This window comes from Euleptes europaea, chromosome 9, assembly GCF_029931775.1.
Source record: "Euleptes europaea isolate rEulEur1 chromosome 9, rEulEur1.hap1, whole genome shotgun sequence".
NCBI classification, from domain to species: domain Eukaryota; kingdom Metazoa; phylum Chordata; class Lepidosauria; order Squamata; family Sphaerodactylidae; genus Euleptes; species Euleptes europaea.
The window spans coordinates 92143396-92194447 of record NC_079320.1 but is presented as its reverse complement, the minus strand read 5'-3'; the positions used below and the strand labels follow the sequence as shown (position 1 = coordinate 92194447).

The 51052-nt window shown below is 47.0% G+C and overlaps 1 protein-coding gene across 3 annotated transcripts; it reads left to right on the top strand.

Annotated features, from left to right (window-relative positions):
- The first annotated feature begins 17137 nt into the window (after positions 1-17137).
- PARP11 (poly(ADP-ribose) polymerase family member 11) lies at positions 17138-35361 on the top strand. Of its 3 annotated transcripts, none has more exons than XM_056855401.1 (7): positions 17138-17260; positions 18670-18790; positions 22137-22212; positions 22507-22579; positions 22665-22795; positions 32703-32854; positions 35015-35361. In XM_056855401.1, the coding sequence occupies exons 1-7, from the start codon at positions 17138-17140 to the stop codon at positions 35326-35328; spliced, it is 990 nt and encodes a 329-aa protein (XP_056711379.1). In that variant the 3' UTR covers positions 35329-35361. The 3 variants fall into 3 exon arrangements, with proteins under 3 accessions (XP_056711379.1, XP_056711381.1, XP_056711380.1); XM_056855402.1 differs by having other exon boundaries at positions 17190-17260; positions 18695-18790; XM_056855403.1 differs by lacking the exon at positions 18670-18790 and having other exon boundaries at positions 17180-17260.
- Positions 35362-51052: the final 15691 nt, after the last annotated feature.

Genomic DNA, 51052 nt, shown 5'->3' with positions numbered 1-51052 from the left:
TGTTATATATATAAGGAATATTCCTTAAAATATATATTTTTAGATTTCATTTATGAAGAAAAGCAAAGATTGGTGGGGTCCTCTCTTGGCCTCGCTCTTCACTTACATAGACAGGAGTGGGCATATACCAAAGGACTGGGGCAGGGCAATTGTGATACCCTTCTTTAAGAAGGGCAAGAGGGACAACCCGGCCAATTACAGGCCCATCAGTCTACTTAGTATTATAAGCAAAATGTATGCCAAGCACCTCCACGAATAAGTTGTCTATCTGGCTAGATCAAGAGGCCGTTACTGTGGAAGAACAAGCTGGCTTTAGAGAGAGTAGATCCACTTTAGATCACTGTATAACATTACAGCACCTAATCAAAAATATTCCTCCCAGGGTCCAACGTCGTTATATGCAACCTACATAGATCTCAAAGCTGCATTTGACTCTATATCAAGAACCAGACTTTGGAAGAAGTTGGAATGCTCCTCCATAGACCGTAGGCTCCTGTTCTGGATTCGTACTTTGCACGAAAATACAACCCTTCAGGTGAGATGCAGCAAACAAGGGCACCTTTCAGGAGTAGTTAACACCTACAAAGGAGTAAAGCAGGGTTGCATCTTGGCACCCAAGCTGTTTAACTATTATATCAATAATATAGTCAACAACCTAAGAGACCCTGCCTTTCATCCCCCAATGCTAGTGCATCGTGTTATCTTTATTTCATTATATGCAGATGACGCGGTTAAATTATCTAGAACCCCGGTGAGACTGCTCCAAAGAAAAACTAGATATTAACTACTCTAAGACAAAAGTCATGGCCTTTGGCAATCGGCCAAAAATGCATTCATGGAGCATTAATAATTACAAATAGAGCAGGTAACCAAATTTAAATATCTGGGTGTGTTAATACAAGCTTATGGATCTAGAACAGCCCATAGTGAATACGAGGAGATAGGGCAAAAATCTGCTTTAAATATAGTAAAAATTTTAAGAATTAGGGGAGGTCATTTCTTCACAGCCGCACTTAAATTATATCAAGTTAAAACCTTGGTCCAACTGATGTACGGGACCACACTTGGGCCACCTTCATCCACCTTTGTTCCATTGGAAAGGGTCCAATCGAAATTTCTGAGAGTGGCTTTACACCTACCTCGCTGTGTCTCAAATGTCACAGCTAGACTGGAGGCAGGGTTGGTGAGGGTAGAGGCTAGGGTCTGCTTGGCTTCTGTTACTTTATGGCTTAAATAAAATCTCAATCCCCAGGGCTTGCTACCCATGTTAGTGCAGGATAAATTCCAATCATCATGGCTAAAGGAGGTCTTCAATAATATGGCCCGGCTGGGCCTCTCTCCACCTTCCTTATTAGCCATGGGTATATAGACCAAGCAGTAAGCTTCCTGAAGAAAAGTATAGAAGATATTGAATGTCAAGTAGACCTCGGAAAATCTCCTTTTTTTATCACCAGAAAAATCCAGACACCTAGTTACACCTGCGACTTATCTCTCCCACTTGGAACTTATTAACTATAGAAAGGCCTACATTTTAGCCCGATGCCAAGCCCTGCCATCAGCTGTTTTAGATGGAAAATATAAGAAGATCCCAAGATCTGAAAGGACTTGTAGGACAGGTGACATAGAAACTATCGAACATGTATTGTTCAGCTGTCCATTTTATCATGGGGCTCGTATTAGACTTATTGATCCCCTGATCATTGGACTCCCAGGTAAGTCGGCTGAGTTCCTGTCTAAGAATCTTCTGAGGGGGAGATTCCTCATATTTCGCTCCCCACTGCTAAATTCTGTGCCATTGAAATTAAAATAAGCAAAAATAGGGTGGAAAAAAACTGTTAAACTCTTTTATACTTCTATATTTTTAGTAACAAGCCACTTTTGTGTCATGCACTAATTTAGTATATCTTATTAATACCAGATTTTTATCAATTTTTGTAATTTGTAATAGTTTTTACAGTTTTATCAAATTGGACAATATGATATACTAGCTTCTGGCTGGTCAAATAGACCGTATTAATAAACTTGACTTGATTTAATTTATGCTTAGATATATGCTTTTAACTTATACGTATTCAGCCCATACATTTATAGTATCTTAACCTTTTTAGTTCTTAGATCACAAGTGGGAGCCGTGTTTGTCTGTAGGAGTAGAAAAAAAGCAAGAGCCCAGTAGTACCTTAAAGACTAACAAAATTTCTGGCAGGATATGAGCTTTCTTGAGTTCTGAAGAAGTGAGCTGTGACTCATGAAAGTTCATACCCTACCAGAAATTTTGTTAGTCTTTGCTCTTTTTCTGGTTCTTAATTCAGTTCATTTTGGGTGAAGTTATTTCTCGTTTCTTCTTTTGTCAAAGTCACTTCAATCACCATGCCAATATAGACATCTGTTTTTTTCTTGTATTTGATCATAAAAATAATTTATTTAGCCAAGTGAGCTATATATTTTTATTAACCATAGGACTAAAGAAATTATGAAAATATAATTTTGTTATTCTTTCCCGATTATTGTTTATTTATTCTTGCAATAGATAAAAGGGGAGATGTAATTACAGTTTGAGGGGGAAAAGAACACACCAAAATGACGCAGGATTTGTGTGAGGACACAGAAGTCAAGCCAAATATCTTTTTACTACATGTGCGTGTGTGTGTTGTGTACACCCTGTGCGTAAGGAAAGTGCCACCACAACGTACGTACTGGGAAGACAGATGAAAGGCAGGGCTGCTCGAGAGAGAGAGAGAGAGAGAGAGAGAGAGAGAGAGAGAGAGAGAGAGAGAGAGAGAGAGAGAGACAGAGAGAGAGAGAGAGAGAGAGAGAGAGAGAGAGAGAGAGAGAGAGAGAGAGAGAGAGAGAGAGAAGTGCCTACAGAGCAAGGAGTTGCTCTACTGCCCCCCCCCCACGTTTTCAAATCAAGTATGTTTAACAAAAGAACGGGAGGGAGCCAACCGCTCACGCTCACCAGAGGGAAACTACAGGGACTCTACTAAAACCCATATCTTGAGGAAACAGAGAGAGGCACAAGTTCCAGCTAGCAATTTCTCATTGCTCCCGGGAAGGGTGACATACTATAAATACATGAGAATCTAATGGCTCCATCTGGCATGTCTAAAAAAGGAGGAGAAGCTGTGGACATGTTTGCTGACCAAGGTCTCATATTCTGCATTTCTCAGCCATAAAGATACCAACAATTGCCTACAGTGTTTACTTTGGAAAAGAAATAGAGCCATGTTGATGGTAACAAAGCCTGTATCTTCAGGTGACCCCTCTCCAAACAGTTTCAAGTAAACAGCAGCATTGAATGAATGGAAACTTGTGGCATGCGGCAATCCAAAGACAGTAAACAGAGAGGCGGCACCTCCTCTGAGCCAGCCTCCAGGAAATAGTAACACCACTGCAAGATGTGGCCACCTAACAGCAACTTGGATAGGCAATTCATACAGATATCGTGGCCAGACACATAACGCCACTGAGAGACCTAGGAGAATCAACAGTGGCATATATCTCCCCAGTCCAACTCTTGGCAGAGATTATTCATCAGGAATGACCACTGCAGTTTCTGTTCCAAAACTGATCTGGAAGCCAGGCAAGACTTGAGCAACATCCAGGAACCTCTGGGCCTACATTACCAACATCTGCCTGACAACCTTGCCTAAGTGTGCAGCAGCAGCAGCCTCCTCAAACCAGCTGGGGAATCCCGCCTTCTGTTCCCAAACAAATGTCCAGTCCTTCTTGGCTGCTCTGGTCAGCCACAACAAACACTGAAGATGGAGTCCCTGGCAGTTATCAGCATCAGCGATATAACATCCGGATTGCAACAAAATACCAGACAAATTGGTCATGGTGAAAATATTGTCGAAGGCTTTCACGGTCAGAGTTCATCGGTTCTTGTAGGTTATCCGGGTTGTGTGACCGTGCTGAGAAATCAACAGTGGCTGAACATGGACTGACCCCAAACAGGACACAGGGTCTTATTCCAAGACACTGAAATACTGGACAAATCTACCAACTATTTTGTCAGATTGCACAGAGAAGCCATTGAAATTCATAAACATCAGCACAACTTTAACAGAAAAGAAGAGAGTTTAAGAATGAATAAGGCTTGGGTTCCTGTCCTGAAAACCTCCAGACTAACAAAGACTACAGTCCACAATAGCCGTACGGATTAGCTTTGGATTCCACGTTAACAGATCACTTCAGGATGCAATGGTTCCACATTAACATACCACACCCTCATTAGCACATTATCTTGATACTTACAGGACAATGACTCAGCTCAAACCCAACCCCCTTCTGACTATATATTGCTCTTCCTACACACTTGACACTGAGAGACACTGTCCTTCAGTGTTACTCCTCTGAAGTTACCTGCCACAGCTGTGGGCGAAATGTCAGGAAAGAAAATACCAAGACCACGGTTACACAACCCGGATAACCTACAAGTACCAATGGTCATGGTGAGTTAAATTTGGCCTGCTTCAGATACCAGGAATCAACCACAGAACTCTTAAAAAACTGTAATCCCATTTTATGTGTTAAGTGTACACATATGCATGATGCAATCAGAGAAATAATAGCACAAAGTATCAGTTAAATCTAACTGTAGATCATAACTGGTCTCTTCTTTTATACCACCACCTGTATAAATAATTCTCCAGTGAAGATCTATAAACCAACCCACCCTCAGTCCTGAACTTTCCAAATTATCCTGTTGTCTTGGCTCTAGGAAGACGGGGATACATTGATTTTACAAAAGGGCAATGGAGAGAACACGGAAGGAGACTTTCTTTTAAATGTGAAAAAATAATTAAACCAAATCGGGGTGGGGGGGAAATCCCTAGGGACCGTTACACATCAGAGTCAAAATGGTTTCAAGCAATAAACAAAGCCAAGAACAACAAGATTGGGGTCCGGGGGACATCCTGACAACAACCTGCCACTTTCAGTCGGCTGTGACATTGTTAAGCCATCGTGACTACATACGAAATGGAAACCCCACCTCTTCCTTTCTGAGGCGGCTTCCCCACGGTCACTTCGTGCCACCTTTGCTTCCACACTGAACCGCTTTTTGTTGACCAGTCCCAAGACACGGCCCTCCCGTCAACCCCTCTCCAGGTTTTCCTCATCTTTTCCAAAGCTGTGCTCTTCTTGGGAGGGGGTGGGTGGGAGCACCCCCCAAGCTTGCCCCGCCCCCAGCTTGTTACACATTTTCTTCAGTCTTGCTCACATCCTTGAGTTTCCTTCTACCAGCTTTCATTTGGGGGGAAAAAAGCTCTCACCTACTTTTCCTTGTGAATATATAAAAACAAAGATACGGGCAGTTTTTGCCCCAATTGCTCAACAAGGACAGAGCGAGGGAGAGACGCAAGGCAGTCCCCCTGCCGGCCCCGGAGGAGGAACACACTGCTGAAGCGATCTGGCGGGGGACACTGTGAATGAAAGCAGCACAGAACCCCCCCCCCCCATCTGGAAGCAGCCAGTGTGGCGCAGTGGTCAGAGTGTCAGGCTGGGGTCTGGCGACTGAGGTCTGAGCCCCCCGCTTTCCGTGGAAGCTTGCTGGGTGCGGGGGTCCAGGGCCAGCCAGACAGCCAGCGTAGCTTTACATTGGATGGTCACTGAAGGATTGGCGTCATTGTTTGGTGATTTTTAATCTATCATGTTTGTTGAACTCTGAAGGAAGCTTTTGTTGGAAAACATAAATGAAAAAGAGTTTCAGTAAGAAAAGCATAAAACCCAAAACAAAGCCAGTATGTGTGAATCCCACCTAACCATGGAGAAGTAGATTGAACTTGCTGAGCAGTCTGTCTGTGGCTTTTCTGTTTGGAACGTGGACTGGGCAGATCCACCAAACTATTCCTGTCCGTGCCAGGAAGGGTCACACAGATAACTGGACCTCTCTGCCTTTTGCCTGTGTAATGGGGGACTTAAGACACCCCCCCCCCAAAAAAATAAAAACCCCTATATGCTTCTCCCTGGTTTTCAGCGATGGGCATAGAAGTGGTGCTGGAAGTCACTGTTGGGGCTGAAATTTTGTGGTAAGGAAAGCCCACAAGGCTAAACTCCAAAGGAAACCTGCCAGAGCTGAGGCCCCCAGGACAGACCACCGACCCTGGAAGTCCAACACACACACACACACACACACACACACACACCCCACAGCCTAATGTCAGCTGGAAACCAGCTGGTGCCCAGGCCCTGCGCGCACCGCCCTTCCTTCGGGGAGAGGGAGAGTCACGCCCCCCCTCTTGCCCTCCATCACCCCCCCACCCACCCCGCCATACTGGAAGTTCCTCCTCCTCCTCCCCCCCCCCGCTTCTGCCACTGATGGTGGGACGGAAGAGGGAGGGCGGGATCTTGCCAGGGCCGCTCAGCACCGCCCCCCCCCCCGCCTGGCCAGCTGTCCGCCCGTCCGACCCTCCTTCCCGGTATCCAGGCAGGGCGCGGCGGTCGGAATGGGCTGATGCCGGGGGGGGGGGACCGAAGGCCGGAGAGCCCCCACCCCCACCCCGGAGTCCAGAGAACCCGGCGGCGGCGGCGGCAGGAGGGGAAAGCGCCCGCCTTGGGGGGGGGGAGAGAGAGAGGCCCCTCCCCCGGTCCGAGAACAGCCAGACCGCCCCCCCGCCCCCAACTGGCCCCTACCTGCGGCGTTGCCCAGCGAGGAGGGGGAGTCGGGCTGCTCCGAGCGGGGCGGCGGCGGGCAGAGCTACCTGCTCGGGGGGGGGGGCTCCTCTCTCTCTCTCTCTCTCTCTCTCTCTCTCTCTCTCTCTCTCTCTCTCAGCGGCGGCCCTCCCGCCCGGCCCGGCCCGGCCCGGCCAGCCACGCGCGGAATGCGCGGCATGGAATGCGGGGAACGCGGCCCCGCCCGGCGGCACGGCGGCGGCGGCGGCGGCGGGGGGGCGGGGCGCCGAGGGCGAGGGGCTGCTCCCTCCCTCCCCACGCACCCCCCGGCCCCTGGGCGCAGCGGCTCGCCGGCCTCTAGCGCGCCCGGTGGGGACGAGGCTCGGGGGGGGGGGCGGGGGAGGCTGGACTCCGCGCCTCCCTCCCCTCAAGGCCCGCCGGCCGAGGAGGCCTCCGGGCCCCTCGGGGAAAGGTGGCCGGGCCGGAAGGGGCCGCCCCGGGCAGCCTTTCCCTCGCCGGCGGCGGGGGGACACCGTTCGGAACGCCCCCCCCTCTCTCTCTCTGGGGAAGGGGCCGAGGAAGCTTCTGATCACAGGAGCGGCCCACCCCTCTCCCCCCCCTCTCCCCCCCCTCTCCCCCCCCCCCCAGGCAGCGGCCGGCCTCGGCCTGGCGGGGCAGTAGTGGAGGGGGGGGGGAGCTGCGTGTGGCGGTGGCGCCTCCTCGTGAGCAGCGGCGGCCCCCCTCCCTCACCCCCTCCCTCCCGCCACCCCCGTACAGGACCGGCGGGGAGGGGGCTGTTTCTCAGTGCGGAGCCCGGCCGGCACCCCGGCCTCGAGGGGCGGGGGAGATGGAGCTGCAAACGGCGTGGGGGGGGGGAGAGAGAGGCTCCCCGCCCCCCAACTGCTCTCTGCAGGGGGAGAAGGCGCCCCCCCCCCGAGTCACACCTGCCCTAGGGCGCCCTGGTAGGGGTCTTCAAGGCAGGAGGCGCTGAGAGGTGGTCTGCGGCGGGCGGCCTCCCATCCAGGGACTGGCCAGGGCGGAGATCCCGCTGGCCCGAGATGTCCCGGTCATTTTACCCCACAATAAAACACTGTTGAGATTAAATGCGGGAAGATCATGATCTTGCGGACTATGGATCACAAACACACAGACTCTGAACAGGTTGCTTTTTTTAACAAAACTAATGTTGACTATATTAAAGGGAGGGTAAACTTGGGATAGAAAATAACTTCTAACGACAATTCATTTCTCTTGGACTCTTGCTGTCACAGGGCTCATCACTTGAGGAAGGAAGGAAGGAAGGAAGGGTTGTGAAGCAGGGCTCCTCATGGATCGCCAGGATTTTTGTGTGGGGTCCTTCCCCCCTCCCCTCCCCGGCCCTCAACATCAAATCACGTATCACAGCAAGTGCACAGACTACCACAAAACACACCATTTTGTGGCACTACCATGGTCAGATCAGCAGGTTGGGGAACAGGCATACCAAGGATGGGCAAAGGACAACCACAGCACCATTAGACCATGTTATCATGTGGGTGTTTCCCCACAACCACCTGCAGTTGGGTAGCTAAAATGGACATAAACATCCGCTGTGGCACCAGAGAGGCGTGTCAGCCAGCCACCCCAAACATGTGCCTGTGAAGATGTTGGTGTGCTAGCAATCAAAAGGTGCGTGGGAGGAGACAAAAGTTGTTCTTGGCTATATACCCAAGGAGCAAGCAGAACCCCAGTGGTGCTGCGTAGGTTTGGGAGGCCACACCTGTTGCCTTATTTATTCACTTCATTTATATCCCCCCTTACTCCATAATGGGGACCCCAGCCGACTTACACCCTCTTCTCCTGGCCTCCACTTTGTGCTCAGAGCACATGCCACCAGCTCTCGCAGAGCAGCCAGTACCTCAGGGGCTCCCCTTAGTTGCTCAAGAGAAGGACGGGCTCTGCATTCCAAACAAAATGGTGTTGTGCATGTGGTTTGTTACATGGGCAGAAAATTGCCTACTCCAGGTTGGGGGCATGATCAAGCCATACTTAAGCACTTTCATGACCCATTCATTTAAACTGCAAGGGAAAACACTTAAATATGGAACTGCTATCAAAAGAATATTGGCCTCTGGAGTGGCGGTCACCTCAGGTCGAATGGTTTCCAGATGTGTCATAGTCAGCAGGTGATCTGCTTTGCAGGAGTCAAACTCAGCAGCCTGCACTGGATGAGATGCTGGAGCTACAGTGATCTTGATCTTCCCCTTCAGTATAGGGAATTTTCTTTCTGATCTAGGATTCTGTCTTTTATTTCATTTCAGTTGTGTGAGCTGCAACCTGCAAGGCTTACCAGGTACTAGCAGCATGCCGACAGATTTTTTTGGCAGCTATAATATGGTATCAAACCACCTCCAAATGTCTCTTGCCTTGGAAACCCCACGGCAGGGGTGGGGAACCTTTTTTCCGCCAAGGGCCATTCGGATATTTATAACATCATTCGCAGGCCATACAAAATTATCAACTTAAAAATTAGCCAACCAAGTCCCAAGCAGGCAGCTGCCCCAGATGACCCCCCTCCCCCGCACGGGCAAGCAGGCAGGCATCCAACAGGTGGTGCACTCGCCCACCTGGGGGCACAGGATGGTCTGTTGCACCAGCCAGCCGTAGCCGTTGCTCCTGCTATGCATGGTCGGGGATGGATTCTACAGCCAGCTCCTACCTCCGCCTGCAGGGATGAAATGAGGACACACTGGCTAAGAACTCACCCCCCACGCATTCTGGCCCTGCCCCCTTTAAGCCCTCCATTGTCGCCACTTCCACCCCCAGCCCTCTTGTAGTACAGAGGGAATACGTTTCTCCATGGCCCGGGCAGGAAAGGGTTAACACAGTTTCTTGGGTGGTCCTAGCAGCTCCATAGCAAAGGACTCTGATTTCGGGGGCCGTTTAAGGCCTGATGTTCCCCACCCCTGCCCCATGATTTGACAGCAAAAAAAAAAAAAAAAACCCACAAGATGTGGACAAATAGCTGTTAAATTGTTCAGTACAGTAACATCTACAAGTGCCTCTTGACAAACAGTTGGTATCTTCTCATAGCTTTTCTCCCCTTTATACAAGATCCATGATTTGTGATGGATCACAAGCTATATGAGGAAAGACTATAAATGAAGGTTTCCAGTGTTGCATAACCCATGTAAAGTTTCTCACCAATAAAATTTTTGCATTGCACATAAGGATACCATTGCTTCCATTGTAATTGTTTCCCATTGTGAAAGTCTTTTCAGAGCTGCATGAAAACTCTTCAAGATATTTGTGGTGATGCCAGTTTTTTATTGTGTATGTCCAGTTTCTTCAGAATCCAGGCACCAGCATGAGCTATTATTGCTTGGTGCAGTTCTTCATTAAAGTACTCCAAGAACACTTTGCTCCACTTTCTACTGGTTGTCTTTAATTTGAATGTGTGGTCCTGCTTAGAATTGAACTTTAGAAGGCAGAAAATGTCTGCAAGTTACATGTTAGTATCTTCTGAACTGGCACCATGTTTTCTCAGCCAGAACATGATGTCTCTGAGGATGTGATTCCAGCACACCACATTGTGGCTCTTGAGCAAAACATGATCCAAAGCCTTCTCAATTCCTTTTTCTTTGTCAGTCACTATGCCAACCTTTTCTGAATCAAGCAAAGGATGCTGCTTTGAAAGGTTTTCGAAAAATCCCCTATGATTGTCTCTCATCTGCTATCACGTATCATAAACGTTACAGGAATCGGTGGATTCAGCGAAAAGCACACTTTGAAATCATAAAGTAGATGTGTAGAATTTTCTAAGTTGTGTCTTATGAGAAAAGCATAGACACAGTCTTCAGTAATCTTACTTTCCCTACTGAAATATCACGTAGGCCAATAATAACAATCCTGAATAATCACGGATGAAGCCTTCAAGGACTTCTGTACATTCCAATACACTAAACAAATCATGGCTGATTCGTGGATGTTGTGTTTCAAGTTTAAATTTATTTCTTATCTGCTCCAGGTTTTTCAGCTGAGTTAACGGGTATATGAGCTGAGTCAGTGACTGGGTTGTAACTAAGGTGTTAATAGATTTTTTGCAGGCTGAGCATTTGTATCTGAAATCTTTCCGATTATTGAAGGCATTGCTCATCCATGTATGTGTTCTTACCATTTCCCCCCCTTTCTATTACCATGAGGAAGTGGCTGGAATTCCATCTGATCTCTTTTTTTAAAAATAATTTTTATTATTTTTCCATGATATATAAACAAACAGTTCAACAATTGATAAAAGTCATCAAGAGAGAATAAAAAGCAATGAATTATTGTTGAAAATACAGATATATTAAAATAAAATATAAAGACTTCCCCTTCACCTCCCTCTATCTTGTTATAAATTTATGTACTCTTTTGTATAGAATTCTGATATTGTTTTATATATTTAAATATAATTTCTTTATCCAAAATCAATTAACATATAAATTCATATTTCAAATCATGAATGATTATTTCATTACTTCAAGTCAACCATAATGTATTAAGTATATATTTTGATTATAAAACATCGTTATTAATAGTAAAAAATGGATTAGATCAATGAGTAACCCTTAAGTTCCGCCATTTGAAGTTCATTTTCACAGTAGATTCTCCATGCCTCTCATTCACCCATAAATTGCGCATTGTCTTTTTGATGTACCAATGCCGTAAGTTTTGCCATTTCCACCAGTTCCAGCATTTTTTGTATCCACTCTCTCTTGTCTGGAATATCCGATGACTTCCATTTAGATGCATTTATCAGTCTTGCAGAGGTGGTGGCATAAATCAAAAATGATCTCTGAGTTAAAATAGAGTCTGGTATCATACTAAGTAACATCATCTCAGGTGTTTTAGGTATATTGTTCTGTATAATTAACCTTATTTCATTATAAATCATGTCCCAAAATTTTTTTACTTTATCACAAGTCCACAACATATGATGAAATGAGCCTATTTCTGTATTCCAGCACTTCGGGGACAACGATTTGTAGGTCATTGCCAACTTTTTAGGAGTTAAATACCACCTATACATCATTTTGTAAATATTTTCTTTTAATGATTGAGCAAGAATAAGTTTCATGTCTCGTGTCCAAAGTCTTTCCCATTTATTCAATAATATATCGTGGCCCGACATCTGTGCCCAAGTAATCTTGGTAGGTTTTATCCGTTCTTGCTCACAATAAATTTCTAATAATAGTTTGTACATCTCAGATATTAAGTGATCATTTGTATCCAGCAAAAGTTTTTGAAAAGCAACCCAAACAACCCAAATTCCATCTGATCTCAAAGGTAATACAGCAATCTCACTAGACGGGTCAAACAGTGTATAACTTATGAAGTTGCCTGTACTTGAACCAATTTTGAACTTTTGAAGTTGCCTGTATTTGAACCAATTTTGATTTTAAGATAAAATTTTCTCCACTTTTGATCCTTTTTTGGCCAAAGTTGGACCCCACAAGTGATCCAAGAATACTGATCACAGAGCCAATCATTTTTTCACTGAGACCATTTGCAAGAATACAGGAAGATGTCAACACCATGAGGGTTGCATGGTGGATCAGTTACAATCTTCTGATAATCAGGATGAGTTCGAATATGAAGGGCTTCATCCACTGTAAAAGGGATTGGTTCTCCTAAAATATAAGACCATCCAGGAAATTTCTCTCTACAGAATTTTGGAAGCCTGTAGCATAAATTGACAGTGCTCTTTGTGAATCTGCCTTCTTGCACACAGTTGGGAAATATACAGAAAATCTTTCTCTCTCCAGTTCTGCATCTTCAGCTTGAGCACCGTAAACCAGAGGCCACACCAAACTGAGCTCCACCAAAAGCTCATCTCCCTTATAGAAAGAGTTACCTGAAGCTATAATAGTTTCATCTTCCATAGTCATAAGACAAGATCCATTCACATTTACACAAGTAGAGCCCAGTACCTTATCTACAGCAAGTAAGGTAAAGGTAGTCAGTCCCCTGTGCAAGCACTGGGTCATTCCTGACCCATGGGGTGATGTCACATCCCGACGTTTACTAGGCAGACTTTGTTTGTGGGGTGGTTTGCCAGTCATCTTCCCCAGTCATCTTCCCTTTACCCCCAGCAAGCTGGGTACTCATTTTACCGACCTCGGAAGGATGGAAAGCTGAGTCAACCTTGAGCTGGCTACCTGAAACCAACTTCTGTTGGGATCGAACTCAGGTCGTGAGCAGAGCTTGGACTGCAGTACTGCAGCTTACCACTGCACCACGGGGCCATGTATCTACAGCAAGACCCTTCACAAATCAACAATTATCCTTGCACTTCACTGTTGTTTTATTATAATCAAAATACTTCTATGTCACCTTTCAACTTTAAAAAATCCCCAAGGTGGCTAACAATCAATCAAAATAAATAAAAACAATTAAAATCCAACAAAATCAAGTTACCTGGTCAGACGGAAGGTAGAGGGTCCACACAGAACTCCAAGTTCAAAATTCAAGCAGTAGGTATTCTGGCCACACAAGGCCCAATCTACTGTCCCAAAGGGCAGGCTGAAAGGAAGGGCCAAAGGGTTGAAGGGAGGATCGAAGGAAGGAGTTCTTTCTTTTTCTTTGTTGTGCTCCATTAATGTTGATGTCAACTGTGACTAATGGTCTATATCGTAATGTTCCATGAAGAAAGCCGGAAAGGCCAAGAGAATCTGCACCTTGGATCCTTGCAGTATTTCGATTCCACAGAAATATAAATCCATGCGTTTTGTGGCGCACTCCCTGGCCATCAACATGTGTGAATTGACGTGTGTTAATCTTTCTAGAGCCCAGGTAAAAAATCATAGGCGTCAATGACAAAGCATGTTTTCTAATGCAGCTTTTGTGCCCTGGGGATGCCCCGGGTTCCCTAGTTTTTCTAGCCTCCTTCCATGGACAATAGTGCAGTGTGTGACTTCAGAGTGGATTTTGATGGGATTCCGTGTACAACAACAACAAGTTTATTTACGGTCAAAGACCAGCAACAAATTGATAGGATTCTAGACGTATATAAATAGTTAAAAGGTACAGTTATAACACTTGAATAACTAATTAAAATTTAGGTTACCTTCCTCTGTCTTATTAAACATGCTTGTGCACAGAAGTTTGCCACCTTAAGGGTGGTCTCGTTGGAGCAGTCAGCAAGCAGAAAGTCAGTAAAAAAGGAGCTTGCTCCACCTGGGTATTTGGACAATACTGGTCTAATGAGCCTGGACCTAATGTCCTGAAAGTAACAGCAATCCAATAAGAGGTGTTCCGTGGTTTCCATCCCGCCTGGCTGGCAAGGACAAGTTCGTCGATCCTCCGGGATACGGGCATCTCTTCCTTCCATAAGGGCGGATGGAAGTACGTCGAACCGGGCTAAGGTCCAGGCTCTTCTCCGCTTCGGGCTTTCCGGCGAGTCAAGGTCATTTAGCGGCACCACGTTTTCATTTCACTCTTTCTGTGCTGGTCAGAGGGGGGGGGGCCGGGCTCTGTCAGTCCCATCGCCTCTGCTGAAGTTGTCGTTGAGCTACGGGGTCACCCAGTAGGAGTACAGCTTCGCGGCTCCACCCCAGACGGCGCCCGCGGCCCCCGCTCAGGCCCCGGGACGGCGACGACGAGGCCGCCGATGGCCCCTCCCTTCAGCCCGGCCGGGGGGGGGGCGGAGGAGCGCGGGGGGCGCGGCGCGTCACGGGGCCGCTCGCCTCTCGGATAGGCCGGCGGCGCCGGTGGGCGGGGCTGGGCAGCAACGGCGGCGGCGACGGCGGCGGGGCGGAGCGCGGCTGCGCGCGGCCCTTCGGCGGCCGGCGACGCGGTGAGGGGGAGAGGGGGAGGGGACCCGTCTCCGTCTCCCTGGGCCGGGGGTGGAGAGGGGGCGGCGCGGCGCGGCCGGAGCCGCCTGGGGACGCCGCCGCAGGGCGAGTGTGCGCATGCTCGGACGCCCCCCCCCCGCTGCTGCTGCGCCTGCGCCTGGCCTCGGAGCGGGGATTCGAACCCGGGTCTCCGGCCGGCCCTGCGCTCCGGCGTGCGCCCCCCGGTCCCTCCCGCGTTTAGATGGGGGGGAGGGGGGAGCGTGCGGGGGGGCACCGCACCGCTTTGAAGGGTTTGTTAGGGGGGGAAAACCCCCGTCACAAGGCGGCCGGGGCAGGGGGGGCCGCGTGTGTGTGAGCAGCGGGTCGTTTGTGCTGCGCGGACCCCCCCCTCCGCTGGGAGACCCCTTCGGGGGAGGGGGGGAGGGGGCCAAGAAAAGGTGGGGGCGGGGTTTTCCCAGCAGACCTGTGGGAGGGGGGCGAGGGTGTGGGGGGGGCGAGGGGGCCCCCTACCCCTTGCCTAGAAGATGGCCCCCAAAACGAAACGAAACCCCCAACCCTCCAAGGGTCCCCAGCCAATCTGGCCTGGGGGGGAAGATGGCTTCCTGGCCCCATCGAGCGCTGACCCCCCCCCCCGGCCCTTCCTGCCGGATGAGTTGCCCGCAGCAGGGGCCGCAGCTGGCGGGAGTCGGTTTTCTGGGAAGTTTGTGCTTTAACGAAGGGGGGGGGGAAATGGGGAGTTCTTGAAGCCCCGTCTGGGGGCCCCCCGGTCCCGCCGAACGTAGGTTGCCGGCCAGACTGTGGACAGCAGGGATTTGCGCCTTCTCCTTTATAAAGGAGAAACTCGTCTGCATTGGAAAAGGGTTGCTGCACTTGTTCAGGCGGTCCAAGGCGCAAGTATTCGAAGTAGAATTTGTCAGCTGCTTGCATGGACTCTTTATGAAGAATAGTTGGAGCAAAACTTGTAAGCAATTCATAAAACAGAATTTTTGAGTCGATGAGTGCAAATGTCCCCATATCTGGACAATCAGAAACCCTAAAAATTGGAAGGACCAGGAGGGGCTTGGAAAGGGAAGTGGTTGATTGATGGGTCCTTTCTTAAAAGTGCTTTTTTATGTTGCATTTTTGCCAGGGGGGATTCTTTAGGGCAGCTCTTACTTGTGCTTTCTGGGTAAGCTGAAAAACTTTGGATCGTGTAAGAGAAGCCCAAACTCTGTGGGTTCTTCTTGACATCACCGTGGAAACTGCATCTGTCCCTCACCACAAGCATTAAAAGGGAACAAGGAAGGCCACTGAATAATTCTCGTGACAAATGGTACCCTTGTCTGCAAGGTCTCTGCCAGGAATCCCAGTCCTGCGACTGGAATTCTTTTATGAGGAGATGCCAGCAGTTGAACCGGGCAGGGCCTTTCTGCGTGGGAAATGTGTACCTTTCTATTCAAAACAGTTCCCTCTAGCGCTGTGTCAATTGCTCTGATTACCTGTTGGCTTCTAGGCCCATTTCAAAGTTATTTTTAAAGCTCTCCACAGCCCACGGCTCCCCTACTCGTTCGTCTCCTGGAACTCTGCCCATGCGCCAGCCCTCTCCTGAAGGTGCCCACTCTTAGGATGGTCCAAATGGCAGTAATTGGGTCGCAAGCTGCTTCTGTGGTGGACCTGGTCCACTGGAATGCGTGGCTAGGATTGTGCAGAGGGCATCTTTGCTCACTGCATTCAGGAAGGCTTATAATGCAGTTTTATTCTAGAGAGGGTTCAGTGGAAAGTAAACTGTTCTAGCTGATTGGGCTATGTCTACCCTGTCTATTGTCTTATCCTGTTTGTAGACAATTATATTTTGATGTGTTTGCAAGTTGTTGCTTTGTTAGCTTCCTTGTTGGACGTAAGGTGGGATATAAATATTTAAAATAAAATTTTACAATGACTGCACTCTGCATCTTTGTGTGTTTTTATAACAGAGAGAATGTAGCGCTCTTGTGTGTGGGGGGGGTCACTGTCCACCCCCTCCTCAGTCAGTGGAAATTTCCCCTTTGGAGTTCCTAACCCTACAGTGGAATTTCATGCAAAGTTACTCCTTTGAAACCAATGAACTTAAACTGGCATCACTCCACATAGGATTGCAGAGTTCGTGATGTTAAGGGAGAGGTAAAAGGAGGACAGTAAGGGTGGGGTTGTGTGTTACAATGAAAATGACAGCCCTGTATCAAGCTCTTCCCTCGCTCATGGTAGCAGCGAGTTTACGGTAGCTTAACCCATGTTTGACACTGCAATGGTGATGCGTGTTTTCCTGACCCCCGCTACATATCATTGGCTTCTGTGGCCTGGGCATTGTAACAATGTCAGGAAATTTGAACACGAGGAAAAGGAATTTGACAGTGGATTGTGGTTTTGGAAGGTAGCCTGTCATTCTTTGGAATATGTAGCTTTTCCCCAAGAAGTAAGGCACATACTAAGGGAAGGGGAGCGGTTGTGTGTTTTTATACATGGAGGTAATAAACCTCTACTTTGTATTATCCATAATGTAGTCTTGCTTGCAATTAACACAGCCTTTAAAAAAGTTTATATCTGCCTTTCTGTGGCATAGGTCAAAAGGGCTGTGTATGAACTTTACATCTCTTTTTTAACACAGAAAATATTAAAATGTTTAAAGTTGCAGACAAGTAGAAGTTTTATTGGATTAGAATTATACTCATGAATTATTCTTACTATTTCAGGACATGTTTCAAGGAGGTGATGAATTCTCTCAAAATGTGGCCAGCCACCTTGAAGAGATGGACACGTCTGACACCCAGTGGGGATGGTTTTACTTGGCTGAATGTGGCAAATGGCATATGTTTGAGGTGCTCATTCAAATATGTAAATAGAACATCCCATTCAACATTTGTTATCTTTACAATTTATCATTCTTCCCACTTTGCAGATGGGAAAGTGAGGCAAAAAATCTTGCCTGAAGCACAAAAACGCAGTAGTCAGCCCAATTTGTCACCGAGTACAGGCTCAGCAGGGAACAACAGCTTGCCCAGGGTCTCTGATGCATAGGACTGGAATCCAGTTCTCCTGGGGCTGTTCAGCTTCTCTTCATGGCGTCTGAGCATGCATATAATTGTCTTAATGGTTATAGGGTTTTAAGTATGAAGTAGTCTGTGGTAGATATGAGGAATCAGGGCTTGTCATTGTAGCAACCACAGTTTTGCAAACAGGCCTTTCAGCAAAACAATGTTAATGTGGGTTTCCAAGTGTGTTCTCAGCAGGGGGCAGCAGGCAACTCCAGCACCCGGGTGAGTTTACCACTACATTTGCAGTTCCAGGCAGGAAACCTGGATGCTTTATTGAGTCACTGGTCAACCACAGTGCATGGCTGCTGGTGGCCTGCATTCAGCATGGGAGGTGACAGGTTGGTAGCATAAAACCATTTCAAGGAAACATTCAAATCGAAGTCACAGGAAACATTTGAGGTCACAGGTTGGTAGCATAAAACCATTTCGAGGAAACATTCAAATCCTTTAATTTCCTTTGCCGTCAAGTCACAGCTGACCTATGGCAACTGTCGGGTTTACAAGGAGACATGTTCAGAGGTTGTTTGTGATCGCCTGCCTCTGCGGAGCAACTCTGGCCTTCCTTGGTTGTCTCCCAACCCAATTTTAGCTTCTGAAATCCAGTGAGACTGGGCTAGCCTGAGCCATTCAGGTCAGGGTTTGAATACTTCAATCAAATTTAGCCTTTGAGCAAGACATCCAGTCGTCAGGGGCAGTTTTTTAGGGGCCTTTGCTGCACTCCCCCCGCTTCTTTTTCAGTAGTGTCCCCCCCGTCTTCCCCTTGTACTTTGTTTTGATGTACTTCCACTTCAGTTTCTACGCCCTTGCTCTTCATTTTCTCCAAGTCGCATCAGTTCTTAACACACAAATGTAGCGTTGAATAAATTATGCAAACTGTTTAATCAGATTTAAATTTGGATAATTTTAGAGTAGGGAGATGGGTTTTCCTTGTAGCAGAAGTTGGGGAAGAGGGCTGTGGCAGAGTATATGTAGCAGAACTGGACACGAACTCACCTCTGTTCTCAAGAAGTTGCCTTGAGTGAGTATCTCTATCTCCTCTGCAGAGGGCAGTACCAATGTTGTCCTACCCTACAGGGTTTTTGCAAGAAGTAATATGATCAAGTATGTGTAGTATGCTAAAGTGCTATTTACTGGCTAAATGTTAAATCCCCAGTACAAAATCTTTCCAAATGTGCTATCTGCTTATTTTGAAGACCGATTCCAGTACTCAGTGTTCAGTGAGCACAGAGGACATTGAGAGGAGCTTCAGAATGAATCCAAAGGACCCTGTGTGCTTCACAACTGCAAAATTTAACTACAGATTAGACTTTTCAGGTATACATCTGTCTGTTTATACCGTTACAGATTTCTTGTGGTATAATCTGCCATCCTAGTTGTGAGAGGTCGGCAGCAACCAGCGTTGAGAGGCTCAATCAAAATTGGCACGACCGGAAGTGTCTCGATGCTGCCGCTGCTTACTTGACGTTTATGATTGTTCACACAGCTAAGCCTTTTGCTGTAGCTTAACTAAAGTCTTTTATCTAGGTTTTCTTTACTTGAAAAATGAATGACTATCTCACACAGGAGGGATCACAAAAGTTTATTTACTCCCCCCCACCCCTGAAGTAGATCAATTGCTGTGAAAAGTGGCTAAATTTCTAAATCTTGTATTTCACTGGAAAATACGTTATCTTACATAACCAGCCACTCAAAGCAATGATACAACTTTGAATTAAAATTCTTTTTATTGTAAATGCTTCAGTATTACAAATGAAAAAGTAAAATAATGTAAAATGTAAAAAACACAAAAATATATGTAGAATATATGAGAGTTAGATTACATGAAAAAATTAACAAATTTGAGCAAATTAGTACAGATCTGGATACAGGGACACAGTAAAAATTCAAACTGTAAATACCATCAAAGAGTCATGTTGGGGAGTCTTAGACAGCATACGAGCGTGCCTGAGACAAGATCTCCAACTACTTTACAGTTCTGAATCTCTATATATGCTTTCTAGAAATTGTGTACCATAAAAATTGTAAAATAATGTTTTGAGAAGTTATAATATTCCCATACATTAAAAGACATATTCTCATACATCAAAAGAAATAAAATGCATTAATCAGACAAAACTTCCTTTGATGAGCATTATCCTTAACTTTGATCTCATGTCAGATGGACAGATGATGTAGGCAATACAGATATCAAAATTTATTCTCAAAATAAAATTTCCACTTCACACATCCTTCTTCAAAGGCTATGGACCACAAAAGAGAAAACAAGTCATTATTAAATTTGCATCTACTGCATTTCCATCAAACTTTAAAGCCAGGTAAAAACCACACAGGCAGAAGAGTTCCCTATTCCCATTGGGGGGGGGGGAATGTAAGGAGAGTTTAAAGAGTTGCTTTTAACTTTTTTTCTCCTTGCTTTGCACTATCAGCAAGCCTGTCTGGCTTTTGTTCCCAAACATCTGATTTTTGCTGACCTCTCTTTCACTCCAGGCATCCTTTCCCAGCCATTCACTTAAATATTATTTAATGTATCATTCAGGAAAATCAAAAGAATCCATTCAAATCTATGTTTGTCAATAATCCATACTTTTAACCCTAAAAATATTGAAAACCATTACACCCCTGGAAAAGATTTAAACGTCATTTATTAATTGTTTATAAATTGTCCTCCCCTCCTCTGTTTCATCTTCCCAGCCAACCAGGGCTCGCTCCGGGTTCCTGTAGCCTTCCCCCCCCCCCCGCAGCCAAGGATAACTGTGCTTCCTCTTCAGCCCCCCCCCCGGTCTTCTCTAATCACGCCCCCTTCCATTTGGCCCCTCCCCTCTGGCTCTGCTCTTTCTTCATTAACCACACCCTTTTCCATTTCAAATTGCTTACTCTGATAAAGAGAAATCATACAAAGCTTTGCTTTCTTGGATGCATTGAAAATCCCAGAAAATTGTCACTCTGAGTACATCCAAAGTGTAAGAGCTTGGCTTTCAGTGGAAAAGTCGTGCAATTAATGTAGAAAAGAGCTCATGTTTTTCAAGTGCAGTATGTTTACAGTTCCCCAGAAGCAATCCAAGTCATTTCTGTTCCCTTATCACTTCCATTATGATTCATAAGACATTTACACCTGAGAAATAATTCCCACTATTCTTTATGATCAAGTTGGCTGTCACTTTTCATTGTAAACACACCTGGCCATTCTGACTGTTAAGTGCTCATATTACTTTACCTCACACCCTGAGCAACACCCCAGCAGCAGAGCCTTTTGCATCCTTGTGGAGACTGCACGGTTCTCTGCCTTGCCTGCAAGGAAATTCCTGGATCCTTTCCCCTTCCCCTCCTTGTTATGGGGCACAGCTGGCCACATCATTAAGAGTTCCTGCAGCTTCAACCAACCAGAACAGCACGCTGAATTTTGTACAAGTGGGGCAGACAGGAATGGCAACGGGCCCTACAATGGGAAGGGGGAATTGGCTGAAAAATTCACAAATTATCTAAAAGTAGCAAAACTTCAAGCATAAATCCACTACACTCATTACTTCGAATAAGAATCTATTCATTTCTAGAATAGGATTAAAAGTACATGCTCTATCTGAATTCTGAGCCCCTAAATAAATTAAGGCCTAATGACACAAGAGATTGTGCAAGCTTTCGAGTTCAGCAGGACTCTTTATCTAGATGTTAGAAAATAAAAATAGGTGGGTGGAGAGATGTTTCCGGCCATGAATTTTAAGATCCGTTCTTGCCCTCGTTCCTGTGTTAATGCAGGCAGGCAAGCAGATATAAGTGGTGCCCCTGGTATCAGGTTGCTCCTAGTTCCCATGACCAAGGAAAAACAAACTATGTTTCTCCCTTGAAATTATACAGGGCAGCAATTTTCCAGGTATCTTAGACACTGAGCAAGATTAACATATCTCAGTAGGATGAAAGATGAGAGCGAAGGATTTACTTAGAATATTAACAATTTTTGAAGTAAATTTAAGGTGATGTATGAGGTCTACAGTGGAAGCCCAATTGGATAGTTCTGCCTCTGGTGACTGGCTCAAGATCACCCAGCAGGCATCCCTGGTAGATGGAGTGCCGGGGGGCGGGGTTCAGACCTGGGTTTCCCATATCCTAGTTGATGCTCTAACCGTGCTGTGCTGCATGACACTGATTAAGGTGAAAATGCGCAGTTAAGGGGGGGGAAAGTGGGTGGGAGAGGCAGGAATAAATGTCCAGTGACTGAGGGGGTGGTCTGCACGCAGTGCACTGCTCATGACAAAGCTGACAAACTGCTTGGGTAGAAGACTAGCTGGGCACCACCACCACCCCTGCATGCTGCCAGCTTCCCTGTGCTCTCTGGAGGAAAGGAAAGGCACGTCTTGGGCTAGAGAAGGGCAGAGTAGAGCAAAGCATCAGTGACAATAAGGTGGTAACAAACTGAAATGGAGCGTTTTCCAGAGTGTTCCTTAATCCTAGAATCATAGAGTAGGAAGGGACCTCCAGGGTCATTCCTCAGTCTTTTATGGCAGCAGTTAAATTCAGAGAGATCAGCACAGTTTAGCTTTAATGGACAGGTTTGTGAACTGCTATTTAGATTAATTTGGGGGTAATAGTTGCAGTATGGTAAAACTGGACTTGACAAAGTGTGGACCATTTTCCAGACCTTGACTAACTTTCATTTGATATACAGGAATGAAACAAACTAACCTGACAACAGGAAAACAGCGTCCCATAAAACGAGCTCCATTTTCTATCACTGCTTTCAGGTAGGAAGTAAAGGTGAATTTAGCTTTCCTTGTTCTGCAGATTTACCTGTCTGGAGTCCTTCCATGCTCTAACAGGTTTTTCTTTCTTTCTGGAAAATGTAAATGGTTTAAAAAATGTAGTTCTGAGGATGTTCCAACAGCTCTTACATATAGCCTTAACTTAAACAGCTGAATATTGGAGTAGAGCGTTAGCTTCAGTGGAGATTAAATTTGGTCTTTAAGGTCTCTGTAATACTGGAGAAGAACGCAAAATAGGAAGTGACAATGTGCTTATTTCTTCTTTTGTATTTAAAGTTATATCTGTGAAAACCAGTCCATCCCCATACCTTCACATTGGGAGAATGTAAACTCTGAAGAACCCTTCCAGGTGAGACTTCAGCAGAATCTATTGAGTATGTGGCAAAGAACAGTTAACAGACATCAGTGAAGATTTACTGATGTCTCTCTTTCAGCTTATTCCTTTGCAAAAGCAGACCAACGAGTATGAAAAAGTTTCTAGTCGCTTTGGGGAAACAATGGAAGGGAATCGAATTAAAAGAATACATAGAATTCAGAATCTAGACTTGTGGGAATTTTTTTGCAGGTAAGAAAGTTTCCAGTGTGATTTTTGGCCTAAACACCCCAAATGGAATCATTGTCCACTTTAAAAAACCTATTAGTATTTACATTTGTCTAATTTTGCAGGCATAAAATGCCTGTTCCATAAATTGGTAAATTGTCCCCTGTTGGCCAAATGACGCTCTCTCATGAATGCACGCCTGCTGTTTCCATGTCTCCTCCCCCACCTCCCTGGGGACATCATTGGAGGTGACGCATAATAGAATGTCCTTGTCCTCCACTTCCCCCCACCCCCCAAGTGGGATGGGGGAATGCTGGCCGTGGGGATGTCACGTGGCTTCTTTAATGAAGCATTGCCAAAGTAGTGCTGGACAGTGGCAGCCACACGTTCATGGTAGCACGTGGCTTGGGACTGGACCAGTAGCTCAGTGCAAGAAGACAAACCATTTGATGCCACAGGTTACAGCAGCTGCCTTCCCAGAGAGAGCACGACGACGCAAAGACCACTTCAAATGGGAGTCCTGCGAGAGCAGGTATCTGAGGAGGAGGAGGCTGGATTTTCTCTTGTTGAAGGAACTCTGCAAGACTAACAGATTCCCCTGAAGGCACCCGTTAGCAAACCATGTAGGGAATTTAACTAACAAGATATATTTTTGCTTTCACCACTGGTTTGGGGCTTATTTTTTATCTCTTAGTGACTGGTGCGACCCTTTTATTTTCTCCTTTCATGTCGTAATGCAGGACAGATTGGCACCACCACCACTCCTCTAGGATGTCCCTTTAGTGCAGTTAGCCAAGCAGTCCTGGGGTCCGGCTATGCTGGGGGCTGTTTTGGCGTAGCTGTAGGATGCTGTAAGGTGTTCTGCCCTCAGAGAAATAACAGAGAAATATCATGAAAAACCTGGGGCTGTAGGACCAGCACTGCCTGCCAATCTCAGAGCAGAATGCTGACAACACCCCATGTATATGGAAAGAGCCAGTCCACGCACACAGTGATGCTGGCACACCTCTGTGACATCACCATGCCCCAGCATATATGTGCTCATGCACACACCGCAGAACATAGGTGGTGTAATGCAACACAGCACACTCAGCTCTACAAAGAATTGTGAGGCAATCAGTAGAAGTCCCGTGAATACCGTCATCCCTGCAAATGGGGTCCAAGTTACCTCTTGGAGGAAAGAACTTCTGACAAGGCAAATGCAGCCCGCATGGTGGATAGACTAGGACCTAGGAGGCTCAGGCTGCAATCCCCACTGAGCCATGGTAGTCACTCTTTCAGCTTAGCCTACCTCTCAGGATTGCTCTGTGGATAAAACGGAGGAGGTGAGGATGGTGGTGTAAGTTGCTTTGTGTCCACATTAGGGAGAAAGCAGGGTATGGATTTCTAAATAAATTTAAACAAGCATAGGCAATCAAAGAGACATCAGGCCAAGCAAATTGGCCAGTCCCAGAAGGAAAGGCCTTGAGCTGTGAAGCAGCGCCGGCTCTGCATGTCGGAGGCCCTCAGTTCAAGCCCAGCCTGGGAAGAGTCTCACCCCCCAAAGGCACAGCTGGGATTTTACACCATCAGACCTGACCAGTGGGGCCTGGGTGCTCATGCTGATTGGCTTTCCTCAGACCACCTTTCATCTTGCTCAGCTCTGTCCAGCCAGACCGCCCCCAGATTGATGAGTTTAATTATTGTTGCTTGCTGCTGATAATCTCAGTAACCATTGAGCTCCATCGACACCACCCACCACGCTGCAGATCTCCCGTCTGTGAGGGTGCCGTCAACAGGGCAAGGGCTTAGCCGCATCACAGGTTCAGTTACCTGCATAAACTACTCAATCCTGCTGAAAGAAGAAACTCTGTTGTCTGAGTGTATACTCTGTCATAATTAATTGGGTTCCAGAAAACATGCATTTTAGATTTACAAGGGGAGGACTTGCAGGGACATCTCATTTTCTCCTCCCCCACTCTTTCCTCTTACCCTTCCCTGAAACCCCCAATCTCCCCCTTTCCTGCTTTCTTCTCTCCTTCCCTTTGCCAGCAAACCTGCTTTTATCTGCACCCTGGCAGCCTCTCCCAGGGAAAGTTCTGGCTGAGTTGTGCACTGCTGGGCGCCAGGCCAGGCCCAGTTGCATAGTTGGGGAACCAGCAAGGACTCGCAAAGGGCCTCTCATTTGCCCTTGTATCCTTTTCCCCACACTACTTCCTCTTTCCCTCCTCCTGGTAGCCCACATATTTTCAGATTCTCTGCTTCCCTGTCAACTTCCCACTCACCAACCAACCTGTCTCTCCTCCATTTTATCATAACAACCCTGTGAGATAGGTGACGTTGAGCGCTTATGACTGACCCCCCATGTCATCCAGCCAGCTTACATGGCAGAGTAGAGATTTGAACCTGGGTCTCCCAGATCCTAGTCTGAAACTCTAACCACTATACTACAGTGGCCTTTGTGGGGGGGGGGGGAGGCTGTTGTTGCACACGAGTGAGCAGCCAGGTCCTGCAAATCACATGGTATCTAGATGCCCAGTGGTTGCTGTCAGGCCTGGCACTGGCAAGGGCCCTGCCCCCCTCCCCCACTCGGGACTTCCTTGGTGGTCTCCCATCCAAGTACTCAGCAGGGCCAACCCTTCTTAGTTTCTGAGATCTCACAAGATCATGATCGCTTGGGCCATCCAGGTCATCAGATAATGGTAATTTCTATGTATATTGTAGACATATACAACATTATCAAGGTTTTTTTTGGTTTAAATGTAAATAATTTTGGCACCACTTAATATGCTATCTTGTGTTTAATGATATGTTATTTGAGAGTTGAGTGTTTTCACTGTTATTTAGCTTAACTTGAGATCCAAAGTGCGGGTGTCATCCTGCCTGATAAGAACAGAAGAGGAACCTGCTGGATCAGACCAGCGGTCCATTTAGTCCGGCACAGTGTTTCCTACAGCGACCAGCCAGTTGCCCTGGAGTTCCAAACAAACAAGGGCATGGAGGCTCAGGCCCTCCGCTGACATTGCCACCTGGCGCTGAATGTCTGCAGCTGGAAGCAGAGGTTCGTCTATGATCTTCTGTGCAGTCCCACATTGGGACTGCGCGTGCGCAGGCCAACCACGGAAATGATTCTTTTAGCTTCATTTAGATAGATAGGGGGCGTCTTCGCCACTGCGCATGCATCCGCTTTCCCACCTGATGACGTGGCGTACTCCGACGGCGCCCCCCTCCCTCAGTTCGTTCTTTGCCGCCAAAGTAAAAGGACGTTCTTAACAGCTTCGCTTTTATCATGACAAAGAGTTTTCTAGAAATGGCGCAATCAGTGCTCTTTAAAAAGTGTCTACAATGCGACACAAAAATGACCAGGACTGATGAGCACTCGCTATGTCTGCTTTGCCTTGGTGAGTCTCACAACGTGGCTACATGTAAATCCTGTTTGCAATTTACCCCGAAGACCCGTGCCGATAGGGCCTCTCGACTTAAAGCTTGGTTATATGAAAAGGTTCTATCTGGATCTCAAGTGCCGGCTTCGCAGTCATCAGCTGAGCAAGACCAGATGAGTCTGTTGGTTCCGTGCAGTCGGATCCGAACTCATCCTCCGCTTCCAAGTCCCGCCCAAGATCCTCGGGTCCGTCTGACAAAGGTAGAAGCACTTTGGAACCGCCGCCTAAGAAGGCTTGGTCTAAGACTAAACATTTGAATAAGAAACAGAAAGAGACAAAAGAGTCCGGTCCTGGTCCCAAGGGCTCTTCGGAACCGGTGCTCAGAGAGGGCGAGGATACTCCCCCCCTCCTCATACCCCTTCACCACATTTTGAACGGGAGTCTTCAGATTCAGAGGTTGATTTGTCTGATTTCCTATTGAAAGAAGTTCATGATGTGTTTCAACCACCATTTACCAGTGAGCAACCGATGCCGGCTTCGGACTCCACTGAAAATCAGAACAGACAACCTACCGTTCCAACAATGCCTCAATGGTGGCCACCTCAGTGATATTGACCTATTCAATCAGCACCTTGGCAGGGATACCCCTACCCACCGTGGGGTCCTCTTCAGTCCCGACAACAACAGCAGGTGCCTCCTTGGGCTGGTTCTAATTCTCAGCACGATGTCTTACCCATACAGGATCATCGCTTATCCCTGGGTACCTCGGACTCAGAGCAGGACTCTCATTCAGTCCATTCCGAGCTCTGTTTGAAAGAACCTTCGGAACCTACCCCAGACTTAGCATTTGGTGACCATCTCCCAGGTCCCTCAGGAGAGGAGATTTCCAACTTTTCTGACCAAATGTCTAGAGCAGCTAAAGCCCAAAGCCTAAGGAAAAGTTTTTGCCTCCCTTGTTTTCTTAAGCTTTGACTTCTACTGCTTTTCTGGTCCTTGAGGACTATGGATATGGCAAGAAGAGTTTGGGAAAGCCCAGCCTCCACTCCTTCGACTTCCAGGAAGGTAGACAACATGTATAAGGTCCTTCCTACTGGTTGTGAGTTTTTATTTTCTCATCCAGCACCATCCTCGGTAATTGTTGCTGAGTCTCAAAACAAACGTCTGGGCAGCCATTCTACCCTATCTGATAAGGACAGTAAACGTATTGATGTCCTTAGTAGAAAGGCCTATTCATCTGACGCCCTTGGATTTCGGATTGGGAACTATCAAGCTATAATGTCAGCTTATCACCTGTTTCTGTGGGGAAAGATTTCTGCTTACCTGGATAATCTCCCAGAGGAGCAGAAGTCGTTGGCCAGAGTAGTGATATCGGAGGGAACACAACTAGCCAGGCACCAAATGAATGCTGGCAGGCACTCTTCAGAGTCAGCTGCCAGAGGCATGGCTGCTTCATTCTCTTTACATAGATTTGCTTGGCTGCGCTCTACAGCTTTGTCCCATGATGTGAGGAGCACTATCGAGGACTTACCTTTTGATGGCAAAGGTTTATTCTCTTCGACCACTAATGACACTCTCAGTCAATTAAAGAAGGAGAAGTAAGATGCCAGGTATATGGGAGTGACCACTCAGGCAACTTTCAGAGGCCTCTTTATGGCTATGGGGTAATATTTACCAGCCAAGGTTCCAGAGACCTCCATCGCCCAGCTCGGATGGGCAGCAGCGGTCCTTCCAGTCGTTCCAGCATCAGAACAGGTGGAGATACCCCAGGTCTCGCTCCTCTGCCCCAAGATCTCAGTCACCTAGGGGACAAGGCCCAAAGCCATCCTTTTGACTGCAGGAAAAGGGGGGAAATGCTGATTGTGTGTTTGGCGACCGTTTAGCCTTTTTTGTTTCAGTTTGGTCTTGTACAACCTCTGATTCTTGGGTTTTGCACCTCATACAGCATAGTTATTCGTTAGAATTTCAGCATATGCTTAGGTTGGGCCTTCCCCCACTAAGCATGGGTCCACGATTGTCTTCAGCCTTACAAGAGGCCCTGAACAACCTAATTAAAAAAGGGGCAGTTCAACCTGTTACAGTTCCCCATCAGTTGCGGGGTTTTTATTCCCATCTGTTTGTAGTTAGCAAAAAAGATGGCAGGTTACACCCAATTCTTGATTTGAGATGTTTGAACAAGTGTTTACAGTACAAAAAGTTCAACATGCTTACTGTTCAAAATGTTTTGCAATTATTAAAAGTTGGTTGGTTATATATTATTATTGACCTCAAGGACTCTTATTTTCATGTTTCTATTCGGGAAGACCGCAGATATTTGGGGTTTGTTGCAGGAAACAAGATCTTTCAGTATGCAGTGCTGCCTATTGGTTTATCTACAGCCCCTCGAGTTTTTACTAAGTGTATGGCCGTGGTAGTGGCACACCTCCGTACTAAGGGTTGTGTAATTTTTCCTTACTTGGACGATTGGCTAGTGACAGCCCCATCGGCTGAGCAGCTAGCCTCTCAGAGGGAGGTTATACTAGATTGCTTGGAATCCTTGGGTCTCATGGTGAACCACAAAAAGTCTGCACTCGTCCCGGCTCAGACTGCTAGGTTCGTGGGTACCCTTTTAACCTCCACTTTGGGTAAGGCTGTTTTACCTACGGATAGGACCAGTAAACTTTCAAACATGGTTAGATCTTTCCAGAAGAAGAGGCATCAATCTGCGTTACGAATTCAAACACTGTTAGGTCTGATGGCCTCTACAACAGCTGTTATTAGATCTGCCCGCTTACATATGAGGCCCCTCCAGAACTGGTTTGTTAGGAAGTTCAAGCCCTTGAGTCAGTCCCAGGAAACTAAATTTTCAGTCCCTAGGCCGGTGTTACGTACCCTGTTATGGTGGTCTCAAATGGAGAATTTAACTTTGGGGTTTTCCTTTGGGGTGTTCACTCCCGATGTGGTACTCACATCGGATGCTTCATTGATCGGCTGGGGCGCCCATTGTCAAGGGTTCTCGGTTCAGGGGTTGTGGGCCCCTCACGAGGTTGCTCTGCACATTAATATTCTAGAACTACGAGCAATTCGTTATGCTGTTATGTCTTTCACAGAGCTCCTGTGCAACAACGCGGTGCTCATCCAGACAGACAACATCACCACAATGTTTTATCTAAACACAAGGGGGCACGGTTTCCCTCAGCCTATGCAGAGAAGCAGAGAACATATGGGAGTGGGCATTGCTGCACAACGTTTCACTACAAGCCATCCATATTCAAGGAATAAAGAATATCAGGACAGATTCATTGAGCAGAATATTTTCCCCTCACCATGAGTGGTCCCTCAAATGGGATTACGTTCTACCCATCTTCCTAGAGTGGGGGATCCCCGAAGTGGATCTGTTTGCCACTTCCCAGAATGCAAAAGCACCTCTTTTTTGCTCCAGGGCAGGCCACAATCTGTGGTCTCTAGGGGACGCATTCCTGAGGCCTTGGGTGGGGGCTCTTTTTTACGCCTTCCCCCCAATACCTTTGATCACCAGAACACTGGCGCAAATTCAGGCTTATATGACTCATTGCATTCTAATAGCCCCCTACTGGGCCAGGCAAGTGTGGTTCACAGAGCTGAAGAACCTAGCACAGGACAATTTCAGACACCTTCCGTCGGAGCCAGACCTTCTGTCAGTAGGACAGATGCAACATCAGGAACCAGGCATGCTCCATCTGACAGCATGGCTCCTAAACTCTCCACAGTGAAACTTTCTGACCAGAAGTGACCCATTTCGAAGTGGTTTTGAATTCTAGGAAGCCTTCCACTAGGGCGTCCTATGCTTTTAAATGGGAATGTTTTTCCAAATGGGTCAATTCTACAGATTATTTTCCGTCGTCATGTCCGCTGCCGTTAGTTTTAGATTATTTACTGTCCCTTAAGAGAGGAGGGTTGGGGTTATCCTCTATTAGAGCACATTTGGCAGCCTTGTCAGCATTCCATGTGGGGGTGAATGGATGTTCCCAGTTTTCCCATCCCACGTCTAAATTGTTTTTAAAACGTTTGGCAAACATGTTTCCCACGATACATATTCCAGTGTCCCAGTGGTCCTTGTCCTTAGTTTTGGCCCAGTTAATGCTACCTCCTTTCGAAGCTATGGATAGGATTTCTTTAGCATGCCTGTCTTACAAGGTGTGTTTTTTTGGTGGCCATTACGTCGGTGCATAGAGTGGGTGAACTCGCCGCCTTAAGATGTCACCCCCCTTTTGTTCAATTTTACCCTTCTAAGGTAGTGTTACACACGAGCTATGATTTTAAGCCCAAGGTCGTGTCCGAATTTCATCTCTGACAGGACCTATCATTTCCTGTGTTCTTTTCAGACCCTCAGTCTGAGGCAGAGAGAATACTTCATTCTTTAGATGTTAAAAGGGCTTTATGATATTATTTAAGTCATACAAAACAGTTTTGTAAATCGAAGGCTTTGTTTGTTTTGCTGGCCCCAAGAAAGAGGATGCTGCTCCTCCCCAGTCTCTTTCCAGGTGGATAGTGCAGACGATAAGACAGTGCTATGGGAAGGCTGGTGAGAGGTGTCCCAAGTCCTTACAGGCCCATTCTACTAGAGCCCAAGCTTCTTCGGCTACTTTTTGGAAGAGAGTTTCCATCAGGGAGATTTGTAGAGCTGCTACTTGGGCTTTGTCAGAGACCTTCGTGAGGCATTATGCTGTCGATGTGGACGCCAGACAGGATGCAGCTGTGGGGAAAGCGGTTTCACAGTCATTGTTTGGCTGAGAGCTCATCCCCCGCCTCCGGGTGAGTTTGCTATATAATCTCCCAATGTGGGACTGCACAGAAGATCGTAGATGAAAACAGAGTTGCACTTACCTGTAACTGCTGTTTGTCAAGATGTCTTCTGTGCAGGCACACATCCCACCCTCCTGCCCCTCGGAGAGCTCGCAACTGTGTGTTTATATTTTTGCTTTAGAAGCCTCTTTGAGAGGGCAAAGAACAGAACTGAGGAAGGGGGGCGCCTTCGGAGTACGCCATGACATCGGGCGGGAAAGCGGACGCATGCGCAGTGGCTACGGCACCCCCTAACTATCTAAATGAAGGTAAAAGAATCATTTCCGTGGTTGGCCTGCGCAAGCGCAGTCCCAATGTGTGCCTGCACAGAAGACATCTTGACGAACAGAAGTTACAGGTAAGTGCAACTCTGTTTTCCCTTTAGCCACCGTGGCCAGGAGCCACTGATAGACCTTAATCTCCTTTTAAAAGCCATCTGTGCTCATGCCCATCACCGCATCCTCTGGCTGTGAATTCCACATTTTAATTCCTCCAACCCCCTAATCATCTTGGCTGCTCTCTTCTGCACTTCTTCCTGCTCTGCAGTATCCTTTCATAGACAAGGCAACCAGAATTGCACTCAGTATTCTAAATGAAGCCACACTTTGTCATTATTCAAGGGCATTGCAGCAGTGGCTGTTTTATTACCCACGACATAGAGTTTGCCTTCCAAGGCCTGCAGTCCTCCTCTGTTTGTCAGCTTGTGACTATTTATGCAAAGCTTTTCATGCAAAGCTCTTTCTCCAGCACCCCCAGCACCAGCATTCCTACTTGAATGTTCCAAAGCGTGTGTATCCCAAGAGCACGAGAGAGAGATTTCCCAGTGAGTTTAACACTGCAAGTTCCTGATTTACATGCCTGGCAACTGCCTGCATAATTGTCCATCACGGATGCAAGGCCTGCACCACAGGGAGGCCAGCAGCTTTCCCGCTCCTCCAGCAGTGGCTGTTTCAAGGTGGAATCCATCAGCCCACCGCCAGTCCCACTGGGCAAGGGCCTGCCTCACTTTCCACATTGGGAAGCTGCTCAGGAGAGCCACGAGTGGCGCGTGGAAGAGCCACTGAGCGAGTATCAGTGTTCTGAATCACAGATAAATATTTGGTGTAATCATTTGAAGTTGATAAGAATTGAGTAGTAGTTTGTGTGTTTTCCTTTACTACATGATGTTGCATTTAAAGAGGGGGATGTTCTAATATCTGTTGTTGTGTTGCCTGGTTTGGGGACGTTCCAACTGGGTATGCAACTGCCGAAAAATTCATAAACATTGTTAAAAACCCACGTAGTTTGTTCAGCCTTGCAAATAAGCCCCCCAAAGTTACTTGCCTGCCTGCCTGCCTGCTCAAACATTCCTTGAGTAGCCACTTGTCTCCTCAGATCATTAACTTTTGTAAAACATCTCTGTGTCATTTCTTACTTGCAATAGGTAACCAGGCAACTTTCTGGATATGAGCCTGCACGCGTGCTTGCAAAGCCTTTTGAAGTCACTATATTTGGCCTTAAAGTAACCTTTTTCATTAGCGATTTCTTTAGCTCCCTAGTCAGGTGTTTGCTGTTTGCAGCAAATCCATCTGCTAGGCAGACAGGTGTGCCTGCCCTCCACCTGTGGTCTCAAGCAGTGTCGTCCGTTCTGGAACACGTGGAGTCCATCATCACATTCTGTTGCAGCTGAATATGTCGCAGATCTATAAGGGAAACCTCCTCTGCTAGTCTTTGCTCTTGCCTTTATATTATGTTAGTGTTCTGTCTCCTTGACAACTTTTTTTGTACAGGAAAAAGAACCAATTAAAGAAGAAAAGAAGGGTCTTTTTCATTAATGAGCAGATGTTGTTTCATGGCACCAGTGGCGAATTTGTGGAAGCTATCTGCATTCATAACTTTGACTGGAGAATCAATGGCATGCATGCTGCTGTATATGGAAAAGGTAAAGGGCTGAATTTAAATTGCTTTTTTCTTACAACTTTTATTGATTCATTTAAAACATTTGTGACCCACTTTTCTGCCCAGTTAGCACTGTCAAGGTGGGGAACAGTTACGAGATGTTAAAATCAGCATTAAGAACAATACATATACATAAAATAGCAAACTAAACAGGAACGAGGGCCATTAAAGGAACACCAAAAGAGACAAAAAAAGTCTTCACCTGCTGGTAGAAGACAATGGTAGGGGGGCAGACAAATATCCCCGGGGCAGGAATTTCATAATTTCAGTGCCATGATAGATAGAGGCCCTTTCTTGCGTTGGCCACCCCATAGTCTCAGATGGGGGGGCACCCTAAGCGGGGTCTCCTAAGATGAGTATAGTAGGTTCATATGGGAGTGCACAGTCCTTAAGGTATGGCGCCCTCGAGCCATAGAGTGCTTTTAAAGGTCCCTGAATTGGGCCCAGAAGCAATTTGGGAACCGGTGTTAGGTTGAACAAGATTGGAGTGATGTGACCCCTACAATCCACTTCCGTCAGCATTGTGGCCACTCCAGTCAGTATTTTGTACCAGTTGTAGCTTCCAGACACTTCAAGGGCATACCCCCCCCCCACAGAACACATTGCAGTAGTCCAATTTCAATGTTACCAGGACAACAAAGTCTTTTTTTACCCAAGGAGGGCTGCAGCTGGCTCACTAGCCAAAGGCTGGTGGATGGTGCTCCTGACTCCACTGCCACCTGCTTCTCCAGCAGGAGGGCCCAGGTCCAGCAGCACCTCCAGGCCATGAACTTGATCATCTAGGGGGGAGTTGCAACCCCATCCAGAACAGGGGGCACTTCAGTTCCTGGGGCAGACCTTTGGGTAATTGGGACAATGTTCCCTCCATGGCAAATTCATGGGAATGGTCCATGCAGTGTCCTTCGCTCAGGGAGTTATACTTCCGATGACTAAAGGATGGGGGTGACTCTCCTGTTCTGCTTGTGATCTCCTGGGGGGGGGGGAGCAGGGTTCGGTTGGCCACCGAGAGACAGCAGTGGGACGATGCCGACCTTTGCTCTGAGCCTAGACAGCAAGGTTTACGCACTTCCTTTTGTTGTACTTGCATCAGAGCCAGTATTGGTGTCCTGGGTGGGATAAGATTGTGACCGGAGGGCATAGGGGAAGGGTCTTGACATGGCCACTCAAGCCCCTTGACAGCAGTGGTGCTTTTGTGTGCCTGGAATAATTCCCACATAGCCATCCCAGTCTTGAAGAGAACAGGGCACCGTGTTGGGGCTTCTGTGTGTGGTTAGACCTTCCGTATCTGAGCAGTGGAGCCTCTGGGGTGTGGTGAGTGTGTGTGCAGACTTCCAAGCCCCGCCTCTGCTTATTTTTATGCCACATTTTCTATTACTGTGCCCACCTGCTTGATATTTGCTCCAGCAGTGGCCTGGGCTGTCGTATGTGTGTGGTTTGAAAGTAGGGCAGAAGGATGAAGTCAGGTAACTTCCTCCTAAGCCTGTTGTCAGCTAGAGAGATCTCCGGTGCACAGCAAGTCCCAGCACGAGGCACTATGGAATAGAAAAGGACAGCTACGTGTTGACTTTTCTTCCTTCTGTCCCCTGAAGTTTGTATTTATTTACGCACTTTATTTATAATCTGTCTTTTTCAATGGGGCTAAAGCAGATTACAGCTAATTAAACAACTAAAAGCAGTGCTGAGAACAGTATAATATATATAGCCAACCATAGTAAATTAAAGAACATCGCACAAAAACATAATTCAGACAGTAATACAGTAGTTACCGAACTGTAGAGCCATGCGATACCATATGTCATAAAGCTGGATTACAAAACAAGAAGGGCAGGGCAATGAAACAACCTGACGTAGACGACGAAGCGTGTCTTAGTTCCACTGACTCCTCTGAATGGAAAGACAGGAAGGGATGTTGTGAAGCGGTGCGTTTTCCCACTCCTGCCCCTCCTGGCATCCTGCGTGGTGGGCTGTGGAAGGAGGGCCTCATGTGAGCATATTAATGCAGACAGGTGGGGAGGAGAAGGGAGAGTGGCGTGGGGTGATGGTTTTGGGCAGTAGCTCCATATTCTTCATCATGTCTTCTGCCCTAAGTAGGCGGAACAAATATATTTCTAGACTATGCTGAAGCACCTCTCTCTTTCTGTAGGGACGTATTTTGCTAGGGATGCATCATATTCAAGCCGTTTCTGCAAAGACGACATGAAGCACAGCAATACGTTTCAGATTCATGGTGTTGATCTACAACTTCACATGTTCAGGAAGCATAAAGTGATGTTTCTTGCTCGTGTATTGACTGGAGACTATATTACTGGGGACTCCAAATATGTGAGACCACCTTCAAAAGATGGGAGCTTTGTAAATCTGTATGACAGTTGTGTGGACAACACTTGGAATCCAAAGATTTTTGTTATCTTTGACGCCAACCAGATCTATCCAGAATATTTAATAGAGTTCAGCTGAGACTTTGGGGGGGACGGACGGATCTGTTGGATTTCCCCCCCTCTTTTTAACTGGTGGCCCGTTACTACTTGTAAAGAAAATAAAAGTTCTTTAGCAGGTAAATGTGTAGCAGCAAGTTAAAATAGAGATGTGGCTCGCTCCACCCTTCACATCATTTAGATTTCCAAATACTAGAAGTCTAAACATCACTGCCAGGGCACTGCGTTATATTCCACTGGTGAGCTTGAGAATGATCATGTCAAATAGGAATTGATAATCTTAGACAACTGCTTTTGTTAGCTTTTCCCACAATCTTATCAAAAACCAGCTGTAGCATTAAATTGACAGGCATTACAGAGTCAGGAAAGACTGCAATAGAATTATAGCATCTAGACCCAATTAGTCATTTCTTGCAATAAATTCCAAAGCAGTCTGTTGGAGCAAAGATTTAAAAAGAGTGTTACATTACTTTAAACACTAGACAGTGTTTTGTGGCATAAAATGCCATGGACTAGAGCTGACTTCATCATGTGCATGAAGTGTGTTCTCAGGTTGCAGATGCTTATACATTAGATAAAGGGGAACTGTAAACAAAGTGGCAATGCAATGCATGAAGTACTGTCTAGATAGATAGCAATGATAATGTTTATCACGTGGTGTGGCAGAGGAGTACAAGGCCGGAGAAATGCTTCCCAGGGGGAAAGTTGGCCCAGACCCACAGATTCCCTGCAGGAGCTGCCCGGGATGCCTGGGTGTAGCCGGCTTCAATCAGCTGGGCCACAGAAGGAGAGCTTTTTCAGTTGAAATGGATTTCCCCAGGGCTGTGGCGTGGGCAGGGGGAGAGAGGGCAGAACATGTGCTGGGGGGTGGGGGTCCAGTCCTTGGGCTGCTCCTGAAGAATGGCCACTCTGAGACACTTGGGGTGGGGGAAGGAGGGGGGAGCTGGAGGAAGGGAGCTCAGCCATGGGAACTGAGGGGACTTTCCTGGAATACTGGAATAGAGGGAAGCTCCCGTGGCTCCTCTGGCTCAAGTATCCGTCCAAGCAGCCAGCCTAGGGAGAGTTCAGGCTTGATTTGATCTAAAACCCACTTAGTTGTCTTTCTGGCAGTCCATGATATCCGCAACACTCTCCTCCAACACCACATTTCAAAAGGAATCTACTTTCTTCCTGCCAGCTTTCTTCATTGTCCACCTTTCACAACCATACATAGTAATGTGGAATACTATGGCATGAATTAACTTGATCTTGGTTGCCAGCAACACATCCTTACCCTTAAGAATCTTTTCTACCTCCTTAATGGCTGCCTGTCTCAATCTCCTCCTGCTTTCTTGGCTGCAGTCTCCCTTGTGGTTGGTGGTGGAGCCAAGGAATAGAAAATCTTTAGCAATATCAATTTCTTCATCATCAACCTTAAAGTTACATAATTCCCCAGTAGTCATTACTTTTGTCTTCTTGATGCTCAGCTTCTGCACTTTCTGCTTTCACCTTCAGCAGTAGTCATTTCAAGTCTTCTTGAAGCTGTTCTTGAGCCTTGCAAAGACATTTTAAACAAGTGGCAGTCGGCAATACTCTCGGCATGCAAGAAAGGGCCACGAGAGCCAAGCACTGGCGTAACCCTTCCTGCCCTCCCTCTCATAATCTGCCTAAATTCACAGAATCAGCATTGGTGACAGATGGCCATTTAGCTTCATCTTTAAAATCTCCAAAGAAGGAAAGCCCACCACCTCCCGAGGAAGCCTTTTCCACTGAGGAACCGCTCTGACTGTCAGGAAGTCCTAATGTTTAGTTGAAAACTCTTTTGATTTAATTTCAACCCATTGGTTCTGGTCTGACCTTCTGGGGCAACAGAGAGCAACTCCACACCATCCTCTATAGGACAGCCCTTCAAGTACTTGAAGATGGTTATCATATCACCTCTCAGTCGTCTCCACTCCAGGCTAAACATACCCAGCTACTTCAAACTTTCCTCATAGGACTTGGTCTCCAGACCCCTCTGGACACGTTACAGCTTGTCTACATCCTTAAATCATGGTGCCCAAAACTGAACACAATACTCTAGGTGAAATCTAACCAGAGCAAAGTGATACCATCACTTCATGTGATCTGGAAACTACTTTTGATACAGCCCAGAAACGTATTTGCCTTATTAGCTACCTCATCACACTGCTGACTCATGTTCAGTGTATGGTCTACTGAGATCCCAAGATCGTTTTCGCACCTACTACTGCCAAGACAAGTCTCCCCCATCCTATAATTATGCATTTGATTTTTTTCTACCTAAATGCAGAACTTTACATTTATTTCCATTGAAATTCATTTTGTTAGTTTTTGTCCAGTTTTTCAGCTTGTCAAGATCATCCTGAGAAAAAGTAGGGATTGAGCAATTCTGCCCTATCTTCATCACCTGTTACAATTTCACTTTCCTGTCCCTGCAATGGGCCTACCGTGTCCTTCTTTTCTTACTCTGAATATAACAAAAGAAGCCTTTTTTGTTGTGTTTAGCATCTTTCGCTAGCCTAAGCTCATACTGAGCTTTAGCTTTTCTAACACTCTCCCTATTTGTTTATATTCATCCTTGGTTACAAGGCCCTCCTTCCACTTCCTTAATGAGTCTTCTTTATTTCTCAAATCTTTAGAAAGTTGTTTATGGAGCTACCCTGGCTTCTTTAGGCTCCTCCAAGTTTTCCGTCTTATAGGAATAATTTGTGATTGAGCCTTTAATATTTTGCTTTTAAGAAACTCCCACCCTCTTGAACTCCCTTCTCCTTAAGTATTTCTGACCATGGGATTCTACCCAGCATAAGTTTAACTTTGTTCATATTTGCTTTTTTAAAGTCAAACCTATATGTCTGACTACATACAACTTTTCCCTTGCCCAATATTGTAAATTTCAAGATTACATGGTCACTACTACCCAGGTAGTCCACCACTTTCACCTCATCAATTTGGGTAGTGGTTAAGAGCAGTGGTTTGGAGCGGTGGATTCTGATCTGGAGAACCAGATTTGATTCCCCACTCCTCCACATGAAGCCTGCTGAGTGACATTGGGCCAGTCACAGCTCTCTCAGCCTCACCTGCCTCACAGGGTGTCTGTTGTGGGGAGGGGAAGGGAAGGTGATTGTAAACCAGTTTGATCCTTAAGTGGTAGAGAAAGTTGGCATATAAAAACTGACTCTTCTTCTTCCTCCTGCTTGTTTCCCATACTGTGTGCATTAGTGTAGAGACATCAGATTCCATTGTTGATGTGTCCTAAGAATTTCGATTCTATGCTTACCCATGAGTTAATGTTTCCTTGCACATGTGCCACTACCTGTAAATCTTTAGTATTCTCATCTCCAGTTATTGGCAACATAATAGGCTTTGAAGTTTTGTCTCACTCCCCCATAGGGTTTAGTTTAAAGCCCTGGTCATCAGGTTTGTAAGGCTCTTATCAAACACATTTTTCCTACCCTCGTGAGGTGCCAACCATCTTCTGATAGAAGAGCTTCATCTCATTAAGTGTAAGCCATGGTCAAAAAAACCAAACCTTTCCTGACGACACCATATACATAGCCAGTCATTTATTTGCAGTATTCTTCTTCCCTTCCTAAGCCACAACCTTCAACAGGAAGAACTGACAAAAACACAACCTGTGCTCCCAGGTCCTTCGCCTTTTTACCCAGAGCCGCATAGTCTCTTTTAATACGTTCTGGGCTATGCCAGGCAATATCATTTGTTCCCACATAGATAAGCAAGAAAGGATAATATCTGTGGGCCTGATGAGCCTTTCTACCCTTATTGTCTCATCCTGAATGCATGAACCTGGTAGACAACATACCTCTCGTGATGACAAGTCTGGTCAACACACTTTAGTCTTTACCCCTCTCAGTAGGGTATCCCCAATTACCAGCTCACGCCTCCTCCTATGCTGGGGAGTGGAAGCTCGATTCTTCTCATCCACAGGGGCCTGAGAAATTTCCTTCAAGCTTCGGGATGGCTGGGGGAGTACCACTTATTCCAGTGTTCCAGAATCAATATCTGTGGGGAGATCCTGGAACCGATTGCTTAGCACCAGAAGCTCAGAATGTCTCCTGATTTTCCTGCTCCTGTGGGTCACATTCTTCCATGCACCCTCCTCCTCCTATGTTGGCTGCTCCTCCATCTGCTGAGATACCTTTCCCTCCTCCTCCTGTTGCCCTCTCAAGAGTGCTTCATGCGTTCTGTCCACGAACTCTTCCCCTTCCCTTATGAAATGAAGAGTGGACAAGCGTGCCTCAAGTCCCTGTATCTTCTCCTCCAGCAGGGCTACCAACTTACACTTGCTGCAAGTGTAATTGCTGTTACCCTCAGGTAAGAATACGAACATGCCACAGACTTTGCATGTCACTGCCTCAGCTCCCTCATTAGCCACGCTGCAGCGATCCATTGCAGAAGTGGTTCAGTTTTTCCGGCACTTCCTTGATAACTCCCCTGACAAACTGCCTCACTAGACTCCCGGCTTGATGAAGCAAAAGAAAAAAGCTTAACACATAGGATGTAAAACCTTCCAGCTTTTTACAGGGACCCCCAGGCCTGACTCCCAGGCGAAGAGCCACAGGGCAAGAGGAGGAGCCTTACTCAGTCCAAGGCTCACCCAGCAGAAGGTGGAGCCATCAGTCAGCCCCCAGGCAAAGCAGACCCTTCCCCAATCAACAACAATCAGCTGCAATCTTCCGCAATTAGGTACAATCAGCTATAACCCAGGCAAAAGAGACAAACAGAAAAAAATGTGTGTATGCATCATGTCTGTGTCTACCAACTGAAAACACACTGTATGCCTGATTGTCCGCAACTGTTTATGCCCCAATGAATCTGTTAGTTCATCATTGGTCTTCTGTGCATGCACAAATTGGGACTGCACATGAGCAGGCCAGCCTCGGACAGTGTCCTAGCTTTTGAACTCCAGGAGGCACTAGACCCGCCTCGAGCTCACTGCGACCATTCCCGCTCCAACGGATACATGGCCAATGGTCTAGCACCCTGCTCCTCGGCTCCTTCTTTGCCGCCAATGGATTAGGTTGTTGCTAGTGTTGATTGTCGTCATTGTGAGTTTTGGAGGAATTTCGGCTTTCCGACCTGTTGCTTGAGGGATCCCCCTCTTCACTACGAGTTAGTTGAAAGACCGCAGGAATTATGGCACAGAAGAGCCTTTTCAAAAAGTGTACACAATGTGGGGGTCAAAATGACTCATACAGATAAGCATGCCCTGTGCTGCCTTTGCTTAGGTGAAGAACATAATGTTCAGGCCTGCAAAATTTGCCTGAAGTTTACGCCTAAACTCAACTGGACAGAGTTTCTAAGCTCAAAGCAGCTCTGTGGGAGAGGGCACTGTCTTCGATGGATTCTCCGGGTCAGACTCAGTTGGTTCCAGGCATGTCCCCTTAAATTGAATCCATCAAATTGATGGCGTCTGTGAGAAGTATTAGTTTCCCCAGCAGCAAGTGAATACAGCAGAGACAGCACGTATACAAAAGTGCTATTTTTATTCACAGTGATAAAGTGCTTCGCCAGCACCTCCTCACAACCCACAACCACTATACACATATTGTACAGATATATACACTTCTGGCACAGTTTGCCAGCCAATGAACTGTTGGCTGCTTTGTTGCCAGGACTAACTTGCTCAGTCCAGTTCTGTCCAGAATTTCTGCTCAGTCATCGAGCTATCATGTGACTCCAGCTATCACCTGGCTGTCACTTGGATCATTGCAATCTAATTGCTATGTGCAATCTTAACTGTCAACACAAGTTGGCACCTTCGGCTCCAGCTAAGGAGTCAGATCGGAGGAGGTCAAGATCCCTGTCGTTTCCAAGGAGCCTTTTGGAACCACCAGTGAAGAAGTCTAAACACAAGGAAAGATCTATGTCTGCTCAGAAGACCTCATTAGGGAAATTGGTCACAGTATCAGAATTGAGACTGGAACTGGAAGTGATTCCCCCACCTCCCAGGACCCCATCAGTACCGTTGGTATCTCCATCATCGCCTTGTTGGATGGAGAGTTGGAATTGAGAGAGCATTTGGATCCGAGGCCATGCTGCTCAGGAGTGTGTGCTGCTGACCACTGGCAAGGGGGCTGGCCTTTTACCTCATGGCCTTACAGCTTGTCCTGTGCAGTTCTCCAGGAGTGGGGAGATTTTCTTAGGTCAAGATCGATTCTCATGACCCGTCCGTCTAGAGCAGTGGTTCCCAACATTTTTTGGGCTAGGGACCACTAGGACTTTTTTGTTCGGTGCAGGGACCCCAAGGTTCAAAATAAGAATTCTGAGAATTTGAAAATAAACTTTAATCATAACTGTTAGTTAAACATTAACCTTAGAATAATATTTGAATATATTTTTATAATAGAGAACTTTTAATTGAAAATATTAATTTATTATGGGTTTATAACTTTGTTTCACGGACCTTAATTCAGTTCTTGCGGACCCCTGGGGGTCTGCAGACCCCCTGTTGGGAACCAGTGGTCTAGAGTGTCCCTGGATCCAGTGACCGTGGCTGCGAGACAAATTATGCACGATTTGGATGAGGAGGAGAAAGAGGAACATTTCATCGGTTTTGATGTTGGTTCCGAGTCTCCATCCAACCCCTCCCCTGAAGAGAAGGTAGGGGAGCTGGTGGCTACATCTCCATCAGAAGACCTGAAGCTCTATGCAGAGCAAATGTTAAGAAACTAGAAGTATTTAGAGGTAGATGTATTCACCACATCTCAGAAGCCTAAACACAAGATTTTGTTGCAACTATATTCAGATTCTCCTGGAGTAGTTGCTGGATGAACACTTGTCAGGGATACTCTAGGCCAGTGATGGCGAACCTTTTAGAGACCGAGTGCCCAAACTGCAACCCAAAACCCACTTATTTATCGCCAAGTGCCAACACGGCAATTTTACCTGAGTACTGAGGTTTTAGTTTAGAAAAAACAACTCATACATTTACATCTTTTGTCTTAAAAGAAAAACACAATAACAGAGCTTTCAATGATACAAACAACTTTTTATGGAAAGGTAAAAGTTTGCAATTGGCATGCTTTTGAAAAATCTAGTCCAGCTCCTGTATCTCACAGTGGCCCACATCTATAATAAGGAGGTAGCACATACCCATCAGGGCTAGTAACCCATGATGGACTTTTCCTCCAGAAATTAGTCCAATCCCCTCTTAAAGGCATCTAGGCTAGATGCTATCACCACATCCTGTGGCAAGGAGTTCCACAGGTTAATTACATGCTGGGTAAGTGGGTGTTCCTCTTTTATTGAGCAGAGGGAGAGTAACTGGTCCTCTGCACCCCAGCAGTGTCTTTTCTGGTGGCTGTCTGCTGGTGTTCTTTTGCTTCTTTTTACATTGTGAGCCCCTTAGGGACAGGGAGCAGTTAGAAAAGTGATATATAAATACTGTCAATAATAGTAATACTGTGCAAGATTGCATTTATTTATTTTACTTTTAAGCCAGCAGTATCCTAGTTGGATGGCTGCATCATGCTGTATTTCATAGAGTTATTCAAAAGGTTTGTGCTCGTTACAAAATTGAAAGGATTTGTGAAGCAAAAGCAAATCAAAACAACAAAGCTTTTAAGCAGCTGGCCACACAGTAGGATTCTTAGGTTCAATAGTTTGGCAAAAACGTAGCAAGTTACAAAAATGTTACCCATTCCAAAAGCGATGATGCACATCAGTTCAGCATTCAATAAATGTTCCAAGAGTTCCGTTTGGCATATCCTGGCCCCAGGAATCAGATGGATTGATGGTATCCGACATGCTGCCCGCGTGTCCAGACCACCACATGCACAGTTGTGTGTGTTCCTCTTATTTTCCAGGATCTTTGGGGGGGGGGGGAGTTCAAACCTCACTGAGATTCTGGAGATGCCAACTGACCGAAGATTGATGACATCCGGCTTGCAACAGAAAACACCAAGGTGACAAATGCTTACAGAGCAGATCACCTGGGGTTCCCTGAGGCAGGATAAGAGTTAATTGCAGGACCATTTGTTACTATGACAACAAGTGGTCCAGCAGATAGGGGAAGCAATTGCATTTTTTACCAATGTTAATTGAGCCACATCCTGGAATGTCTTGCAGTTTGATTTCCTCAGCCAGGCCAAAGGCCTGGACCAAAGATTTTTCGGGAACAAGGAATTGGGGGGAGGGTCCCCATTTCCTTGACACGCCTTACCCCAGACAGGGGAGGAAGGAAGTGCTCCCATTGGGCTGCTGGGCAGAGGGGCGGATGATGTGAGAAATGCCCTCAGGTGAGCGTGGAGAGGGGGAGGGGAGCAGCCCGGCCCCGCATCCCTCTGGCTTTCTAGTAACGAACTCAGGTGAACTCTGTGCTGGGGCGACGGCACACTTGCCCACAGAGAGGGTTCTGAGTGCCCACTCTGGCACACGTGCCATAGGTTGACCACCACTGCTCTAGGCTGATGCTACATTGAACTTGGGGTTGTCAGACTAGATGGCCTGTATGGCCCTTTCCATCTTTGTGATTCTATGATTTATATTATAGGGTTGCTAACCTCCAGGCAGTGGCTGGAGATCTCCCAGAATTACAACTGATCTCCAGATGACATAAATCAGTTCCACTGGAGAAAACGGCTGCTTTGGAGGGCAATACACCCTGCTGAGGTTCCGTCCCCAAACTTACTTTGAGTGGTTGATCCTGTACCCTGAAATGTCCCCAAACATCTCTCTGATATTTTCAATCTGTAAATATTTTGTGTGTGGTTTATTATTAGGTTTTATGTGCATGGAGTTTTATTTGTATGTTGCTGTGATTTAAAATGTAGGCCACTATAGTAAGAAGGGGGTGCTGGATGGGTGATTGAAGTGTGTTGTGATGGGGTTGGAGCTGCTCTCGGGGGGGGGGCAGAGTTGGACAGGTGGTTCAGAGAGGCTTTGTGGGGGAGGGAGCCAAGTGGGGGGAGCACGAGGGGCTGCAAGAGGGATCGGTCTTCTGTAAGGACCCTCAGTGGCGAGTTAGGAAAATAAGTTTGTGAGGAAGTTATTAGTCTGGGTGGGCAAGTGAGCAGGAGAAGCCTTTGGGGCTAGGCTTATTTAAACAAGAGGGATCATACACCTACACCTAGAGCCTGGTGAACCTATGGTGCCGCAGCCGGCACATCAAGCCCTCTGTGGGCACGTGCAGACCCGTTGCGTCTGCCTAGGGCTGTGTCGTGTTGCCGTGGTGAGGGCGCTGTTTGTCGGGGGGCCCGCCTGTCTTCAGTTTGGACCGGGAGGCTGTGGCCGAGCACCTTGCCACGCCCCCCCTCTCAGCTAAGCTGGGGGGCCCCCACCCGTCTTCAGTTTGTCTGGGGCCCCGCCCGTCTAAAAAAGCATTTAGAAAATTCTACATTTGCAGACAATCCTACAAGCCATCAGGAAATCTACAAGGAATTTTCTAACATTGTAGCAGCTGCAAAGGTGAATTTCAGTAACAGATTTTTACAGTTCCCTGAGACAACCCTGTGTTTTCTTACTTCTCCAAATAAAGCCAGATTTGAAGAATTTGATCTTTCCTACCTACACTGGTTAGATTTAGAAAATCTGGAAATGGAGCTAATAGAATTTCAAGAAAGCTCTATCTGGAAAAATAAATTCTATGACCTGCGTGAAACACTTGAGAAGATAGAAGGGATGACAAAGGACAGCACAGTTAGTTCTGAAAATGAAATTCTTAAAAGTGGAATTCTCTGCCAAATAATTTTATGTCAATGAAAGCACTTGGGATTGCTTTCCTTACTTTGTTTGGATCATCTTATGCTTGTGAGCAGCTGTTTTCAGCTTTGAATTATATCAAATCTGACAGCAGAAACAGGCTAACAGATGACCTGAGTGCTGCATGTGTTGCTCTCAAACTTACAAAGTATGAGCCAAGGGTAGACAAATTATCAGCATGCACACAACAGCAAAAATCACATTAATTGTTCAAAAAAATTGACGTCCTCAAAGATGTCACAAAAATGGTGAATTACATCATGGCTCGCGCTTTGAATTGAAAAAAAAAACCTTTAATGGCATAAGTAATATTACAATTGTTACAAAGGTACATAAAATATGCAGTCATTAAGATAAAAACATAGGCCAGTAAATTCCAAAAGTAGAAATTACAAACTTTGGGCTTTTTGAACTTTCATCACATTTACTAGAAAATTGGCAACATCTAAGGTAACCTCTGGATCGGAATCGTTTAATAAAAATTGACGTTTTGCTTGATATTTGGAAAGAAGCCAATTTTTTAACCATTTCCCACGGGGTGTTTCATATAAGGGGCAGACCAACAGAATATGATCAATTGAGTCCAGGGAATAGGTATCACAGGGACAAGTCCTATCCTGGATTGGTATTTGTTGATACCTTCCATATAGCATCCTTGAAGGAAAGGCATTAACCCTAGCAAGAGAGAAGGCTCTGCGGAGGGGTGGGATGTCCAGCGTATGAAAATAATGGGGAATATTGTTGGTTAAATTCTTGAGGCCCAACATTGCTGGAGAGCAGACCAAGGGTTGAGTGGGGAGTAACGTCTGACGCTCCATATCCAGGAAACGCTGTTTAACAATTTTAAAAATGTGGGCCTCACTAGTTAAATCCAGGTCTTCCACAGAGACTCCAGATGATCTTATTTTACACAGAATTTAACTATTCCAGGAGGTATTATGAAGTTCTTTTAGCAGCAGAGACATCAGAGAACCACGCTCTGTTCTAAATAACAGTTTAAGCCAATAACGAATGGTTAGCAGCCATGCCTTGGTTTCACACAAGCTTGGTTTCATGGCTCGTGCTTTGAATTGTCGACAGTTTCAAGCACTTCTTGAGGAGGTTCAGGCACAGTATAATTGTTTATTTATGTACAATAATGTCCGGTGGCTGAGCAGAGGACGAGTCCTGGAGAGATGCATGCCAAATGCAAACTTTTACCTTTCAATAAAAGTTGTTTGTATCATTGAAAGCTCTGTTATTGTGTTTTTCTTTTAACACAAAATATGTGAATGTATTAGTTGTTTTTTCTAAACTAAAACCTCAGTATTCAGGTTAAATTGCCGTATTGGCACTTGGCGATAAATAAGTGGGTTTTGGGTTGCAGTTTGGGCACTCGGTCTCTAAAAGGTTCGCCATCACTGGCCTAAAGGATCCCTTTTTACCTCAGAGCCGCCCCCCCCCCCCACGCTGTCAGGCTTCAGCAAATGCACGGCGTTTGAGCCAATAGAACTCAAATCCAGACAGAGCAGCGATTCAAGGATTTATTCCGAAAGTCAGTGATTTCAGTAGAGACACGAGCAAGGGTGGAATACATGACTGGGGGAGTATGGATACATATATAGCGCTGATACAATAGGGTTACAAGAACAAAGAGACAATGTAGTCGTTTCCTGCCGGTAACAACTTAAGCAAAACTAAAACAAACGATTATGAGCAATCAGTGGAGGAGATTGCCGGGCTCTTGGCTTTGTGCGCGGGACTCGATATCAGATCGGAGATTTACACGGGCGGGTCCCAATACAATTGTAAATCCCTGGCTGGAGCTCATGTGCAAAATGGGGGGGAAGGAGTGCATGGAGAACTCCATCTTGTTCGCGGGGAAACCATCTTGTTTGGGGACGGAGCTGTTAGAAGCCCTATCTGACATTCCGCCTCTCCAAAGACCCCCTCCCCGGGTTTCCAGGTTTGTCAGGACGACTCAGGATCAGAGGGAGCGTTCACGTGTTCTGCCACGACCCACTCATCGTGACTTGAGTTCAAGTGTTTCCAGTGCACCAGGTACTCCAGCTGACCTCTCCGCAGCCTGGAGTCCAGGACCCTGGAAATTTCAAAATGCTGTTCCCCCTGCACCATGATAGGTGTCACCGCCGGGGGTTCGGGGTGCCAATCGGGAGAGGGAGAAAAGGGCTTCAGAAGGCTAACGTGAAACATGGGGTGTACCCCCTGCAAGGTCTTGGGGAGGTTCAGTTCAGCAGTGACCTCATTGATTACCCGAGATATAGTAAACAGACCCACATACTTTTGACACAGTTTCCGACAAGCACGCAAAGATTTTAAATTCTTGGTGGAAAGGTACACCTTCTCCCCGACCACCAGATCCCACTGGGGCGTTCTGTGCTTGTCAGCCTGCGCCTTGCACCATTCCTTAGCCTGGTCCAACTGTTTTACTAGCCCCGGCCAAGTATTTCTGACGGTGTTAGACCAAGCTGACACCTCAGGAGGATCGCCTCCCGGTGGGAGAGGGACTGCCCCTAAGGGGTTGAAATCCATACCATAGACCGTCTTAAAGGGGCTTTGTCCAGTAGCAGAGTGAACAGAGTTGTTATAGGTGTATTCCGCCAGGGGCAGCAGGTCGACCCAATCATCTTGGTGATAATTGGTGAAGCAGTACAAGTAGCATTCAACGACACATTCACCCTCTCCGTCTGCCCATCCGTCTGGGGGTGGTAGGTGGAGGATAAACCCTGTTGTACCCCGACAATCCCAAAAAAACGCCTGCCAGAATTTAGAAAGGAATACCGAGCCTCTGTCACTCACGATCTTCCGGGGAAATCCGTGCAGACGGAAAACCTGTTGCACGAAATGGTGGGCCAATTTGTGGGCTGAGGGCAGTCCTTCACACGGAATAAGGTGGATCTGTTTTGAAAACAGATCCGTGATCACCCACAGTACGGATTTCCCCTGGCTGGGAGGGAGACTGGTCACAAAGTCCATACTGATGACCCGCCAGGATGCCTCCAGAGTCTCCAGGGGTTTTAGTAGACCGGGAGGCTTCCCCATAAGGCGTTTATTGGTGGCGCACTTTGGGCAGGACCTTAAAAAAACTATCGATGTCCTGTCGCATCCCGGACCACCAAAAGCGTTGTCTAACCAGGTGCAGGGTCTTAACAAAACCAAACTGCCCCCCTGTCTTGGAGCTGTGGCTCCATTCTAGCACCTCCCAGCGCAGCTTCAGGGGGACATAAGTCTTTCCCTCCAGGGCCCTGGCCTCTTCCCTCCCAAGAGACTTCCCCCCTCATTCTTCCAAATGGGCCACCCCCCACCTAGCCTAGGTGGCAGGGGGCAGGTCACTAGGGGGTCCTTGCAAGCGGGGGAGTTCAGCCGCTTCCTCTTGCGGGAGGTCAGGGGGAGATGGGGAAACTGCTGCCCGGGTCTGGACTCCCTGGGGATGGGCGGCTGTGGTGGCTTCTCCTTGTGGGAGGACCGGGGCAGGCGGGGGGCACTGCCTGGGCTTGGGCCTGGATTAGAACTCCTGCGCTTGCCCCCTCTGGGTCCAAGCCAAGGTGTTCTGGGGTAAAAAGGGACCCAATCGGCCGCTCGACTCTGCAGTCGTATTGCGGCATGCGGGAGAAACCATCCGCCAGGCAATTCTCCTTCCTGGGGACATGCTTAATAGTGAAGCGGAATTTAGAAAAAAAATCCGCCCAACGAAGCTGTTTGGCTGAGAGTTTCCTCTGCCCCAGGATGGCTTCGAGGTTCCGGTGGTCCGTCCAAACCTCGAACGGCACCACAGCCCCCTCCAAGAACTGGCGTCAGACCATGAGGGCGTGTTTAATTGCCATGGCCTCCTTCTCCCCTATCGGCCAGTTGAGTTCGGCCCCAGAGAAGTTTTTGGAAAACTAGGCGCAGGGTCGGAGCCTCCCCTGAGTGTCCTTCTGCAAGAGTGCTCCCCCCATCGCCCTATCAGAAGCGTCCACTTGAAGGGTAAAAGGTTGAGAACAGTCGGGGTGAGCCAAAACGGGCCCGGTAGTAAATCGGCTCTTAAGTAAGCCAAACGCCGCCTGGCAGAGGTCGTCCCATGCTACCCGATAGCAGCAGTGGCTGCCTGACCCCTCCCCTTGGTCCTTAGGAGTTCCGTGATCGAGAGGGCTATTTCGGCAAAATCTGGGATGAAACCCCGGTAGAAATTTGCAAAGCCCAGAAATTGTTGAACCTGTTTGCGGGTCCGGGGAGGTTCCCAATCCTGGACCACCTGGACCTTCTCGGGGTCCATGATTAACCTGTTGGGAGACACCACAAACCCAAGAAAAGTAAGCTTGTCCTGGTTAAAGGCACACTTGGACAGTTTGGCGTACAGGTGGTGTTCCCGCAGCTGGCGCAAAACCTCCCGCACCAATTTCCGGTGCTCTTCCGGGTCTCGTGAATAAATTAAAATGTCGTCCAAGTACACAATGACCCCCTAGAACAACAGATCATGCAAAATCTCATTGATGAGTTGCATGAAGCAAGACGGAGCTCCAGACAACCCGAAAGGCATTACTCTAAATTCAAAAAGCCCATAGCAACACGAGAAGGCTGTTTTAGCCTCATCCCCCTCCTTAATCCGAACCTGGTAGTAGGCTTCCGCCAGTCCAGTTTAGAAAACACCCTGCCCTCCTGTAGCTGGCTGAGAAGGTCAGGGATGAGGGGGATGGGATACGCGTTAGTTTCAGTAACTGCATTAAGCCCCCTATAGTCCACACACAACTGGAGGTCCGAAGTCCCCTTCTTCTTCACAAAGAAGCAGGGTGAGGAGAACGCAGCCTTGGACGGACGGATGAATCCCCTACCCAGATTCTTATCCAGAAACTCCCGCAATACTGTTTTTTCCTGGGGGGTCAGGGGTAAACCCGAGCTTTGGAGGGCTTCATGTCCACCGTTAACTTAATGGCACAGTCCGTAGTGCGGTGAGGGGGTAGTAAGTCACATAGCAAATAGGGCGATGGGAGTCCTCGCACCGTTCCTGCTAGCGCCGTCATTTCCCTTTGCAGGGCTCCCAGCTGGACCTGAAGGTCCCAATTCTCTCGGGTCAGGTCGTGGTTCCGCTCTTGTAGAAGACGGTGTTCCTCCTCCCAGGGGCAAGGGGTCGAGGTGACTGGCGCCTGGTCTCGAAGCGGTGTCTCCCTCCCGGAATACCGGTCTTCCAGTGGGCCTTGGTACAGGTGAACGAAGTTTGGGGTCGTTGTCGATCGGTGGACATTCTGTCCGGTGCGGAGTTTGTTTAGCGGTGCCCCCTCGGCAAATACTGCGGGGTACCCCACCGGGGTTGCTTCCTCCTGGAGCGGGACGGCTCCCTCCAGGGCTGCTTCTTCCCGGAGCAGTTCCTCCCTCTGCCGTTCCGACTGGCAGACGCGCTCGTACCGCCGGATCAGTTGAGCGGATCAGGACGACATAGAAAACATCTTTTCAAGAACTGGTAGAAAATAAAAAAAATAAAATAAAAAAAATAGTGATTCCAGCCTAATGTCAGGCTTCAGCAAATGCACGGCGTTTCAGGCAATAGAACTCAAATCCAGACAGAGCAGCAATTCAAGGATTTATTCCGAAAGTCAGTGATTTCAGTAGAGAGACGAGCAAGGCTGGAATACATGACTGGGGGAGTATGGATACATATATAGATGTCAGGCTTCAGCAAATACACAGCGTTTCAGGCAATAGACCTTCAATCCAGGCAGAGCAGCAATTCAAAGATTTATTTCAGAAAGTCAGTGATTTCAGTAAGAGACGAGCAAGGCTGAAATACATGACTGGGGGAGTGTGGATACATTTATAGGGCTGATACAATAGGGTTACAGGAACAAAGAGACAATGTAGTCGTTTCCTGCCGGTAACGACTTAAGTAAAACTGAAACAGAAACAATTATGAGCAATCAGTGGAGGAGATTGCCGAGCTCTCGGCTTTGTGCGCGGGACCCGATATCAGATCAGAGATTTACACGGGTGGGTCCCAATACAATTGTAAATCCCTGGCCGGAGTTCGTGTGCAAAACGGGGGGGGGAAGGAG

Excerpts from the sequence above, each read along its gene's own strand:
- PARP11 (XM_056855401.1), top strand. The coding sequence starts at position 17,138 with ATGTTTCAAGGAGGTGATGAATTCTCTCAAAATGTGGCCAGCCACCTT. Across the intron at positions 17,261-18,669 it reads GCAAATGGCATATGTTTGAG|ACCGATTCCAGTACTCAGTG; the intron begins GTGCTCATTCAA and ends CTTATTTTGAAG. Across the intron at positions 32,855-35,014 it reads TGCTGCTGTATATGGAAAAG|GGACGTATTTTGCTAGGGAT; the intron begins GTAAAGGGCTGA and ends CTCTTTCTGTAG.